Here is a 71925-nt window from a genome sequence, read left to right on the forward strand (position 1 = left end):
TGAGAAATTGAGCTGTCGATCACTGACCAACAACTGGATACTGATGGAGTAACCCTAATTGTTAGACTAGTCACTTCACTGCCTGACACAATGATTCACAGCCAATGTAGGAAAAGAAGCTCATTCATTGTGAAACTCAATATTGCATCACACACACACAGGTGGACATAGCAGTCAGTTACACTCACTTTTCCTCGAACCTTTGAACACGCATAACTGTACCTCCTCTGTTTAACGTCTCAACATGAGCTATTGGTCTCTATTATATGAATATGTAACCAAGTTTGACGCCACACATCCATCTATCCAAGCTATGGATGGATGGATCAATAACTATCCAAGTTAGGGTTTCAGAGAGTGGCGCCAATCCCGGCTGACAACAGATGAACAAACAGACACACACAAATACCATATTTACACAGGCATTTTAGAGTTCACAATTAATCTTTCCAAACAATAAATTGAAAAAAATAGCTAGTCAATGTATAAAGGTAGAAACAAACAATAATAGAGGAATAAACTTGACTTGATAGTGGAAGAAAACAGAGCACCTGCAGAAAAAAAACACGATACAGAAATCCTCCATCATTGACGGCCTTCTGGTTGTGGTTGTAACAAGACCAGAGAAGAAAGTAACACATTGACTGAAGAAGTGAGAATAGGCTAACAATACACAAGTACTTCACCCGACTCCCTTTTGAACACTTTGTATTGGCTTGTATGTCGATGTTTTGTTTTCATGCCTTTCGGGGGCATCAGGCCTGCAGAGTGCAGCTTGATTTGTTGGGTCTCTGTCAAATTCTTTTCTCTCTTACTCTCACCATCCTCAACCTGTGCAAACTGAAAGCCATTACTTCTGGATTGGCAGGAAGTGGTTTTATTTTGCTTTTTTAAATAAAATTGAGTTTTTTCTATTTCACAGTTGCCTATGGTGGCTCGTCATGTGGGGTTTCTCTCTGTGTTTTATTTTACTGTAAAGTGCTGTGAGATGACTATGCTCTAATTGACATTATATTTTAAAAATAAATAAATAAATAAATAAAAAGAAACCAATTGAGCTAAATTGATTATGCATTGAATTGAAGTAATTTGGTACAGGTTCACTCTGTACTCAGTAAAAACCACACCTTACTTGAAAATCTATTCATTTTAGTCTCCATGAAATCTCAAAAACATAAGCACAATTGACAAACCAGTAAGAGGTCATTTTAATGTTCCTTCATGTCCTATGTGATTGTACTCAGATAGAGAACTGTCTGGGATTTTAAAAGAGATATAGGATAGATGGATATGATGAATTATCTTGTAATATAAAGGAATGGTAAATGTGGTATGCGTCATTCTTTTTTATTAGACCTTTAAAGCATCAAATGCGTGCTGCAACATTAAGACTGTGTGCTTTTTAAATGTGAAATCTATTTTGAAAAGACATTTTGGTTTCATTAAAGCACAGCCATCCATTCACACTAGTCTGTCTGCCTGAGGGAATTTCATGACGCTAATTTCAAAATCTTCATTGTAGCAATACACGTAATAACCATTTATCTTTATTTCTATAACAGAATTGCACAATCTTCTGCTCCATTGTTGTTTCTAATTTGTGCATGAACAGCTGATCTATAGCTTTCTGAGATCTGTTTTCCTCGATGTCACTAAATGATATTTTCCTTGGCAACCACCACAACCAGGGCTTTTATAAAACTAAAACAGCTGTTTTATCACTATGCATAATGATCAGCTCTGTTTATTTAGTTGTTTTTATAGATTATAAATGCATGAACTCCCTCAATGAACCATCAATTAATACAAAGTTTCCCTCACTGGTTATTTACATGCATTGAAAATAAAGACAGAGTTTAAAGTCATTCTCGATATGAAGATGTAAATCAGCTCAAACATGTTTATTCAGTTGACAGTATGCTTTCCTTTATTCGACCTCTCATTTCAAACGTATTCCCAGCACCAGATGCAAAATCGGCATAATCTGAACGCCATCCCTTCAGACAAAAATCAGTGGCAGCGATAAAGCGTCAGTCAAATGTTGCAAAATGTCAGGCACATTGATATGAGGCGAAGCGTAGGTGGAGGTCTGTTTGTGCCAGAGGGAATATAATAGACAGAACTTCAGGGACGGATTTTTCAACTGCTGGAGACACATCACACTTCCTTTTAACACTGAGCCTTGAGAAAAATATTTCAAGAGAAAAAGAAAAAAAACAAAGAAAAGAAGTGGTATAATGCCTTGATGTAGACCTTGGAACTATCACACTTTTATTGTCAGTGTTTCAATCTTGTCTTTGATTTTAATGTCATTTAAACGGAGTATATTTCCATTGGTAGGGGAAGCAGATGGTTTTTAGATGAAAAAAAGCAATAAGAGTGAAATCACTGTGGAAGGGGCTTATATTTCTTTCAGGCAGTGAGAATGTTAAAAAGTAATCCCGGAATAATTATTTCAATATCAAATATGTACAAAGAGTGAGTTATATGGATGTATACACATGATGTCACAATGAGGCACATTTCCCTTTTAATTAAAAAAAACAACAACAAAATAAAACAACAAGTGTACAGGAAAACTAATGTTTATTTTTTAACACAGATTTTATCTGACAGGGAGGTTTATCTTATATATTGTGAAGAACTCCAACATCCAACCAATCAAAACTTGATATGAGGCAAGACGTGTGAGAGGAGTTGGTTGTGTGCGAACGTTTTTTAGGAGAGCTCATCCTCAAACGATGAGCCACTGATCTAAATGTGCATCCTTCCATTGTACACATGCAGTCCCTCCATTTCAGCGTCACCAGTTGCTCGGGCCAATTCCATCTGACTTTGGACAAAGGTAGGGTACATCTGGGTCAAGTGTTAACACAGAAACACTCACATGCATATCCACAGGGAGTTTTAGAGCTCCTAGATTAGGAGGAAACTTGAGTACCAGGACAACGCATGTGCACAAACAAGGAAAACATGCAAGCTGTATACAGAAAAGCCAGGCAGACACTCAAACCCACGGCTAGCTTGCTGTGAGCTGAGAGTGCCACCCACAGGGCCACAATACAGGGATGATCTATCAAATTAAAATAGAATAACAATTGTAAGTGAAGATGGCACAAGCTCTTGAAATATGCACACAGATTGCTTCAATGACTGGCAACAGTTGATGCATTCTGCTGATGACGCAGCAGCTCCAGGTGATAACAATCACCGTCGGGAGGAAACCACCTGGACACACAGGAGGGAACTGCAGACAAATGAACAGACAGACCCTCGTTGATTCAAATCATAAGCAAGCGCATTCATCAAATCTATGAGTGCAATTATCAACCCTTGTTGTAGAATATTTGAATTTACAATGTATGTACAATGTGTTGTTGTTTTCTTGTTTTGTTTATTTTTTTTCTGCGGCGAGCCCTTCCTGATGATACTCTTTTTTAAAGTACTGCAAATATTCAAACAACACTGCTATTGAAAGTGATGAATGTCAAACAAATGCCCAAGGTGGCCTTCATTCAACTGACTACGCTATTGATCAGCTCATTCCCAGAACACTCAAAAACAAGTAAATAAATAGATATATTGATTTACAGATGGCTGCACAGTGGCACAGTGGTTAGTGTCCTCATCTCACGGCATGAAATTCTGGGTTCAACTACTGGCTGGGTCGTTTTTCAGTCCAAAACATTCATGTGAGGTCAAATAGTGAGCCTAAATTGCTCCTAGGGAGTGTATGTGTGTGTCTGTAGTTTCTATGTGATGGACTGGACAATGTATTCTGTATCCTGTCCTCGCCCATAGTTTTGCTGCTCCAGTGCCCCACGATCCTGCACATGATTAAGTGAAGAAGAGAGATGGCTTTGATATTTATTACTGATTCTAAAGCAAAGAATAGTAGTTGCTTCATTGAAAACAAAACTTAAAACCAGGCTCCATTACTAGAAAAACACAATCACCCCTTTTATGTACATCATTAACACAGACATGTTAGACAACATGTGTCCAGAGCTTGTGATCATATGGATAGTGATTCTGTGGTCAGTTCAGTCCAGCAGCTTTAGGAACCTGCAGCTGTTGGACAGTCTCAGTGGTGTGTTTGTTGATATTCTGCAGGCTTTGTAGAAACCTAGAGGTCACTTGAGGTAGAGTTGATGCAGTGATTTGCTGGTTTCTGATTTCTGCAACATTTTCTTGATGCTTGTATTTCAAACTGCTCTTGTGTTTGCATTCTTTTTGATGTCATCTCCATCTCCCAGGCCTATCTTTTTACAAACTAATGACACTCTCATGCTGGAGCATATTTCAGGTCTGCCAGCCATCACTTCAGGGACCTGGCCGTCTGTCTCTTTTTTGTTCTGGCCACAGTTTCTTTCTGAACCACATTTTTTTTGAAAGGCTCCATTTCTTTTAAGAAGTAGTTTGTGCCTGTAGTTTGGTGGCAAATTTCAAGGACTTCTGTTTCGTGCTGTCATTGTGATTCTCGCCACTTTTGAGATTTAACATTTCACCTTTAAAAAAACAAAAAAAAAAGAATAATAATTCTACCGCGGTTTCCACCCACCAGTCTCTGAGCTCCCTGACCACCTAGGCACTCTCAAGGACCTCTGGCTATCAGCTTTGTCCTTCATGTTTTCCACTTTTGGATGGGTGAGTCAGAGTCTAGTAATTCCTTTTGTGCATGCCATCTGCAGTGTCTGATGAAAACTCGGATGGCTTTCAGAGGGATTGTAGTGACACAACATTAAAAAGAAAGCTGTTCTTTCTTATGGTAATTTTTTTATGGACACATTTCACTCCTTTACCTACAGTATGCCTCACAGAAAAATCAACCCCTGCTACTTTCGTCTCCCTTTTGTGTCAATTATAACGTCTCCACTGACATTTTGCTGTCACACATTTTGCTTTGTCCTTTGCTCCAGCAGGCGTCACTTCTTTTACATCAGTCAAAACTGTGGATGAACTGCACTCGACAGCACAACTCAACAACAAGACATATTTCACTAAGGTAATAAGAATGATTCATCTTATGGTAGATTTGCAATGTGATTAATTTGAAATGTTACACAATTCATTTACTTTAACGGAGAAAAAAGAAATCAACTTCCTCTGCCAAATAAAGTCTTGTGTGCAGATTCTGCTCTCAAAATATTGTCTTTTAATAACAGTTATTGAAAGTCAAACTAAGCTATCAACCACTTTGCTTTATCAAGAGCACCTGTCCCCTCCCACTTTGATTTGGTTCAATGAGACTAATCACTGCAGTGTAATTAAAAGACTGGATAAATGGGATTAGAGACACCAAAATACAGTCAAAAGTTGTGCGACAGCTTTCTTCGACATGATTTCTGCACAGATATTGCAAAAAAGAAAGTATAATGGTCTATACCCCCAACCGTCCACCAGTGTTTATCCATTCCTCCCCTGTATGATCTTGAGTGAGCCAGACTAGTAAACGCCAAATATTATCTCAAGTATATTAGTAAATAAAATCCACATTTCGCAGATCGTTCTCTTATCATCAGGGTCTAATACACAAAAAAACACATTCACCTCCAATTCTCTTTGGTGGGAAGACCGTAAACGTCACTGCAAATCAGTGACGATCAAAGGTTTTCATTTCAAGGCAGTTCTCCATCACTTAAAGCACTGACATTTTGTCTGATATAGCTGTCTTTTCTTTCTAAAGAAGGTTTTGTTGAAATGTTTGACTTTTAGATTCTAGAAATGAAGGATGGGGTCAAACATATGGTTGAAAAGTGCAAGATGAAGTTTTAATGTTTCCCCGGAGCTGCCACAGATTTCGATGAAATGGAGAAAGATATGTGGCGATAGTAACTTCAGACACTAAAGTAGAGCTCATGCTAATGTTTACCAAGGCTGAATAATAAAAACTCACATCAGGCTTCAACTTTGGTCTCAAGAAAACTTTAACATGAGAAGCTTTTCATATTCAGAGCAGGTTGCAGAGTGGTGATCTTTCTGATGGAGGGTCAGTACTGTTCCAGCTGGCTTTTGCTTTGTCACTGCGACTCTACAACCTCAAAAAACCTCCCTGTCAAGTCACATTATATTTTACTTTCACACTGAATAGCTGGGATTGAATCAAGTTCTTTAACACATTAGCCTGGATACAGATGGATGGAGTCTGTGTGTGTGTGTTTTGAGTTTTGGTTTTGTTTTCATTTAAATAAAAGTATGCTTTTGGAAAGTTTTGACTCCGTGCCTCTGTGGGTGAACCCAACGGTGGCAGGGCAACTGCTAGTTTGCATGTTCTTCAATAACGTTTCTATACTTCTTGAAACCAATCTCAAATTCGTGATATTTTCCCACCTTGGGGCAATTTATTATCAGGCTTTTAGGAAAAAACTGCATGGAAAGAACATGTGAAATCCACACAGAATATTAGAGCAAGGAAGACACAACAAACATGCTGTAATAGGTGGTTGAATATTTATTATAATTGTACACACAAGGTAATAAGAGTATTTTCTTATGTTAACTTAACCTTTCTTTAGACCTGATCTTTGAATGTACCGAGACTATTTGAAAACTATGTATGGCTTTATGTGACCGCTGACCACGTTCTATGCCTCTACCACCATGGGAGCGTCTGATTTCCAGCTTTCCAAAAATCCATTATACAGTTCAGCTTACAATTACACTAAACCAGTTAACTGAGACATGAAACTTGTTTTGGATGCAGCATGTAATCCATCAACGTGAACAATTGGTCACTTTTGGCCTTTTATAACATTACTCAGTGAGTATGAGGTTTGTAAACTGTGTCTGAAGTGTTTTGTCCACAAGCTGTATGAAATGAAACCAGTCAAGCTTTTTTTTTTTTTTTAATTTCAAAGGTGCCCGATATGTCCAAAGTATTTTGAATGATGGAATGAAGGAGTGAATGCTTTACTTTTGGTCATAGTTCAACACATTTAAAATAGGAACACAAACAAAATACTGGATTCACTTTGAATGGCCAAGAAAAAGAATAGGCTGAAGCCAGTGGCTTATTCATGCCTATTCTATAAATTCTATTGAATAACCTAGAATACGTGCAATTTACAAAGAAAAAGAAAAGAAGAAAGAAAAACAGTCAAAGAAACATAACCATAGTAGAAAATTATGATATTCATGTTCTCTTATAATTAGTTTGAACTCTAACCCTTTATTATTTTAGATTTTCAGCTTTTTTGAAAGTTGACAGCTACTAAAAAATTCTGGCTTGTCTTTGTGATATGCTCATTTACATAAACACCTGTACCCTTCAATTTCTTCACTTACTTTAACACCACAGTGTTGGAGTGGTGATGTTTTGTCTCTTGGTTTTCCTTTGAGATATGGCACCGAAAGCAGCTATGTGTTCACAGTTGATGATCTTTGTTGCTAAAGAACTTTATGACTTGCTGCTCCAGTGAGTGTAATTTTCCCTGCTTGTCCAAAAGCCCATAAACAAACAAAAATGATAAACGTTGTTCCCAAGATTCCAGGTAAACCAATACAGTGATCCAGTTTGCCTGCTTTCAGAGATTCATCAAAGGTTTCCAAATATATTGAAACATCAGAAGGGAATGATGTCAGTTGAGTCTTAACCTTCATCTAGTGCAACCAACTCAACTTATAGATGTAGAAATGTTTTTTTTCAAACCATAAAATCAATACAACTAGCTTGTATAGTAAATACTCAGAGAAAGAAAACATTTCTTCTCCGACTCATTTTTAAAGTATTAAAGCATCCAAATTGTCAGTGCCTTGCTGTGTACAATATGTATGTGACGCTGCAAATTGAAACAGCTCATATTACAGTTTTTATTTCACAAAATTTTGCAGGGGTCTTCAGATGTTTTCCCAAATAGATTTCCTATCACAGATTGGGATGAGAACCACATTATTTAGGATGTGATGTTTTGCAATAATATATTTATTTCTTGGGAAGTCATTCAGATCAGAACTTTGAACAGAAAGTTTTCTTGGAAATAGAAGGTTCTGCTGCTTTGAACAGATTATTTCAGGATTACAGTTGAAAGACATACAGTACAAGCTATTGACGTCATGTGAATCACGGGACATGAAGCCAAAGCCATTTTTTTTTTTTAAAGTCATCCAGCTCAGAAAAAAAATATTTGAAACTTTATGTAGTGTGCCAACTGTCTGTGAGAGTTTAATAGACCTTCTGTCTTCTTCTTTATGTCTTAGCTTTCCCCTTCCTTCTGTCTTTAACTTCTTCATATGATCATTTCATTTCATTTCTTTTACTTTCTGTCATCCTCTTCCTCCTTCTGTCGCCATCATTTTTCTCTCCCTTCTGACTTTGTCTTCCTCCATCTGTATTTGTGTTTTTTCAGTGCTGCCATGAATACTGCGATGCTTGGATTCATTGAATGATATAAAGGATAATGACTTCAAAGACATCTTGAAGCTGTGAGAAAGTGATCGTACCTCATATTACTTCCTCAGCGTGGCTGTTGAGTTGGAACTGTGCAGATTTGTCTCTTTCCTTTTTTTTCCCTTTTGAGTTGAACTGTTTCCTCGTGTTCAGTGTACTCGTATCCTGGCAAACGCCTCAATACAAACAACTGGAACAAATATGCGTACTTGTATCAGACAGTCTGTTTGGACAGCATGGTTTAAATTAGGCTTTACACCCTCACACTTGCAATGAGTTTTCTATCTCTCCACCAAAATTGACAACTAATCTGCCAAGCTGTCAAATAAGTTGGGAAAATTGTGATAGCAGAGACAGACAGAGAAATGCCTATTGAACTCATCGCCGTGATATCTTCTCCACAAAGTGGACCTTTGGAGAATCACTGGCATTTATCACTCCATTGCCCTGCAGCCTGAAAAGCAGAGAAAGAATAAACAACCAGGTCCGTACGCTGCTCGACTGCCAAATGGCATCGCTTAATAACTTCTCAAATTGTACTTTTTCAAAGAAGGTCGGACTGAGTGTGGACGTGGCAGCCCCACATCCCTGTCAAGCAAATTAGCTGAAAGTGGTCGTCATGGTCCATTTACTTTGCGAAACAATTTTGATGAGCATCAAAGTATCACATGGCACTCCACACTTTCATTCCCACCTTCAAGCAGTCTGTGCCTGTTGTATGATTATGTTTGGAATCTCTTTGATGTTGTTTGAGGAATAATATTTTACAGCATTAGATAAGTAGCTGGCTTCATGAAAGAAAAATTAGAGTTTGGAAAATTTGAATTGGATACCAGCGGAAACACAGGTAAAGTCAGAGGCTTGTAAAGGTTGTTATCATTCATCCTTTTCACAAGCCAGTGAGTAAGTACTTCACCACGCAGCTTCATCTAGACCTGCAGGAGTCTCACACCTACTCTCTCAGCAGCTCAGTGCTTGGACTGCTTTATGGTTTCTTCTTCATCCCTGAGCTTAGATAAGGAGGAGTTCTTCCCAACTGGTGTAGATTGATTGTCCAGAAGCAGAAATCTGATCTTTGAGTCGTTTTCCAATGAAACACAGCCCAGAGACAAAGACTGAAGTAATGTACACACCACTCAAAGTGTTTCAGGACGCTGATGAAATGGTGTCACATGCTCAGCTCATATTTACATCCAGTATCTACTCTTCTTTTTGTACCCTTGTGATGAACCAGTTGACATAAGACTCAAATATATAAAGAACAGTGCTGGTGCTGGACAGTGGATTCATTTTGCAGTTTTTAAGGTGATCCATAGTAATGAAATTGTGGCCTGAAGTAGATATAGAGATGTATAATATAATTTCAAAGCTCATGCAGGTAGCCTAGCGAAAAGGTTCATGTTAAAAAGTTTTGTTGTGTTTGTTGGCACATTCGGACCACCACTGCCCTCGAAAGTCAGCTGAGTATACACTGTGTTGATGACTGGTGAGTAGCTCTCTCCCAGGGATACTGATTAGAACACCCTTCGAAGAGAATAACCAATATCAGCCCCTGCCAGGTGTACAGATTTACAGGGATTTACTACTGCCTGCAGCAACGGACTGCCATTTCATTTCATTTGACTGATTTTATTTTTCTGTCTCCAAATTCTACTTAAACATGACTCAGACTGTGTGTTTATGCTTGTTTTGTTTGGTCATTAAAGTATAGTGCAGTATCTACTTTGGTGGAGTCACAGCAGTAGAACCAGCATCCCATTAACATTTATAGCATAGAAACCACAGTGGTATACGAGATATTGAGTCTCGTTTGTTGACAAGGAAATATTTTGTACTCCGTTGGCCTCTAGATAGATCTATAATTAAAGCAGGGACTCTGCCCCATGTAAGTCTAATAAGGACTTTTTGTTCTTCTTATTTAGATGGGGGAAAAAAACCAAAGAGATGCAAAGACTGTGGGAAATGAAGGTCAATGTGGGATTGTATATTAGTAAATAACAACAGGCTTCGCGTCCCAGGAGAACTTCTGACTTTTCTGCACATAGACAGGGGCAAACATTTAATGGACCAACAAAAACATTATCAACTTCTTAATTGACTGAAAACTGTTTGTGTTCATCACCCACAATCTCCTCGGATAGTTGAAGGCTATTAGCATTATTATTGTTTATGCTTGAAACAGATGGTTAATTTTCTATTGAAGACGAAGCTAACTTTAATATTATGCAGTACTACTGAGATTCATCACACAAATGTTACTGTGAGGAATCACATCGCTTTGCAGCTTCCAGTTCAACATGTGAGTTTGTTATAGCAACATAAAAGCAAAGAGGATTTCGAGGATCTAACCGGCATTGTCTTTGCTCATAATAATGAAACACAGCCACATCGTCGCAGCTTTCTCACGAGTGAACGAGTAAATGATAAGAGGAAATGTATTCTCCTATTTACTGCACTCAAATGGTCTCCTTCAAAGAATCGAAAGGACACCAGCTACACAGCACTGCATGCTGGAAGACACTGCCTCTATAGTTTCAGTCAATTCCCATGATACTGTCTGCAGTAGTATATATCAGCCCCCCCCTACAACTGAAATACAACCCCATTTACGCATACTGCATACGCAGGATGTGGCCGTGGGTGTGAGCAGAGAGCTGTTTTTTTCAGGATATCTCTTACCACCTCCACTAAAGCTCACTACACAAATAATAAAGGTCATATTTATATGCACAATAAGGTGTCATAGTGGATTTGTGGTAGTTGTGCCACCAGCAAAATCATGGCCATTAAAGTAATCCATCTAAAATGTGATCTCTTAATGAATGACACTTGAAAACATGTGCATATTTCACGTGTTTCTTTGATAAACGTGGCTCGGTTGATAATTCACGGACTTACGCATGCATCTGAATTTGGCAGTTTGTGTTACTAGTGGGACTCTTAGGTTCAGACAAAGGCCTTTTAAAAAAATGCTTCAAAGAATTTACATCAATTGAATGTGATGAGCTAAACAAAATGCAACACGAACAAAGTGTATGTCTTGGTGTTTTCATCCTGGCAAATATGTATAAAGAAGTCCAAAAATGTTCAAAGGAAAGGGACAATAGTATAAAACGACATTTTATGTGGTATGTAGCAATAATACCAAAGAACATGTGATGAACTACAAAAAGGTACTGCAGCTCCAGTTGAACAAAGCTGTACCTTTTCTCAATGGATGTTTTTGTTCCTTGTTGCATTCAGATTTGACAGCGAACCAATACTTGTTTGAAGAACACTCATGTTTCTATACATTTTTATTCACTCAATTGTGGGGCCCCTATGCTTTACAAACACAAATGTAACAATAAAATAAAACATTAAGACCCACCACAGCCTACACAGATCTAAATGCGAATCTGATGTAGTTGACCTTTAATTTAATTTTCAACTTCATCGTATCAAAGCCACTTTGCTGAGACTGACATTGCTTGAGATCTGTGACGACCGATGTTGTATGGTTGTCCCCCTGTCAACAATGCTCCTTCTTAACAAAGTTCTTATTCTACCCTGGCCATAGAAGAAAGCTACAGTAATATCAAGCAATTTGTTTGTTGACTCACACATTTAAGGCATTAAGTCTGGCATTTTGTTTGAGCCGGGAGTGATAGGGAGAGGCTGGAGCTACAACTTGGGTTGGGGTTATCATTTCTGAAATGCTTATTGGCTATACCCCTTGATTAAGAAACCTTAATCCATCTCCTTAATTTATTGTGCACTAGTTACTGACTACTATTATGAAATTAATAACATATTCCTGTTTCTGTTTGACCAAGCATGAAAGCAGCTGTGATGCTGCCGTTTCTCTGTCCTGCTCTTTGTGGCAGCTGTTTACTTTCACAATGAGAGAGGCTTTGTCTCCACAGTACCAGAGATGTATTTACACTGCTGAATGAAGGTTATAGGAGTCTTCTGCTGTCAGCATGTTGGTATTTTATCTCAGCGGATTGGCTTCTCAACATCATTTCTTCATGAATAAGTGTTTCACGTTGTTCTGTGTGGCTTCTAAAAATTGTACTCCCTCTACGGGAACGCACACATCTGAAAACTGTGGACTTTAAAAAAGACTGAACAACTCACACTGAAAAAAACAACATGCGTGCACCAACATTTGACTTCTAGATGACTGATGTAACTTCAGCTGAACCTCATGAATGACTCAGACATCAGACCCACACAGTGCTGACGGCTCTGCTAATGTATGAAAGCAGCATACAATCATTTTGCCATTTTCACATTATTAAAAGATGCTTATTGAGAGAGACAGGATGAATGGATGGATGGGTGGATGGATGGATGGATGTATGGATGTTTGGCTGGATGGATGGATGAAGTAGAAAAGACTCAAAAAATACTTTATTCATCCCCAGAAAGGAAATTCAAGGTGTCCAGTAGCACACAGAGTAATCAACACAGTACTCATAAACATTCAGTTACATACAATAATAGATAAAAAGTGGTTAAGCTGTAACATGGACAATGGACTCCCGAGTTAAAAATGTAATAAAAAAATATCATAAAAGTAGCCAAGACGGCAGAGGTAGCTGGAGGTTGTACACTAAGATGTCACCAGCGTTTATACTGTCTACAAAGGCTCTCCTGAATGTCTCCAACCTGCAGTGCAGTGAAGTGAGCCTCTAACTGCGGCTGCCTCTTTGTCCCACCGCAGGTTACGGTGCAGACGATGGTCAGCATTGTCCATGAATCGATAGATGGTTGAAAGAGGATTCTGGAGGGATGGATTGATAAAGTAAATCCATTATTTCTTTTCAGAAAGTTCAGTAACTTCAAACAAGAACAAATTTTCGGTAACTTGTCGAGGCTCGCACTGATTAAATGTTGAAGAACATGACAAAGAAGATTCTTTAACATAATATAAAGTATTGCAATTTATGATTTTCAACATTGTATTTTTCATTGATGTATTCCATCTTTTGGCTTGACAATGTAATCAAAGCATGATGTCTTAACAGAAAACCTCAATGAAGCGCTCATACTGTAGGTTTACATTATTTCTTTTTCCAGCTTTATCACTTGGCTGAGTACTATCTTTTCTTTTGACTACACCACTCAGATTTTTGTCATAATGTAATTCTGTCAGCAAACTACTATGTTGCCACCAAGTGTTGAAGTCGCTCTTTATATAACTGTTGTCAGCTGCCATTTTACAACGGAATTCATGTAATCCACTTTATTCACTTTTCAATTCTGTACATTTTATACATCTCGGGTCTTTAGGCAATGATCTCCTTCAGTGAACACATTGTCAAATAAATAATTTTGATGACTCTTTCAACCATTTTATAAGTTGTAATTTCCCTGATTGATCATCATTTCATATTCTATCATCAGAACTGTTTGATCAGTGTTCTAAATTTTTCTTTTTTTAATGAAGTGATGGTTTTTTTATCGCGCGCCAAAGTCTCCTGCGAGTCGAGTGAGAAAATGTGATTAATTGAGGTACTATTGTGAAGAATAGTGACAGATGTGTTCATGCGCTTAGTCAGTTCTGATAGATATCCCCTCTGTCGTGGGCTTGTTGGTTGCCATTAAAACAAAATGTCTTGTTTTGAAGTTCCTTTCACACATTGCTTAGGGGCAATAAGAGAAGAATCGTTAGCGATGCTTTTCACTCCTATAATGAATGTGTTTGGCTGGACAGACCACTCTTTCTTGTGGACAGCACAAAATAAATATTAGTCTCCTTCTGGTGGGACCATTTGTCTCAAAAACATTTCACTGATGTCATTCTGATTGTTTGTTTTTTAGAATGGGCGGAATCGACAGAGCCTTTCGGTGATTCATGAGAAGATAACTATTGGAGATGTAGTGATTAGCACTCTCGCTTTACAAAAATTGTCTACCCAGGATGAATGAATGATGGATGAAATGTTAAACATTTTGGTATTTCTGTTAGCCTCAGACCCATGCTTATGCAGTTATTCTATGGCTGTTTGTTATACGTTCATACACAGATATTCCATTGTAAAGATAGATTAACATTATGAAAAGTAGACAAACTGTATATTGTATTGAAGACAATATGTGAAATATTGTGGAAAAATTGAATGTACACTTTTGGAGTTATGACACATTACTGTTCTGTATTTCTACTCACTATCTCACCTGATTTGGTCATTTTCGTATTTTTATTTTTCCTTTTGTGTACATGAAACTGTAATGCTTCCCAGCACCAATGATGTCAAATGTGTATCTTTAGAGAATAAAGTTGATTGTATAAAAAGAAACACAGCGAATAAAAAAAAGAATTGTGGTATCATTTTAATTTGTTTTAAAAATGGGTCAGCAGAAAAATAGAAAGCCCTCTCTCTGTACCCATAAACGCATTCAATTATAAACTGACCACTATGATGCTAGCATACTTAGGAGGCAGAGCAGTTAATTCAGGATTTAGCTTCCTGGTTTTAATAGAATACATCAAATGTCATCTCCCTTTTCATTGTATCCAAATTGGTGCATACATTAGAAAATGACTACCTGCGTCATGCAGCCTATGATCTGCTCAATATTTGATTTAGTGCCTGTAAAATGAAAGTTCATATACACGAGCTGTCACATGGCTCAAAAGAGTCTCTGGCAGTCTGACCTTACCTTTAATAATAACCGTATTGACAAAATGTAACAGCAACAAGTCTGAGATAAGAACAATACATGGGAATGTATTAACCTTTAAATCCCTGCTCCAACATTAGTTATTCATTTAAAAGACCACTGGTTGTCCAGGCCTGAACCATAAAAAGGATTCTTCCCTTTCCTTGTAATTTTATGTGGATTTCATCTGTTTAACACCACAGACGTAACCCCAGGTGAGGTTCTTTTTGTGTGCTTTGCTTTTTCAACATAGTTAATAATTGTTGGCTCGTAAATGAAAGACTAATAAATGGAATAATGTGCGGGATTTTCTTTTAAGTCGAAACTCAGTGATCTCTGCCAAGGTGAATAATAAAGGCTATTTAATCAATCAGGTTCTTGGATTATTCACACTATTCATTTGTCGCTGTCAAAAACAGGTGCTAAATATTTAGTCCTTTTTTCTCCCCATGTAGATCGAATCAGAGCCAGTAAATATTCATCCAAAAGGTCAATAAATGACTTCACAAAAACATATATGTATTGAAAAATCAGCTTGGTTTGAAATTATTCTGCTACAATTTAGTTTATTTTCTAAATAATTTTATATTACAATGCAATACATGCAACAATACAGAAAAAAAGGCATCTCAAATCACAAGTAAAGATGTTTTGAATCTAAATAAGACACTTTGAGCCAGATCTACTGATGGTTTGTGTTCTACCAAACATGAGTAAACGTGATGCTGTGCACATACACTGTGGAAGCTGATGTACAAATGGAGCATAATGGGCATCGCATCTGATACCAAATTACAAACAGTCAGTAACAAAAATAAAATGACGTGAGACAATTCAGGTTTAAGTTTTTGTTTGAAGGCAACAGGAAAGGTGAGGTACGCGTCAGTGCTCTCAGTGAATTGATGCTTTAATTAGGTTGATTGGCTGACTGCTGAAAAAAGAAGGTAATTGCTGGGATGTAATCACAACTTCTTCTGTCATCACTAATCACCTCGTTGCATAACAGCTGTCTGTCAAAAGCACTTATCAAATAAATTCATTGCAGACATTAAAATGAATATTAATCCTGAGACAGTTTCTGAGATGAGCTATTATTTATATAATAAAATAATCACAATTATGGGGCTCAGTCGATAGAATGTGTTGACTTTTAATTTCAATATTGAAGTGTCCTTGAGCAAGACAGTGAACACAATTACCTCCTCTACAGAATGTCCAGCAGTGTTTGACTTCACTGTAATGTTTTCACAAAAGCAACAATAATAGAACGGTACACAGACTTTGGCCAGGGACAATTTGTCTTGGGCTTTTACAGGTGAGGTCACTTCGCTGTTGCAGTCACTGTATTTATTAAAACATGTATTCTGTTAGGGTTTTTTAGTCAAAGCAGAGATACTATTTAAAGGGGTCAGTAATTAATCCTTCAAATAAATAACAAAAATAGAACGTAATCTAACCTTCTAGAGACCTTCTATATCTATTATGCAATTGAAAAACATTTCCTTCAGCAGCATAAGTCTGTCGTCTTATTCATTTGTGCAAGAATTCTGTCTTTCAGGAAGCTGAAATTACTAATATTTCATTATATACTATGAAAATATGAATGACAGAAGGTCATTACTGACATCTACAATCAAAAGAAATCAATCAGGTGGAAGGTGCTTCAGTAAAAGAAAAGACACTCGTCACATCAGTGAGTTGCCACATGTGAATGCAAACCTGAGATTACAAGCAAAAGATTGCAATTAAGATAACAGAAATGGGGGAGGGAAGGGTGAACACCAGTTCTAATCAATAGGAAACCGGCATGGGGGTTTGCAAAGTACTTCTCATGTTGATGCAACTTCAAAATAGAATTGGGGTCTTTAGTGGCAATACCGATCAATATAAACCATCCACTGACATTCGCGAGACAATCAACATTTCCGCACAAAGATCAGGAGAAAACCAATTCCGAGTCTGTGAGGGAGGGAGGATCATAGAAAAAGGTGGGATTTGTCCCTTTAACTTAAAATTTGTCACCAATCAATGTGCAATCAATGCAAAATCATGAGCCCAATTTAGACACATTTCTGGGTTGTTCCAGGATGATTCTCCTCATGAGGGCTACTAGACTATACCTTTGTATAAAAAAACACACACACATTGAGATCAATATGGGAGGAGAGTCTTGATTTGCAATGTGATCTCAGGGTCAATACCTCCTTTCAAAGGAAAGACGGGCACAAGGCAAATACTTCAACATGAAACCGTCAGATTCAAAAGCCTTACTGCATGCACATATAGAATATTCTACAAATCTCTGCAAATGGTCAACTTTTTAAATAAAAATTCCCTGTGGTTGCTTTAGTGCTCATAGAAATAATGATTTGTTTAGTAAAAAGTACTAAATGTATAAATTTGGCCATAAAATGTGTGACTATTGAAAAGACCCCTGCTTTTGAATTGTGGATACAAATACTTGCGTCCCCTTCAAAACATGAATGGGCCACCAGCTGTCTCTGAAGCAGAGCTTGATTAGTGAACAAGGAGAAATTAGCTGTAAATGGCTGAAACCAATTGCATCTAACAATTAGAAAAAGCAGGGAACACCCTGCACAATTCATCAGATTTTTAAAAATGTCACAATATTCAATTTGCTGACGACGCAGTTATTGTGTCCCTTTCAAATGGTGAAAGCAGTGATCATGGCCCTATTTTAGAAGACATCATTCATGCACTGAGTCCTTCCTTAGTAAAAATGTGACAAAAACAAATGAAATGTGGATAGATTTCAGGAAGAAGCCTTCAGCCCACACTCCTTAGCATCACCATCGACAACAATCTGTCCTTTGATCCCCATGCCGATGCACTTTGTATAGAAGTCGGCCGGCGCATGATGTTTTTAAGGAAACTGAGGAAATTTAAACGTTGTTCAAACATTTACGAAAACATTGTATTGTTATTTCATGGAATCTCTTCTTACTTTTTCCTCTCCTTTGTCTGTTTGTATGGGGAGAGTCTAATGAATCACTGCTGCAAAATTGCACGTTATACTCAACAACCTCAATGATCTATACAAGACGAGAATTTGGAAAATAGCTCAAGCAATCCTGACCAAACCCATCCTCTGTTTTCAGCGCTTCACTTGCTAACATCAGGTCATGGGTTCAGTTTATGTGCAGATCCCACCAACACAAGAACTGATTGCGTCAATCACAGGCAAACACATTTAAGCCATTTGAACTCAAATGGCTTAAATGTTAAAATAATGTGAAATACAAATAGCAAAGCATTTAATGCCCTCTTAGCATGAAGCCTAAATGCTGAACTGTTCACCAATTCACTGTTCCATTTCATGGACCATATTCACTGTAAAGATGTGTGCACATGTACAATCTCACTGCTGACTCCCACGGTTATCATAAGCACGTGTGCAAAAACCCATTTCACCTGTTTAACATGTAATTGCCAATCATCGTCATACAAAGGAAAATCAGCAATGACTCTAAAGACCCATTGTTGCCTTTGGTTCGAATTAGCTGCATCCTCCTGAATCCCAGAGGCATCCACTATACAATGATATAACACACCATTATTGCAGCATATATTTCTACTTATTCAATGCTCAAATCAGTCCTCTCACATAACACTGTATGATTGGAAGAGATCTGCAGGCACTGAAAATCTCATATTCCTTGAGAGGATCAGAGAGAACAACTTGTTCACTGAGCTCCTTGTGGTTTACATCAAATTTGCATTTAAGTTGTTCTGCTTCACTGATTCACACAAGAAGCATTATTTAAATTGAGATGGTCATTACATTGTTGCCCAGAGGTTGTGAAAGATGTCAACATCTTCCTTCTGGATTATTTTTATTTTTATCTTGGCGGCAGCTGGTAAACAGTTACATCCTCAAAATCGTCTGTACCTCTCAACCTGGCCAGTAAAAGCTTTACCTCTAAACTTTCTCTGCATTTTCATCTTTGACATCTTCAGCACAGCTTGCTGTCTTTTACAGTGCCTTTGTGTTCAAACTCTATAGCAGGTTCCACTACTGTCCCTCCTTCACTCTTTTCTTCACCTACTTTGTACACCGTTCATTACTCCGGATGGTTGACCCCAGGTACTTGAACTCATCCACTTTCACTACCTCTAATCCTTTAATCCTCACGTTTCCACCTCCGTCCTTCTCATTCACATACATGTTGTGTTTGGTGTCTCGTACTGACCTTTATTCCTCTTTACTGTAGTGCAGACCTCAACCTCTCTAGGTACTTTGCAACCAGCTCTCTACTTTCAACATAGATTACAATATTGTCCACAAACAATTAAATTCATGGAGCTTTTAATTATCTGTCCCTGTATATGGCCATTGTAAGTATGAAGGGGCTCTGAGCAGAATCCCTTATATATCTTGACCCTTATCCTGAATCCATTTGTCACTCTGAATGCCCATCTCACCACTCGCTGACTTGTACACATCATGCATTTTTCTCACATCATTTTCTCCGACCCGTCTTACATATACAGTACTCACAATTCTTCTCTTTCCACCCAATTATATATTTTCTCTAGATCCAGAAAGACACAGTGCACCGCCTTCTGACCTTCTTTGTACTTGTCAACCAGCTCTCTCAAAGTAAAAATAGCATCAATGGTACTCTTTCTGGGCATGAAACCAAACTGCTGCTCACTGAGCTGAACCTCTTGCTTTAGCCTCCATTCAACAATTCTTTCTCATACCACCATCACTTGACTGATCCACTTTATACCTCTTTAGGTACTGCAGCTGTCTGTGCCATCCTTCTTCTTGTAGATTCATACAGTACACTCCTTCTCCACTCATCAGGCATCTCTCACTCCTCAGGATTATGTTAAATAACATGGTCAAAAGGTCCACTGCCTTCTCTCCAACACTTCTCCATCTGGACCAGCTGCCTTTCCACTCTCCACTCTCTTTAAAGCTGACTTCACTTTCTCCTGACTAATTCCCTCCACTTCCTGATCCTCCATCTGTCTCTCTCTCTTTTTGCTCATTCATCAGCTCTTCAAAGTTTCCCATCTCACAATGAGTCTCTCAGCTTGGTCAAGATACATAACCAGCTTGTTTAACGATACTCACTCTGAAACACAACACGTACATCATGTAAACCTCTAGTGAGTATTTCATGAACATCTGGTGATAGTGAAAAGGTAGAAGTAGGTGTACGCATTGATTTATGCCTGTCACCATCAGGCTTCTTAAGACTGTAAAACAGATGGAAAGAAGACCATTGTGTATTGAACATTTTAAGGGCAGTGTAGATTTTTGGATTATTGTAAACATACATTTTTTTTCTATGTAATATTTCCATGGGAAACATCCAGTGATGCCACACGTCATGTTTGTTCGGAGAACACGGAAACGATCTGAGACACAGATGCAACCAGGGCAGAAAAAGTGATCCACAACAAATGAGACTAAAATAAAACTCTAAAATATCCAAACAAACTTTAATCAGACCTTGAAAACTTGAAGCAGAGGTACATTATTAAATATTTCATTCAAAAACCTGTTACAACAATTGCAAACTATGCAAAATGGCTCAGCAAATAGTTCAGATTCAAAACACTTAAAAGGAAAACATGCTTTTCATTGCCTATGGATCCCAACCACCAATCATAATATTTTATATTTAGAAAAACATACGAACAAATCCAACGACCCAAAGTTACTACTTGTTGTAAGATAAATAGATTTGTAAGTTCAGTTGGTTCAAGCTCTGTGAGGTTCTCATCCTCCTACAACCTCGGGTGTACATATAAATCAAAGAAGTTAAATGAACAAAAGTGGAGAGAGGATTTGTTTATCAGCAACCTCACAAAGAAAGATTTTTTTGTGTTTTGCTATGATGGACTCACAACATAATTTTGACTGTGCAGGTATCAGTAACATGGAAGGTAAAGCGAGTGAACCTGTTAAAAATGACATTGTAAAGTTAGACAATCCGTATAATATTGGCACACTAATATTGAGAATTATCTTTAGCAAACAGGCTGAAAAATGAGGGATTATACTTACATACTCATGCAATGTGTAATGAAAATGGAATGATAATGAGGGTTTTTTGTTTTCTCAGAGGTTGGGACAATATCTTTTGAGTCACAAAGTAAATGTGGAAACTGAAAAAAAAAAAAAAAAAGAGTAATGCACGAGAGGACGGCAGCGTGAGATGGAAAGCAAGGTGTAATTTGGGACTGCATTGTGACATTGTTTGACTGCAAAACACTTTCCTGAGGGTCAATTTAACTTGACTAAGTATCACAGCTACAGCCCCCTGTGTGGTGCAGAGTCTCCCCTTTCTCCTCCCGGTCAGAGAGTGTGAATCTTGATTCCGGTGAGTCATCTACTGACACTTTCAATAGACTCACTTCAATCAAGCTCTCTGCATGCACCATCAACCAAGGCTGCCAACAACGCTGTTGGAGACTTGGAATGCAGCTTTATTTGGGGAAAAAAAAAAAAACAGGATTAAAATGTTAAAAAGTACATTTTCTTTCTGGTAATCTGCCAAGGATTTTGCACCAATGTATCATGGTACTTTTGGTTTTATATTTTCCAATCAGCTTCATTCTTCGAATTGCATTTGTGTATATGTGTGAACAAACATGTATCTGCTGCACAGCATAACCGAGGAATAGAAAGCGTGTGTGAGACAACACATCAGAGGAACTAGCTGGAAGCATTTCAAAGGTGTGCACTGTTCCCTCAGGGAAAGGAGGAGACAGCTAATTACTGCCGAGAATTCCCATTCTCCATCCCTTATTAGTCATTTCCTCATTACAGCCAACTAGCCTGAGAATAAAACTGAAGTCCTTCTTGTTTTTACCGTGCCCTAGCCAAACAAGTACTAGTGACACCCAGCTGAGTTTAAAGGCATTAAAAGCAACATGTTATAAAGACTTTACTAACAACAGCACCTCTTCCAGAGGTACAAGCCACCTGCTGATTTTATTGCCACTGAATGTTCAGCGGCGCTGAGTTTTCTTTAATTGTGGCAATAAATCAGTTGGTCGGACACAAGAAAAGAGTTGCAGACGAAAGACTGAGAAGGAGGAGTGAAAGACATAGTGGACTCCTCTCACCTGACGCTCACAGCCATGCTGGATGTTTGGTGGCCTTACTAAAAAAAAAAACAAAAAAAACCCAGCCGTGTTCAAAAATCAAAGCGTCCTCTTTCCATCAGAGCGTGCTGATGACCTCCTCCCAAAGCATCCACATCCGACATCTTTGTCCCTGAATCTGACACAAAAAAAAACTCAGACGGTCTATAGTCTCCCCACAAGTAGGTGTCACCATGGAAACAACCGTTATTCAGTGCTCTCAACAATGGCCATTAAATGAAAGGAGCTGCCTGATGGAATTAAAGAGTAGGCTCGGTCCCGCTCCCCTTGCAAAGTACTCACAGTAACATGTAAATGTGCATCTGATAGTGCAACCTGCCTTTTATAAAGTCCAGCAGTATCCTTTTTTCCATTTCTTTTTATAATTTCAGTAAATCTGAATGTGGTCAGAAAATGTCTTGTAACCTGATCGCCCAAATGAATATATATACATACTGTATATATACAGTATGTATATATACAGTATATATATATATATATATATATATACAGTATGTATATATATAAAACTGATGAATGAAACTGATGAATGCATATTTAGTTTTAGAATTTGAGTTTATTTGACAAAATGATTGACACTCCAACAAACTAGAGTAATAAATCACAGAACCGCTTTCAGTTAGATGATGAGATTTATTTACCAAACTGCAAGACAGAGAGCATAAACTACAGGAACAGAGGTTTGTGCAAATGCAGGCTTGCATATCAGCATATTATAAAATCCAAAGGAATGACCGCACAGCATAGCATAACAATAAAATTAAGCATGCAATAAATCCCCTTTATTCTGTTTGAAGAAACCAAATAATTCCTAATGATGTATGGGTTGCTTCTCACCCACACAGCTTGTAGTTACACCAATTGCATATTAGGATTATGGACTGTAAACCTCATTCTTATTAGTAACAGGTGATTGAAACAGAGTGAAAGCTTTTCTGTATCCAGGGAGTTTCAAACCCATGACGGTGGCATAAAGCGTATGACTTGTTAATTTTATCTAACAGTGGTTCACAAAAGGATAAAGGAGCAATCAGCACCTTGGCAGATAGTTCCACTGAGCTTTTCTGAGGATTTGTTAATCTGCAGTGCATGAAGGAAACGGGAACTGTGCTCCTTTCAGCACGGTCCTTCAGCTCGCTGTAATTTGCACAAAGATAGGTTTCCATTCGATATGTTTTTTGTTTGTTTGGTTTTTTTCTTAAAAAGCTGCTAAAAGTTTCAGTATCTCCACAGAACTTGTATTAAATAAGCACTTGTACACATATACTCAATGATTTGGTGGAATATTCTGGCCTTTTTTTTCTTCTTTTTTTAAGCTAATCAAATTTGACAATTCAAAAATAAAATACCTCTCTTTGTATCTGAAAAGAATTTATGAAGTCATACTTAATGGGGCAAATCTGGCGAGGCATTCAAAAACAGGCATTACTCTTTATTTAAACAGTTTTGTTTTTGCTGACATTAAATATACAAGTGCATCTAAAAGAAAAACGAAGAAGAGAAATATCATTCTTATTTTGTCAATTGTTACATAAAACCTCTAAAGCTTTAAGCATGTTTCATATATTAATGTGAAAATATGACTTCTGCATGAAAGATATGGCAAATATCCGATCTGATGAAATATTTTAAGGGGGGGTGAGGTATTCAGAATACATTCTTATGAATTCTGAACAAATATCAAGAATATTATATTTCAATTCATGTTTAATAAACGTGAACTGAAATGTACTTTTCCTTTGTACTCTATACTCTCTTTTTAAATGCACTTGCACTTCACAGGAAACCTCTAAGAACCATGAAACAAACAAAACAAAAAAACAAATAGTCACTGCCTAATCATTTTTAAAACACATCATTTGACCATCTGGTCTAACACCAACATCTCCAATGTCTAAAAAGTGGATGATAATTGGAATTTAGCTCTTGGAACTGGTGTAGCTCATAACCTGAGGCCAAATAGCATTAACTGTGGACAAAGACTGTTGTCAGGTAAGGCCTCAATCGTAAAAATGCTGAAGCATTTTAGCCATTAATATACGAGCAGGCCTGCCCTAAAGAAACACAGAAATTGGCTGATATCTCTGTCTCTTGCCCCATTTAGTCAGAATAATTAAAGTTTAATGGGAAAGCACAAAGCTGGTTCTGCAGATATTCGTACACCCCATTTACATGACAACATTTACACTTCAAAACATTGATGTGTAAACGGGGCCTTAGATATCAGTGAGAGATAATAAATCCCTGATATGCACACTTGTTCTTCTTCAAACCTGTTTAGGGGCAAATAAACTGGAATGCATGTAAACAAAAGACACATTTTGAAGGTATACTATACTAACACCAACAATTCATCAAACGGAATATACAAGTTTTCTCAATTCACAAAAAAAAAACATTTTGACTGCTGTTTAGTCCAATGGAGCATTTCCTAATATATTTTTTTTCCGTTTATTCCCACATGACTAAGGACCCTTCACATGGAGTTGATCTTCAATTGTGGGACTGAAATCCCTTGTTGATAATCTACATTAGAGCAGCAGGTTATGGCTCCAGGTGATGGCCCATTCAATCAATACGGCTCATCATGTGATCCACAGAGACAAGATCCTCAATAGCTGATCTTCAAAGGAGTTTAGAAAGCAGCCATTAGCAGAGGTAGCTGTGCTCAGGTGTATTCAAGACGAGTCAATCATCTGTATGCAAGAAGAGCTGCTTAAGGCTCAAGAGGACAAATCAAAGTCAGATTAATATTGTTGCTGGTGGCCATCTGCATGTGAGAGGATCTGTATAGACTAAACATGTGTGCTGTGCAGTCAAAGGCAGCGAGAGCTTCGTATCCGGCCGACTGAATTAGTCATCATATAAAGCCATTCAAAGCACAAATGCCACATACAGAATAAAATCAAAGAGAACCATTAAAGATATGCACAGCACACATGGTTTTATGAAAAGAGAGATGAAATAATTAAGCCTATGTCCATAGAAAGATAATAGAGTGGTTGAAGACAGGGATGGGCTTCAGATGCTTATGCTTTCCAGATCTACTTCTCTTCATCAAACATAACATTTTGGGATTCAAATATATTGATATACTGATTCAAAGTCTCAATCATTGAGGTGATTGTTGAGGAATCTACAGAATATCATTTGCATAAGCCGTTAGAACCAAAGGAAAATTAATTAAGAAAAACGTCAGTGTTATGCAGACCCAATTGTATTTTTTAATCAATTAATCAAAGGGAAAACAGATGATTCACTGATACGAGTGGAAATATTTGCATATTCATGCAAGCAAAACATTTTCTTTTCAAATATTTGTATTCTTTGTGTATAAATGCTGAACACCATTCTGAAGCGATGCACTCTGATAAGAATTGTCTACTCTGTCATTCAGTCCCGTTTGCCTGCCACCTCTGAATGGAACCTGAACACATTTGTTTGTTTTTTTTAACTTACTTTTGACACTGATCCTTAAAATGCAAAAACCCTTCCCAAACAGCAACTTGTTTTTTTTGTTTGTTTGTTTGTTTGTTTGTTTTTTTGCGTAAAGTGTTAATTACAGTGAGAGGCTGTGCCTTCATTACTGTAGCAATAAAATGTTCCTTTGTAAAACAATGAGGTCAAAGCATGATACAGGGCTTTTTTTACAAGCTTGTATTAGAGGCAACACTCAGACGACTATCTCACAAAGCTTTAACAAGTAAAAGTGAGAGTTTTTGAACCTTTTAAAGCTGAGCTGAAAAGAAAAATCAAGGATCCCTACTTTCTTTCTTGAAAATAGTGACCTTTAAGGCAATAGTTGAACAAAACGATTCACAAAATAGGTTATACTTTAGTAGTCATTTCATATTTTTGATTTGTTAAACTTCTCATTGCTTGAATGTCTTTTGAAATGCTGAACAGAATGCATATCAAAACCTGCAAAACAAAATAGAAATTTGCAGAGACATGAAGAGCACTACCTGCACAACGACTGGTTTGAAGATGACGACAAGAATGGACAATCCAGAGAGAAACGCTTCACCTTGTATGACACATGACTGTCACAGCTTACACCAGAGCCACTTGACAAAAGACCAGGAATAGGTGCGATCAACTGATCATTTCCTGGAGAAAAATGTGAGTTCAGCTTGAGTCTAAACCTACACTCAGAAAACGCAGCGCTCCATGACCTTCTGTACCGACACAGCAAACCAAACATACCCTCCTCACCGGCGTGCGAGCCGATGACCTGAACTTATTTTCTGATCCTTGCTGTAAATGGAAATAAAATAAAGAAATAAAAATAAAGAAATTAAAAAAAAAAAACGTGCACAAAGCCGAAGCAGCAGCAAACAGAGCAGAAAGCTAAAGTTATTACGTCCCTTTGCAGTTTCACTGATGAACCAGTCTGAGATGGTGACACGTCAGGGTAAAACAAATCTATTTTTAATGCTGTGGTTTTCCTCACCTGGCGTTTCTGATTACTTGGGGATTGCTTAATTAATGGTATTTGGATGATGACTTTACACAGCACACGCACATTTGGCAGCTTGTCCCCACTGACTGACAATCACATGCTGTCTTCTTTATTTGTTTTTGCAAGCGAGAAGTGGTGCCATTCACAGTTTCTGTTGTTGAAATCAGCATGTTTTTGTCAGTGTTAGTTGACAATGGCTCTGCACTTTGGAACGAAGCCTGTAGTTTCAGCAATAGATTGCAATAACAAGAGCATATTCCAAGACAAATTTGACATTTGTACCTTGTTCCAACGTCAACTCACAGTATGTTGATTTGAAATTATTACCCATGTATATGTGGAAATAATTTTTGTAATGCTTGTCAACACTATAGCAAGACAGACTTATTATGAAAAGAAATCATTAAAAGCCAAATCGAGTAATGCAGCTAATGTCGCTAATGCAGATTCTGATTATTTATTTATCTTGAAAAACCTTTGTCATCATGTTCAGGTTGAATAAATTGATTTTAATTGCACTGTACTAAACAATTGCTCTCTGAAATTGTCTGCACACTGAGAAAAGAGTCATTAAAGACAAAGTTGTGGCACTAAATTTTATGGGCAATCGGGAGTGCTATTGCTGCTTCCAATCAATGGATCAGCACAGAAGAATAGGCTTGCATGCATCAAAATTAGTGTGGGGAAAAAAACCAACTAAAAACTTTATCATCCCCTTTAGACTTAATGATGCTGAAACAACTGGACAGTCAATGTGCACAGCCAAGGAAAAATGCTCATTCCACACTGAGCAGAACAATATACAACCCACAGTCTCTGTAGTGCCGTCCTTGTGCAACACTTTGCTTCGAGTGAAAAATGAAATAAATGAGTAACAACACATTTAGAAGGATTTCCTCATCCATTCTCGTCCCAAAATGTGTGAGGTATGCGTCCTCATTCCTTCCCAGTTTGCCAGACTGCCGTTGCTGGTCAAAGCCTGGTCACAGCAACAAGGCAGCCATTATTCTGTTGGGGTGGCGACTGGGCTGAGGATGGGGGTCAATAATTCCCTCATAGGACACATGGGTGGGATGGCCTTATGGCTGAAGTACTCCACCACTTGCTTGGGCACCTCTGCCAGAACACATTTGGCCAGGGCTGCAGGTGAAGCCTGAAAAAGAGACACAGAACAGCTGGAGTTGTCAAACCAACTATTAAATGATGTGTTATTTAGAGAAACAATAAGGAAACGATTTCCTTTTTTTCCCTGTTTGTTTTTACAGTGAACAGCCTGTGGATAATGTAAGGGCCGCTTTACTTTGTTTCAGGCTAATTAAAAGAGCTTAGTTGGGGCCGAACATTTTATTAGAGGGCAATTGCGTATGGAAGTAAAGAGGTAATCATCTTTCTTGATCCCAACAGCAACATAGTAATTTATATTTATATTTTAATTACTAAATTGTAGAACACATTTTTAAATTGATTTAAATAGGCATAAACAATACATTATGGTTACATAATGGCATAATTTAAACAGTGGCAGGTTTTGCGATGGGTGAAATGGGCAGTTGCCCAGGGGGCAAACTCAACCAGTTGTTTTTTGGGAGGCGCTTGGCAGAAAGCCAGCTACGTCTGTCCCTGCATTATTGAAAATCTCAAGATTTTTTATAAATTCTGTGCAAAGTCTGCTTGGACAAATTGCTTTGTTTGCGGAAGAAATGTATGTGTTTTTTGTGTTTATTTGTTTGTTTGTTTTAATTTATAATCAAATGACTCTATAGATGAGTGGAAAAAAATTAAAATCAGGGGAGTGTCCGTGTATTTACAAGCTACTGGGCCACCGCTAATGGAAAAGCTCTTACATACTAGAGACTTTCCAAAACTAAGCGAGGGATCAGTGCCAATCTTACATGATACTTCTGAATGTTTGGTGAAAATCAAAGCACAATAGGGACATTATTTTCAAGTTGGAAATGTAATTATGCAGTCTGGGTCCAGAAGAATGGGCATTTCTGTGTGTCTCTATCCACATACATGTATAAAATTAATATATCAATGGAATAGTAAAAAAAAATGTCTCTGTGGTAAATGAAACATTTAATCCACAACAGACTGCATACTTGTACAATTGAAAGCTTGCTGGTTGCACGTTGAAACGGGGACGATCCATTTCTGTGTGAGCAAATGTCTGAATCTCCTCCAGTGCAGGACGCCCATCTGTAGCACTGGCAAAACTAGCAAAACCTGGCTGTCGAATTTTTTCACTTAACAGCAGCACGTTAGATAATAGATAGATATTGTTCTAAATAATGTTCCATGTGCATGTGCGTCCCTGGCATAGCAGTCAGCTCGAGCAGCGTCGAAAGCAAAGCTGAACGTCAACAAGTGCAGACTGACAGATATTTTTAAAAACACTGACCGTTTTGAAGTCTCTGAAGGGCACAAATTGCACAATGTCCCTGAGGACTGGTTCACCCTTTGGTGAGCGTAGGACTCCATCATCACCATCCAAAATCTGCATGTCTGTGAAGTCCGCGTTGCCAACACCAACAATGATAATGGAAAGAGGCTGATAGGAGGCCCGTACAATGGCTTCACGTGTGTCTGCCATGTCCGTCACCACACCGTCCGTGAGGATGAGCAAGATGTGATATCGCTGCAAGGAGATAAGAGCTTTCTGTGTGAATTGATCCATGTTAACATTAACCCATTTCAGTGCCTACATGGGGTCATGAGAGAGGACACCTCTCAGTGTGTGCTGTCGTCTGAGGAAGGCGTTTCATGCTGTTTCGGTTCATTTTACATCTTTCAGTGAGGGGTGAAGATTATGGTGAGGATCGGGGAGATCAAATATTGCACAGGAAACATGACTTAAACATGAAAATGAACAAAATACAAAACCATAAATCAAACAAATATTGCAACTCATTACAGTATAAACATATATGTTTCAATGCTGTCATAATTTGTGTTGCCGTAGCTTTTTTCACTACCCAGATGAAATAACATATTAATAATAACTTTTGTAAAAGACAAAGTATTGTGTTCATTTTCCTTTTACTCCCGATCATTTTTTTTCTTCTTATTTTAACATGAGATGCAAATGCAAGCCAAGAACAGTATATAATACTGAACTTTTCTCATGTCCACATAAAGCACAAATTATGGAATCATGTTTGAATTTTCTAGCTTTATGAAATTGTCCATGTATTAATTCAATCTATTCAATCCACACACATAGAGAAATGTCCTTTTGAAGTACTCTAGTGTTTACAAACTATGTATTCATACCCGCTTCCATGTAAAGGGGTTTGACTCTTTATGGCGGCAGCACTGAAGGTCACAGCATGGAGAAAAGATGGAGATGTGCTGCGTTCTCTCTAGTCACTCGTCTTCTACACCTGATCACAGGACACTCTTGACGTGTGCTGGGGTTGTTTTTTGTATTGTTTTGTTTTATTTTGTCATAAATATAGATTTGTGTGTTGACCCTGTTCGACATTTTGCTATAAGAGGAAACAATAATCTTACTATGAAAATGAGTTTCAGCTGCCTGAGTTTGATCTTTTATATCCGATTCTTGCCATTTTGCGCAGAAAGTTCTAAGTAATGTTCATTTCTCCACAACAGAACAACTGAAGTGAGCTCTCGCCTTTTTGTCCTTTTACCAACATGAACACTTTGCTGAGGTCTCATACATGAAGAAACTGCGACGGTATATAATGAGCACAATGATCCTTAATGCAACAGTGATGCCATTTAGATTCAGTGTCCTGCTGAAAGACATTTTCACAGATGGTAATTTATCAATTGATAAATGTTCGAGCATTCTTGCACAACAATTACCTTTTTTTAATTTCTATCATGGAAGACTAACTGAGAGGCCGTGGCCCCGAGAAGTGAAGTAACTGTTGTGTGTTGTTCTTCGATCATTTATCAACAGCAAGTTTATTTGGTATATCACTTCTTTCTTGTAATAATGACATCTTATACTATTGAAGGGCATGTTTCCTTTCCTTCCTTTCTTTTTATGGGTTGTTTATCTACCCAGATTAATTTAATAATTACACAAAAACTTGGCACAAGTAAAAACATTATTGTAGTAATAGTATCTATAATACAATATGATTACTGATTTCCAGAAGGAACCTCATAAGTGAGACACAGGCCTATTAAATAGAATTAGAGGAAATGCACTACGGACTGCACTAATGGCCCTGCTGCAATCACTATGTCCAAGGAATTAATGAGTAATTTGAGACAATGCACAGATAAAAGTCTAGTATTTCAACCTTTTTTTTTTTTTAAGTTACACAGGAAGAACTGAGATTTCAATCTGCACTATAAAAACTTCATAAACATTACACAACGAGTCTCTTCTTCTGTGGCTCTGTGGTTCCACTGGTGGTGGTTTTGTTGATGAAATACTCATTCACAGGATGTGTGTATGGGATGTGTGGGGAGCTTGAATATGTGTGTGCCTGTGACTGTGAAAGGGGGGAAAAATAATTGTCCTGGGGCTAAATCACAGTTATTTTGTACTCTCCACCATGGGGAGTCATTACCGTAAACAGTGAGCTGAACCAGAAGCTACACACTCGCAGAATTCGACAGGAGGTAAAACAACAAAGTGTCTGTATTACATCCATATATTCCTAAAAGACCATAAAGGGGCCACTCACAGAAGCATCTTTAATGTTCCCATCCCCCGCTGCCAACTTGGCTATCCTGTTAATGATCGGAGAAACGTTGGTGGGGCCATACAACTGAATCTTGGGTAGGCAGTTCTGGTATGCCTCCACCACTCCCTGGATGCCTGATCAAAAAGAACAGCAAGTAAAAGTGAAGGAAACATCAATACCGTTACCTAGACTCCTCAGTAAACAAGCAACTATGTACTAAAAAGGTACACTCAGATGAGTCTTTCACTGCAGGGAAGAGACAATTATTTGTGACTTTGATGTGTTTTTAGCTTTTTGAAGAGATTTATTTGGAGCCCGTTGTCGTGAAGCCATGTTATTGTAGCAGCTATGTACCATGATTGCAAATGTTAAAATTCAATAAAATCAGCATAAAGACACAGTTCTGGTCTATGACATTTCTTACCTTCACATTCGTCATCGTCTGGGTTGAAATTAATGGCAAAGTCATGGGACACCTGTGATAAAAAACAGCCAAAGTGTAAGATTGCAGTTTCCCTGTTGTGAAGACATGCGGAGCCATGTTTTTACTTATATTATATTATGTTCTTATATTTGATTGTTAAACAATGGCTCCCATGCTTTTATTTCATTGACGGTTTTTTGCTTCTGCTTTTACCAGCTGCAATTCAGTTTAGAAAAATGTTATTGAACCCAACAAGAGCCAAGCAACTTCAACTGTGAACAGTTCTTGAAAGTGACGCAGCAACTCTGTGAGTAAGAGCCGCTGACCATGTGCATGGGGCGCTGGAAGCCCCCACCAGGCAGATTCATTAGTGAGACCATAATATTTTATAGTGAAAAACAAATAGCAGAAATGGTTATTTAGCGCACAAACATAATGTTTCCTTTGGGCACACATATAGTGAACACACCAAGTTTCAGTGCTATTCAACAACAGGCTGCATTAATTCATATCTACAGTGACTTTGTTCTATAGAAGTGGGGAAGATATGCAAGATTACAATGTGATAAATGTTATTTTTCCTATGTCTTGAAGTTTTATGCATATAATTTAAGCACACACAAAATGGCAATCCCTTCTGTTTAGATTAGCAATATTTTTGTTTATGCTTGTTTATGCTGATGTGTGGCTGCTGCTTATATTAATATCATGAATCATCTGCTCATCACATCATAAATTAACAAACATAGCATGTGCTATGTACTGTACTTAATATCTAGTTACTGCAAAGGGATTGCAAGGCTCTTTTCTTTTATCTGCACTATTCTTCCCACCCAAACATAAGATTGATGCAGTTATTCTCAAAGCTGTTTAATTGGCAAAAATAACCCCCCTCCTTTGGTTCTTCCTCTCACTACAAACAGGTTTTTTATTTTCTTCAGCACCAACTGTCAGCCAGATCATTGACAACTGACTCCTCTCCAGCTGGCTACTTTCTTTCGTTAAAATTATTTCTTGTTTTTAATGTGATTAACAGCCTGAATTTAAGCACTACGCACATAGACATGAGAAACCGTAGAGAAGTAAATAAGACAATATAAATAAAATCATTCTTTACAGCAGGTTTTGTAATGTAAAACATACAAGAGGAACTGATGCCCCAGATGACGGAGGGGTAGAGCTCAGGCATTGTTCGTGCTGCACTGCTGTAATGACTTCAGAGATACTTAAGTGGGTCATCTCCAGGTATTGGTGTCGTTATTAGTCTCACCTTTCCTTTTTTCTGCGCCTCCTGACAGCAATTCAATATTTTAACCTGAGCTGCTGCTAATCATGCAGAGCAGTTTGAAATAATTTCCGCTACTGTTTTCTTTAAATAAAATAATTTTCACTCACCTGCAAAATATGTGTTACTTCTGTTGCCAAATAACTTGCAAATATCATCAGTACATTATTTTACCAAACACTGTTCACCAGTCAACAGGCTATTCAGAAGTTGGTTATTCGTTCGAAGAAGAAGAGCTTGATTGAGAGTAAAATTTGATACTGGTGAACATTTTTAAATCCCCAGAAGTCTGTCATTGGTATTTACTCGGACAAAGAAGTCGCTTGAAATAAGAATACCAAGCATCACATGTGATGTTTCACTTGGCTACCAATTCATACTGAGGAAAAGAATAACCTCATTTATTATATAAATATATTTTCTGATAACCCTTCACAGGTCTATCCATAATTAAGGATACCACAACATTTCTAGCTCACAGGTCTGCAAACCTTATACACCTGACGCAAAGGAGCCTGTGGCTTATTGAATTCACACACAGCTAATAATTAGTCCCACTTCTTAATTAATGTTCATCTGCACTCATCATCGTCATCGTCACCATCGTCGTCATCATCATCATCATCATCATCATCATCACATATGCATAAATTTGACTTGAAGGCTGTAAGTGCACATTCAAACATTAATAGTTAGTTTACTGGGCTGAACATCATTAAAACAATAACTATTGGCATTTTACAAAGACACACGACATATTATACTGTTTTGCTGAACAGTGGATACGCTGGTGGATTGTGTAAGTAAAGTGTTTCAGCCATATGATTCTGTGTACGCTCATGCACGCACACTCTTCACATGTCAGATGTGTGCACGCCTTTATGCACACGCGCACACACTCTTCACATGTCAGCTATCTCCCTGGGGCTCTATCGAGGATCACTGGTTCTCAGGGTCCAATTTGCTTGAACAAATGCTCTCACACTCATGAATTCTTATGTAAATTGAGCATCAATACTCTGCGGCTTTTATGTCATCGCAACGTGATATTTTCTCAAGACAAGTTGATATTTTGAGACAAGGGCCTTATGAATAAAAATACACATAGTAATTAGTTTTAAATGTGAAATTTTGACAGAATGACAAATTGTGTCATAAAATAGGTCATGGATATCGACTTCAATAGTGTAATGTTCCAGAGTAGAGGAAATACCAGGCTTCAAGAGGAGCACATGCGTCTGCAGCATGCAATATATCATTCATGGAAAGGAAACGTCGGTTTCTATTTGTGAATTGCAATACTGAAGATTTAGTATGAGAAATAAGCAGGACATGCAGAGATATGAACTGGTCTACTCACCTCATAGTTGGGAGGAATTCTAGCACCAAACCCCAAAGCAGAAAATCGTTTGTCACTGAAACGATAAGCAAATTAAAAACTGATGAATTAGTGTTGCTGCGGTCCAATCAGGGTAGCTTCTGACAGCAATCAGAAGAATATTACTGAATTTTTCATCTGTTCATATTTCCAAGGGCATTCCCTTTGCTTGTTTGCATTTCATAATATGCTAAAAGCTTAAATTACAGTTTGAAAATGATCCCATAGTCTTTGCAGACTAGAGCTTAAACCTGCACAAGCAGCTTCACAGTCTTGAATCTCTGACTCTGTTTTCTGTCGCAGACAATGATTGGATGTGTCCTTCGAGTCAAAGGCCAGGGAGCACAGTTTTGTAAATAGAGCAAAATAATATTGTGTGTGAAACCACAGTCCATTTGCTGAGATAGCCGTCAGTATTGACTCTACAATTTTTTTTGTGTGGATTTTAAGTATGTAACCCATCCACTCCTGATCTGCTTCCAAATCATTTTAATGGATTGAAAGAAGTGTCAGCACGTCCACTAAAGTTAATGCAACATACTGGAGTGTTCATCCAGATGAGAAGTAGGTAAGGGGCCACTTGGGATGGTGCCACTTCCCAGTTTACAGTCTTCACGTGATAATAAGCGAAACGGTTGCTTCCAACTGCGCCGTTTTATAACTGTTGTGAGTCCAGCAAAGAAACAAACAAGCTTGCTGTCACGTCTTTCTGAAGGAGTGTTTTGATTTATGCCTACCAGTGACAGCAAAAATAACAATTATTTGATCATTAATGTTATTTGTCCACAAACTGAGTACATTTCATTGACTTAAAGAAGGCAGCATATTGGAAAAAGATGTACATTTTTTTTAATTTGACAGTTCATATATGAAAACACGTTGCAGGACACTGGTGAAATACACTTTTAATATGAGGACATATACTGTATGCCTAAACAGATAACACTTTGTTTCTCCTTTATTGCATTAGAAACATTTTTGGATTAGCACCAGGGCTGTCAAATCTTATTTTCATACACAACTCTGACTGCTTGCCTCCAGACAGCGTCCCTAACTGCTTCTGTTATCAGCACCCTTTACTGTACTTCCTGCCTTCATGAATGACTAAACAACCCTAAACTCTGGGCGCTCAACCACAAGAGCCTCATTTTGAGCCTCAGACCTCAAAGATTATGCATTGACTTCAATGGACTGTTAACAAGTGTTGATTAGGAAGTTGTTTGTCCACTCACAGTGCCTAAAAACAAGGTTTGGTTAACTATGATGGGTGTATAATATGTTCACTGATATAGAATACTTTCACTTCAATATGGTCTCACTGTGAGACACTGTCAGTAGGTCACAATGTTTGACATGAAGAGGCGTCATCATCAATCAATCAGTCAATCTCAATGGTAATTCAATCCATTTCAACTTTATTTATATAGCACCAAATACAACACAGTCATCTCAAGGAGGCAGATTAGGAATAATCTGCCTTGAGATGACGGTGTTGTATTTGGTGGTTATTGTCCATATAAACTGAGTTGCCTGAAGCAAGAGGAAAGTGGCAGCCTTACTCTCAGTCAGCTGACTTGTGTTTGTATCTTTTGCAATCCTAAATAAAACCTCCCCTGCTGCGTCAAAACCCTGATTCCTCATCTTTGGCTCGGTCTCACAAAATTCCATAATATTCACAATCGCTGACAGTGAGATGATTTTAACATGCACAGAGTAAGCTATAACTCTGCAAGTGTATATTGGTCTTAAATAATCAATAATTAGGAGCATTGTTTGTGGCATATATCACACTAAAGACATGCTTATATGACATTCTGATAACAACTACAGTTCCAGAGATACAAACAGATATGTACGTGTTTCTCTGCAATTTGAAAAGCTTGAATTTGGTAACAAAACCATCAAAAACCTCTATGAATATATTAAATGGGGAATTTTGAGTGCATATTTTCTTACCACCATTAGTCTCTATTATAAACAAACAACAAAAAATACAAAGTGATGAATAAGCCCAACTTGATTCGTTTTAGTGAACCCTCTTCACATGTTAATGTATTGGACTGTATCCAGACATAAAGACACTCAGGTAACAATGATTCACCTGAAATGAATAGATTTCCTGTCCGATGACGGTATGAAAAAAGTACCTCAATTCACAATCAACAATGACATGTTTTATACTTGCAGTTTTATTCCTTTTCGACCAACATTGGCCCAATCCATTTAATACAGGTTTTCACTCCCACTAGTATGACCTTTAAAACACACCTTTAGTGAGTTTTATCAACACTAGACAACCAACAAGAAATAATCAGGACTTTTGCTAATATGTTGGTTTCACCAACTTTGCAGAGGTCGAGGAAAAAGTTGTAATACAAGCAGGAGAAGGTGGAGGGAGTTACTCAAAACTGGTCAACTTCAGTCAAATCGGTTTTCTTATTATTGTTAACGAGGCAAAAAAAAAAATGTGAAACTCATTATCGTGACCCCAAAATGTCTGAAATCCTTTCATAAGATATGTCCTTGGAGCTTTTTATATGGCACCCTTTATAAATGTCTTAAGAGATTATCAAGCTCAATCAATCTGAGATATGGCATAGCACCCAGCCCTGGCAGCAGAACAGAGGAGGCTACTGACAAGTCATTTTTGTCATGTGAATTCTTCAGTGAAGAAGACGGTGGCCCTTGTTTTCTCACTTTGTCAGCACATGTGAAGAGCCACAGGGAGATGTGCCCCACATAATAGTCCTCTCAGCAACCCACACAGACAAAAACCTGGTCACTCCAGCTCCATAATGCACTCCTCTGCAAGAACTCTAAAATCCCACATCACCTATATCCACTAAAGGCTAAAAGGTTTGCTTGCCCACGTTTTACTCCTCAATAACAATCCCTAGAGTAAGAGTAAATGCCTGCCTACACTTGTGGTCATTGTTCTCCCAGAGGCATGTTTTCATGTATGAAGCCGATGAGCATTTACTGTAACATGAAGATAATTTTGCTACAAGGATGAGCAGCTATTTTTCTGGCATTTTTTTTTTTTTTCCTATTTTCTCCAGTACGATTTCTTGAATGCTATAATTAGCCAGACAGTGCTCCCCTGATATTAAATAGGAGGATCTACATAAATCAGCTGTCAGGGTGTTAATCCTCATCTGACTTAGATGCGACAGATGACAGAGTCTTCCTCTGGAGCAGATCATATTACTAATGTGCTTTTCATTAATCATCACACACCTGCTAGTTTTCACACTTGTTGTCAATTTTCCAAAAGTCCTAATAACAATAAAGTAAAAAGAAGGTTTTTGGATATCAAAAACTTGCCATTACATCAGCTGTGTATTTAAATTCACAATACCAGATGAAAATATCTCATTTAGCAGCCTGCATGCAGCACCGCCTCCTGTCTTTACATCTGATTCTACACCAGGCTGTTGTTTCTCCAGCCATAATGCTTCCCACTTCTTTGTGAAGTGCCTGCGATCCCAGTGTCAGCCCCTGTCTCTGCATGTGTTCGTCTAGGTAATAAGCCTGTTGCAGAGCTGGGAAGGAGTCTCTGCAACAGATGCTGTGGAGAAACGGTATTATGAAGTTATCCACAATAGAAAGCACATGCAGTGAGAGCAAAGAAGCTGTGACACTAATGCCAACAGTAACACAATATGAGGAGCAGCTATATTTATGACCATACTATAGCCAAAAGATCCCCTGACATTTAATATGTTTGCAATAAAATGAAACAAACAAACAAACACACGTTCAAATTCACACATATGGGCAATTAAGAGCAACTGGTTCCACTCAAACACCTTTTTTAAACTGTGGAAAAAAACCAGTGAACCAGGGAAAGCATGCAGACATTCAGATAAATTATATACATCAAACGTGACGAACGTCACATGAGCAAGAATATATAGTGACAGCGGAGAGACGAAACTCCTATTCAACAGGAAGACATCACACAGTGCAAAAAAAATACAAAGAAAGCAATATTATTTACTGGTAGTGGCACAGTTCCCAAACAGAGTAGTGGATGTATCAAAGAATAACTTGAAACTGCAGTTATTGTAATCCCTGACGACCGACAGGCTTCTGCTAACATCCGTCTGAAGAGCAACACTGAGGCCGACAAGGCTCCAGATCTCTCTGCAGGATTATCATCATTGAAAGTCATTTGTTGCATTTTTAGATGCAACAAATTTAGATTCAAAACAAAACACAAGCCGCAAAGTGAAGATCTGGTTTTTAGACATATTACTGTACTTCACGATAGGAAGTGATAGTTAATTGAAAGTAGATTCCTTGTTTCTATAACATACTTTTTCCCTCTTCTCTAAAGCAAAAGGAAACATTTGGTGTAGTTATTTGCAGGTTATTATCATTTCACCGTAATTTGGATCAGCCCTGATTAATGTGTGGCTTCTGAATGAGAATGTGTAGTGAAACGTCGGCGGTGTTTGCTGTGGCACGCTTTTGGCCTTGTGGCGCATCGTATTGAGTGTTGTACATGAATATCTGAGACCTGGGGTCAAAATTCTGATTGAAACCTGCCAAGTCTATAGTGCAAGTTTCAATAGCAACACTCGGATAAAGGAAGCAAATAGACTTCAATTTGTACTGAGTTGATGCCAACTAACAACACCCTGACAGTCAAGCACAAACTCACTGCATAATGCAGAATACTTCATACACGCAAAGCAAACAAGGCAAAACAAAACAAAATAGTAACATAACTAATAAATAATGGCCCACCATATCCAAAAAGAAGTAGGAAGAAGCAGAGATTATTTAGTCCTACCCCTGAGTCCCATCAAACAGTCATTTGTACCTTTGTATTCTATATGTGACTTTGTTAACCATATATTTTATACTTTGCTTATAAATCTCCACCAAAAGGCTGTCAGTAGCTGACATGCACACAAAATTCAAATGCCTGTGGATGAGAAAGGTCAAAATGCCTTTTAACTGACAGAAAGATGGACAGATTGATGAGTATTTGGGGAGGTGAAAATGGCCATTAAAGGAGTGTTTTCAGAATATTGTGTCAGTGTCCTTGACTGCTGCCTCCAAGTGCCATTTTCAGTCCTAAATTAGTCTCATGCATTAATAATACAGAGGCCAAATTTGCTTGCTCTGATTTGTCAAGGTACAAACACTTTCCTCTGTCGTTCCTATATGTACAGTTGAACACACATTAACGCGAACTGAATAATGTAAACATAATGTGGATGGAGAGAATTCCTAAGAAAAAGAAAGAAAATAACTGGTGGTCATGTATTTCTTCCTCCACTCTGTAGCAGTGCCTCCAAATTTCCATTATATTTCCATGTTGCTGAGGTGAAGAGTTGCCCATTGCAGGGAGAATCAGTGTGAGTCCACTGAATAGTATTGAAAAGGACACTGCGCGGCCTGGACTCACAACAGGACACACTGGCAATGCTTGTGAGCACCAAAGTACTTTATGTAAAACACAAAAGATTGACAAACCTGTCGTAGTCTTGACAGATCTCCCCGACCGCTATCAGAGCCTTCAGGTATTCATTGGGCTGGTACGGGTTGATGTAGTGCAATGAGCAGCTGTTCCTGGGGTCTCCATTGGAGGCTGTGAAGTCAATGGCAACCTGATAGAAAGTGTGCAACATGAACCAGGGATCCACATATTTGTTTTTCTCATTACACTGCAAACTTTTGTGAGAGAAAGCACTTGAAAGATCCACAACAGCACCATGAGGTCATACAATGGGTGGTAAGAGATTTCTTCACACCCACATAGGCTACAGCAGCTACAGTTTCCATACACAACAGATCTAAGCAGCTAGTTATTTCAACGAGGAGGATGTGCATCAAACCAGCGGTCCTCATGATTAATATTCATTGCTTTGGTAATCCAGCCAGAGAGTGAGGATGAGCACTACAGAGGGCGGACCAAAGGGCAGGAGTTGAAGGTTTGAATTTATTCCATGAAGCTGCCTACGACAGGACAACTAACGCACAAAATCTGATCCAGTTATGAAATGGGGAGAATTTCTTTTGAAACCCAACTGTCGCGCATGATCATGTTTACCAGGCACCGACCAGCAAAGTAAATAACATGCCAAAGCCCAACATCAGCAATTTAACTGACGTGTTGACTGACATGCAAACATGCTTGCGTTTCAGAATGAACAGATAAGCAAGAGCTCAATAAAAGCAAAGCATCAACAAATACAGACTGTTATACTTACCGTAAAGTGAATTTGACATCCTCCCATGATATAATCTAAAAACGAATACACTCTGTGGAGCTGCAAGGATGAGGAAAAAAAAAGGAAATTTTCTTTTCAGGGAAACCTCAGAAGTGAAGTTTTGGTGGGAAAGCAAAGGCTCTGCCATGCTTTCAGAAGCATTTAGTCATTAAAAGAGAATTAACCAAAGTCTGGTGGCTGTAAAGTGTATAAACATGCTGTTATGTATCTTGTCAAAGCAGTGGAGGCTACAAGTGTCCTTGGTATAAATATTAATGAAAGTCTTTCATTTTCATGGATAGTATGAGGAATATACTGTGATCATTTCTTTGTACAGAACACATAGGTAGAGATGTTTATTATAAGAAAATAATTGATGTTGATCTACGTAGCACAACTTTCTGGCACCAATTCTACAATTATATATTTCAACAACACTTTAGTCAGAATGACAATGCCATCACTGTGGGAGAAAAAAAAAAAAGTTTGTTTTTCCTACCTTAAGGTCAGTGAGACTGACGACTCCTGAATTTTTATAGTTTCTCTTCTTGAGTTTGTACTTGGGATTCACACAATCCCACGACACCTTAAACAAAACAAGTTGAAGACACAAGACGCATATCAGAAACGAATGAAAGAGTTGCACGGTCGTCTCCCCTCAGCTCTGCTCCGCCTCTCCTCTCACTGACCTTATTTCCACTGGAAATGTCCTGCATTTCCCTGAAAGTGGCATAGAACTCGCCGATGAAGTCGTGCTTTCCCCTGGAGTCGTAATCCCACACGAGGCACTGTGTCACACAGAGATGAGAATGTTCACTCACCTACTCTGTCGCTACACACACAATGTGTGTATGATGTTAAGTCGGGAGTCAGTACATAAATGAAAGAAAAATTGTTGATTATTTTCACCTGGGGGTTTTTTTTGTTGATTTTTTTTTTATGAAGATTTATAGTTTTAAGACATTCCATACCTTGATCTTTCGGTCCTCATCACAGCTGCACAGCGATATAAGTGACACTTTGAAGGGTTCCCACACTGGATTCAGGTTGTTTTTAATAACCTGTTACGGTATGAGCACATTACTTGCTTCATTTCAAGCAAAAGAGGGAATGTTGAGTGAATGTGGTGAGAGTTACCTCTGTTCTGTGCACAAGCTGCTCAGTCTCATCGTCATTTATTCGGTATATTTCCAGAAATGGGTCTGACTTGCTAAAAAGATCCTGCAGAAACAAAATAATATCAAATATTAATCTGACATCTCAGAAACAATCAGTTTGCTAAAGATTATGAAGTTCGAATACTGTAAGATGTTTTATTCATTATCATAATCTTAACATCCTTTTGTAAAACAGCTGTAATTCAATATATTAAAATGTTTAATATTTTGCTGTCTTCTTTTTTTGTTTGCCGAGGCAGAAGATTTCACAGAAAATAAAGGCACACTATAAATCAATGAGACAGTAATGTGCTTAATACTGAGGTTTTTATTTTCTTTGATCTATAACATAATGTTTAAAGCTATAGAGATTTGTGTTTGTCAATATTTACCATGAAGACTCACTGTTTGGGTAAATTTAACATTGATCTCAGCCTCGTCCAGATGACTCATGTGAAAGAAAGCTCAAATCTATCCAAATGGCTGTTGATGCTGCTCTATCACTGCTGATTGCAGGAGGGGTAATTTTCTCCATGATTAAAGGTCAGGGAGACACAGGCACGGAATTCACAGCACAGCACGGCTGCATTTTTTGGCAGAGAAATCATCAGTTCAGAATTTCATCAAATTTTCTAGTACTCTAACTCATACCAGTCCCAAGTTATTACGGTTTATGTTTCTCAATCATTGACCTTTTTCTTGAAAAAAATAACCTCATCGATGTGCTATTTCCACCGATGCAGCTTGCTCCGCTGCATCTTCATTGGTTTCTTCAGCCAACATTAGAATTTTTACCAACAGAGACTTTAAACACTTTATTGCCCTCTGAGTTCTCAAAATGCAAATGCAAGAACACCAGCAGTGAACAGAAATTACCATCATGGATACAAATTAACAGTATTCATATGTCAATTTCTACCCTCGGTGCTCAAAGCATCTCTCTTTACAGAAACAACACAAAACATTTTGCATCCGTTAAAAAAATTTGTGAATTCAAGTCATCCCTGAGTTTGAAATGCAGCTGCCTGAGAGCCGAGGTTAGACTGATTGTTTGGGTCAATTGATTCTTCAGGCAGGCGAACAAATAATTACTGTCCGTACATCTGTGTGTGTGTGTGTGTGTGTGTGTGTGTGTGTGTGTGTGTGTGTGTGTGTGTGTGTGTGTGTGTGTGTGTGTGTGTGTGTGTGTGTGTGTGACTGTGGTGACTGGGTGGTGAGGGGGGTGTTTTGTGTACACCGAATGAGACAGTTAAGAATGCATTTCCCGCCACATTAGCCAGATACATCTCCTGAGGGACAGGAGCAGAAAAAGAGAGCTGTAGCATCCTCTCTTTGTTGCCACGGTAACCAGTAGCCACTGGCATCGTTGCCCCGGACTGATGAGACACACGTGTCAAAATTCACTCTCAGCCTGACAATGATGGTAATGTTAATCATTGCCAGATTCCACAGCTGATCACATGTTTTAATGAAGCCCGCCGCACACCGACAACTTTCCTGTGACCCGTCAGTACTTACAGGGGACTGCAGTGACGATTCGGGTCACCAGCAATAAGGAACAGTTGTCTGTTTCACTCATCATCTATCATCCTAATGGGATGAAGTGCCTCACGCAAGTGGTCAGTCACAGCTATTTTGTATTGTTCCTCATAGACAGCAGAAAAACATCTGCCACGTCAAGAAGTTTGAAAATCTCTAACCAGTTTCTTGAAGAAAAAAAAATTACTGAAAGCTCTTGATAAACCATGGAGCCTCAGGAAATCTGCTTTATTTTTATTTATTTTGGATATGTATCCACCTGATACATTCAGCAGAGAATTTCTTAAATTTTCTGATGTAGCTGGCTGACAAAGATTTATTTTTTTTTATAATACATCTACTTTGCAAAACTCATGTGCTAAACATGAAGATTCAATACATGGTAACCAAGCAACATGATTGCATTTGCTCAGATTTGGCTCAGGAACAGTCCTTCTTCTTAAAAACCAAACAAATAAAATATCTGGATTTCCCTGCTTTACATTTGATACAAAATGTATAAGAAAATCCTAAACTTTAAATGCCAACACATTATCAACAAATCCTTTGTATATAAATACATACAGCTTTCATCGATTATTTAGTTTTTCTGTGTTTTATTACTTACAGAGTTCAGTGAATTATATGTGAAAAATAATAAGTAAATTGTCGACAGCTGTAGTTATTTTCCAAAGTCCCACAAATGCATTTTAAATATCTCCCAATCCAGATGTATTTTATTGATTGTGACGAAGAGGCGTGGAAAGACAAAATAGGACCTGTTGGTCATTTATGTTTCAAAGTTCATGTGCGACTCGAGATGAGCTTTCTCCTCGCACTGCTTGCACACTATTCAACTGTGCACAAAACCTGTGAATTTAACACAATGAGACCAGTTTATGTTGTGCATTTTTATCGAATCCTGGCCCTACAGAGGCCACTGTCCTTCATGTTTTAGTTGTGTCTGTGCTCCAACATAGATCAATCTAATGAATATGACATCGACAAGCTTTGCGGAAAGCCTGAACACAAACTGACCGTTACAATGAGGCGTGTTTGAGGAAGGCAACGTCGAAAACATGGTGGACTGTGACCTTCCAGCAGACTCAGGCAACTCGTGGCCCACAGGCCACATGTGGCCAAAATCATTTCTAAAGTTGACTCTTCTTTGAGTTCCTCATTCTTTGTTGTCAATCTGATTAGACACACTCATGTCTAATTGAAAAGTCAAGTTGCTGTTTCACATTTAAATGATAGCTGCTTCTTCAGTAAATCACTCCTGTCACTGCAATCATCTGAAAGAGCAGAAGCAGCTGAGAAAATGTTAATTCTAACTCTATTAGTGACGGAAAACTGTGCTCGCACCATGTTTGTTGTTGACTTGTTTGCACAGATGGTGCAAAAATGAACCAGACTTCAATGGAAAAAAAAAAAAAAAACTGTCCCAAGCATACAATTAGTTTTCCGAGTTTATTCAGAGCAGGTTGTGTTTGCAATGATGGAAAAAGCAGCAGAGAATATAGAGTGAAAACTGTCCTTGCATGATAAAAAAAAAAAGTCAGTGTCTGCATCCTTGTTTTGAAACACTCGTCTCTCATAAGACGGTGTCCATGCAAAGAGATGTTTATATCACATAAACCTTGAGTGTTTGTTAAGAGTAGAAACTTGAGTATAATTGAATCTCAGTGCTCATTGCGGCAAAAGAAACATAAAGTCTAACAAAGTCATTGAAACAAAGTCTAAATAATATTCTGAAGAAAGTTGACATTATAATATGATCATACTTCACCTGCATGTGTGTGTGTGTTTGTGTGTGTGTGTGTGTGTGTGTGTACACACACACACACACACACACACACACACACACACACACACACACACACACACACACACACACACACAACTATCATTTGCTGTTTCAATTTCAAAGATCAATGCATGTCCTAAAAAATAAGAAACAAACAATAAGAAATATATTACTCAATATAGCCTGGAGTTTACAAGCCGACCCATGAGCGAGGAAGCTTATGGCTCAATCCTGTGAACACGTTGTAACTTCAAATCATCAGACTGGTAACTGGATGTAAGCTCCCGCTGTCTTTTTGATTGAAACATGCCTTGAGCAAAATGTAACAATGTGAGATCCGGAGCAGCTAAGGTCAGAGATACCCAACCTTAAAGTGAAAGCAGCAGAATTCAACAAGTCATACCTGACAGTTCAACTGATTTGAAATGCACTCGATTGAGATGTAATCCATGCGTATATTTGTAGCTTTGTAAATCATAATAAATCATAGTGAAAAAGAAAACAAACATCTGTGTTACTGAGGGTGAAGCATTGTTTCTGCTTTCTACGTTACTATGTCATTATACTGGATGCATCGTATTATCACAACCAGACATGTTGAGCACCGTTAAACTCCTGACAAAGCATCTGTGTTGATGTCAAAGCGTGTGCAGCACTCACTTTATCATCAAGCTTCTTTGCACGGAAAGAGAGCTCCACATATCCATTGTTTCCAGAGATTTCCTCAGCATGCACCTAAAAGGAAATTAGATTTGTTGGTTAAACTTTGCTTTTCAGGCTCTCCATTTCTTGTTCAACAAAACTAAACCCAACCATTAGAAACACTTTGCAAAGGTTTGAGGCAGGTGGAATATAATTCTGCTTATCTATTAAGTAGTACCTTTCGGAAGGTCTACAGCTTAAGAAAACAACCACACAGCCTGTGTATTTATCAGCCTTTTCTGCGTAAAATGGAATGAGTAAAGTGTGGTCCCATCAAATAGTGATTTCTTTTCTGCTCATTCACTTTGCAATTTGCATAAAGTGATAAAGCATAAACAATTGACACATCACTTTTGAAATTCACAGCACCGGTATGCCTTTCTGCAACACCACCTGGGAATGTCACATTTGTGTGAGCGTTCAGATACGTTGTTTGCTCTCAGTAATCATGACAATGACATGTTTTTTTCTTACTTTCATAATTCACTAGGGTCAGAGGTGCTCCCCTGTAGTTTTAGTCTTGATTAAACAGTCAACATTAATGATGTGACTTCTGATTCTCTCAGCCATGTAGGTCAGGTGAGTTACTGTGAAGCAGCCAACTGAGAGACACAAGCATCAGCTTGTCCAAAAAGTTGTCCGAAAAAAAAAAAATCTAAACTGTCACACGCACAGCAAGTATATGTATGTGAAACGGAATCTAAAAGTTCAACCTCCTCGTGGATTCAACTTCTCGGGTGTAAATGCAACAGCAAAGTTATGCAACAGCTGGTTCTCTGAATGGCTGTTGGCTGTTTGGAGTTGTTGGTCTTAAAGTGCTATGTTGTTGAAAAAGAATAAGTTCAGCCACCTTCTGCTGCTCCCTCTGTGCAGTCTGGCCCACTCACAGAGCACAGACGTGTGTTCTCAGCTCCCCTGCATGAAACTGACTGAAACCTCACATCAAAGTATAAGAACCGAGGCAATACAGAAAGCCTGGCCACGGCTTGACCGAACCTGACAGTGACAACGGGCAAAGTAGGAAACCTTTTGCTGAACCATTAAAAAAAAATGTTTGCCTTTCTAGTGTGCGTGCGTGCGTGCGTGCGTGCGTGCGTGCGTGCGTGCGTGCGTGCGTGCGTGCGTTTGAAATTCTACTCATTTGGACACTGAGGTTGGAGATTTTGGCTTTGGGTTATTTTCAGGATATTTAAAGGTTGTTTGATCAAGGTTAAGTAAGTTTCTGTCTCAGTTTATAAAGAGGGCTGAGATCAGGTATCACCTTGTCATAGTTAGCGATACAGTTTTCACTATGAGGAACACCTCCACCGATGTACGACATAAATACGGCTTTAGCTGAAAGAGACAGGTGCATGCAGGTGGTGTTAAAGCAACATAACATTAGTTATTTTTGTTTAGCTGTTGAGGCTCAAGATGGTCAGTAACAGCGGCGCCTGTGATAAAACTCACAGAGGCATTTAAGGACGGCCTATGTCCAAATGCAACAACTTCCTTCAAAATGTGTTCTCCTCCTTAGGGGAATACATGTATTTTAATTGTAACATGACTTACACTCATTGATGATATACATAAATACATCCCATAAATGTTATATATCTTAGAGCAGATATAGAATTTTCAGTTACAAAATCCACAATTGTCGCACAGAGGATAAATATTTCCATTATACTTCCTGTTTACATTTTCCAAATAAGAGATGGAAATGTGACCTTGCAGCAGAATCCTCATGAAAAACTAGTACTGCTGCTGAGAGCAGAGCCTTTATTTCTACTCAATTCTGCTTGATTTAATACATCTTTTGATGAAAAGCAGTAAGTTACGTGGTTTAGATGAGCTATTGTTCCTGCACTGCATCAATCAACTTCTTGTATTTCTTTGTTTTGTTCGATAATGCTGACTCAAACTGTAATCTTTTAACACAATGAAGATGGATGAAGGTACACCCACGAGCATGAACTACATAAACTTGGAAAAATAAAGCTGTCACCTTCAAAGTGAAAGAAAATATCAACCAATCAACCAATCTGTGTGTGTCATGAGCATCTTAGGAACAGCCGAAGGACCATATTTGGACCTCAGACCAAAAAACAAAAATGTGCAAGTCTCTTCTAAACAGTTAAACATATTGTCACATCTTCAGACAAGCAGTTTTTTTTTCCAGCTGAAAATCACTGCGTGACCTCGACACCTCCAGAAATCCTCATCTGTGAACCACTAGCAGAATAAGTGAAGGCCAGTGGGCTAGAAACTGGGGAGCTTGTTATCGGTGCACAATTAGCAAGTCAATGGTATGGGCTTGCATCAGTGCATATGACCTTAGCATCTGGATGGGCATTAACTCGACTCTACAATCCTCTTGTGTGAATTTCATTGTTATTCTGACATCGAGCAAAAATGTCTTGTTTAAATAAAACTCAGTTAAAAATGTGTTTGCAGATTTTTTTCTTCTTTCCAGATCTTGCCTTCAAATCCCACTGAAAACATTTTTTTTCTTTCCAGTCATTAAGAGAAATACAAAAAGAAAAGTTCCCAGCTTGTATATGGAAATGTGGATGACTTTGAGTAGAGATGCATACTCTCTCAATAACACCAAATACTTTTTTTTTTTCCCCCCATGAACACAGTAACATCTGTATTGCACAGCACACTCCAGTACTACTCTTACCGTGGTTTTCAGAGAACAACAAGCTTTGTGTGTACAGACATCCATTAGGAGAGGACACTCTCCTGTGTAGTCGCAAGCAAGGTAGAGGGGTTATTCTACAAACTAGAGTGAAGCTCCGCATCATTTGGCTTGTCATGTTTAATATGTTCTCACCACTGGCTTGTTAGCAGCAAGATGTTGGTTAATGAACCAACATCTCTTTTTCTTTCCACATTTGACACTTGAGTTTTTCCACATGCGTCATTTCATCCCTACATGTGGATTTCCTTGCTTTCTTGTGTACGTATTTGCATATTGTGAAGGGACGGCTCCTCGCATCATTAAAAATGGACGCGAGCTTAAGAAAAATGCTTAGAAAGGATATGTGCATTGATCCCTGCACAAACTGAACATGGAAGCATGAATTCTAATGGTCTGCTGAAGGTAAGCTGATTTCCTCCCTTATCATATGCTAAAGGAAAACTGAGGTAATGTTGTGATACATTCAGCAAAACATTAACAGAATGTGAGCCCATTATGGTGCCTGAGGGTGAAAAGCTCTTGGACTGGCAAAAGAAAAAAAAAAAAACAACGAATGCGATGCTGCTTCCCATTGATTTCCCATCCAATATTCCTCTATGCTCATCCATTTTCTTGATGTTCTACAGCCCAAACAGTTTCATTCACTTCAGCAGGGTGGTAAGCGAAATCCTGAGAAACCTACTGTGATGGTGGATTTGCCTGCATATTTTCCATACTTCAACAACAAAGGCTTCACCATCTTCTTCTGTGCCACAATCTGCAAAAAAGCAAGATAAACACAATAGGTTGGCCTTGAGACACCATCGGCAGTAAATCCATATGGGGACCTGAGGGATCGTCACCAGCTGCAATAAGTACCAGCTGCTTACGCTGCCACTTTAAATGGCACATGCTGTATATGTTCATATAAATTTACTGCTATCATCATTTTTTTTTTTTTTTTTTTGGAAGTTTCACAAAGACTGTCGGGGCACAAAACTGTCACAATTAAAATTCAGGACAACAAGTCACTGTTGTTACAAATCAATAAAACGAGACAAGCAACAGCCGCCTACCTGACCGAGAGTGCACTCCACCCCTCCCAAAAAGTCGTCGTCACGGGTGCCGATGCTGTGGGTGCCATGGATGTCGTAGACTTCGAATCGCAGCTTCTGAACCTCCTCAAAGTAGTAATCCAGTGAGAACACTTTTGCAAAGACTGGGTGCAAGTTGCTCTTGATCACTTCTGTCCTGTCCAGCTGAGAAAGAAAATGCTGAATAAGACTTTGAACCTTCACACAATGTAAAAGCGATAATACAACCATCAATTTCATTCAGACAGTAACACTTTGCAAAGTTTAAGAGTTATTCTAGTACATATAACCGACAGCCTTTTGTGTTTGACTTTTAGTAGTTTTAGCTTTTCAAAGAAAAAGGTAATCTGGATAAATGATAATATCCATAATTATAATTATTCCATAATTATCATGATTGAAATTGTAATGATGAAATGAACAAGTCAATGATATTTTCACGATGCGCCTGTTTCAAGTAGAGTTTATTATCCTCCAGTTTCTGAAATTAAAACAAAGTAAATTGTTCGGCTATCAGGCTCCTCTCTTATGAAACCAGCTTCCAGTTTGGCTGAAGCCAAACTGGAATCTACAAATCTTTAAGATCTTTAAGATCTTTAAGATCAGGCTCAAAACTTTCCTTTATAATAATGCTTATAGTTCAGACTGGCTCAGCTCACCCTGATATATTTTGTTTAGACTGTTGTGAGACAGACTTTTAGTCCATCACTGCAAGTCATTCAATTTATATGTTTCTTCGGGCAAATCCAGAATTTTGTAACAGGGCACAGGGATACTAAGATGTAAGCACACAAAAATGATCAAATTTAAGCCACTTTAATGTTTAGGCCACAAAGTGGGAATAAACTTGAAATTGTCCAGTCGGTGTATCAAATTCTGCATCTTGTATGTGTTTCTTACTGTGGGTACATAGGTTTCCCCCCACTGTCCAAAAACAAGCTTTTGAAGTTAGTGAGTGACGCTATAATTGCAGCGTGTGAATATGACTGTGTTGTTGTCCGTCTCTCAGCGATTGACTGGTAGCCTGTGCAGGGTATCCCTTGTCTTTGCCTATTGTCATCAGTGATCAGCTCCAGCAACTCTGAATTAAAACGGAAGTTCACTTGTTGTTTTTCTTTTCTGTCCTGTTCTTTAATTTGCCCACATTATTATCCTCTTGACAGCCAGTCCAAGCAGAAAGCTGCCACATTTATCAAACAGGCACTGTTTGCTCTCTCAAGGCACCAGTGCTTTCTCATGTGGGATTGTTGGGTTTTTCACTTTATTGCATTTTTTTTGTAAATGATAAGAGATAACTGGACTTTGGCAAAATGACAACGATTGTACAAATATTTCTTTTCTGTGATATCATATGACAATCTAGAAAAGCTAGAAAAAGACCTTGTAGGATGTTTCTTGCCATACTTATTTTGGGAAACACCAGAGTATATAGACAGGCAAATGTTATTATATTCCATCAAGAAGATCATATAAGAGACGAATGGAAAGCTCTGACATTTAATCTTAGCACAGAGAAAGCGTTCACGCTCGTCTTTGAACGTCTGACAGGGAGAAGCTGAGCTCTCCCAGGCCCCATCTGCTCGCCATGTAGGATTTAGTTCTCCGACAGCCCCATGAACTGCCCAATTTGTCACAAGGGCAAATCATCGTTTAAAAAGATATTGAAGTCTACACAGCTTCATATCATTTGAAATGACAAAACCAGTGAAAAAATGCAGCTGAAACCACGGCTCTAAATTTTCAAATTGCTTATGTTGATGTTTGAAGCCTCAATCTATATATACTGAAACCATCTGCTTCTTTGTGGACTTGACCTTGTTTAAAACTGAGAAGGCGCTGAGAAGTCATTTGCAATTTATATTTACATATATATATATTTACATATATATATATATTATTCTTCAAATAACTAGTCAGATTTTTTTAATCACTAATCACAAAACACTGTTTTCCAATTTTTTGGTGTTTTATTCATTATACTCATTTGTGAAGAATAAATCACACTTTATTGATCAGTATATGCTTTCAGTGTATCAAATTTAATTTTCTTGTATTCAGAAGAAAAAAAATCTTGGAAGATTTGAACACTTTGGTTTAAGCCACAACTTTGAGTGGCAAAAATGAAAATGCAAACAGCTGGTTTTAATCTGTAGTTGACATGCAGGTGTAAATTCTAAGTGGAAAACAACGGGCTAAGATTTGGCCTCCTCAATTCCATTTAGCCCAGATCCTCTTTATTGTCTTTTCCTGCCTCCTCCTCCTCATGTCTCTTTGTGCCATCTGGATGGACAGATTTGATTTGAGTCTGATGAGTCCATTTGTTGATGAAAGCTAATCAGAGCTACGTAGGATAGGTTGTGCCGACGTCTGTGACGTCTGTTCATTGTTGGTAAGGTGCCAGAACTATGAAGAGCTTCCTGGCATCGAGGATCCGTGTCTATGATCAGGTTCTGTCAGGTAGAACAACTATTATCGGTGTAGCTTTATCGAGACAAACCCATGTAGCTGAGGTTGAAGAACAAACAGAAAATTCGGATTGGACTACAACTAATTATCACCAAAGGGCAGGGAGTCCAGGTCACATCAAACGAGCGCACAGCGTGTCAGTCGAAGCTGTCATGTCATCTCCGGTCTGCCTTTGAGTTTATACCGTGAAGAGGTGGTGAAATAAGGCCAAAAAAGAAGAAGAAGAAAGAGGAGTGCCATTCAGCTCTATTAGCACTCGGAGGTTCACTCAGGCCATCTTTCGTGTGCTCAGGGGAAAAAAAGACAGGGTGACATGGTAGTGATGTGAGTGGGCTCTGCTTCTTACTCAGTTGTTGACGTAAGTAAACAACTTGCACAAGCAATGGTGCCTCCCAGTACTGGGGGAACTGACAGCAGAGTATTGGACAAACCCTGTACACTGTCAGGACTGTCAAGACTAGGGTGGATGGATGAATGGAGGAACAAATGAATGGAGTGAAGGAAGGACAGATAGATAGATAGATAGATAGATAGATAGATAGATAGATAGATAGATAGATAGCTGTACTAATATTGCATCATATGTCGTAATGTGACTATATTCATATCATAAAAAATTGCCTTCAACAGTTCAGCTCAAAAAAGCTCCTACATTCACTGAACCCAGGTCAGTCGTCTCAAGTTACAACTTTCTATCACATCGAAACCAGGAAAACTCCATAACACTGCCAGCCAAGTGTTTCTCTCTGTCTAAAAATAGAAACTCATAGTTCTCCATTCATATAACCCAAACATTACAGCAAGCGCCTTCAACAAATGGCTCCCATGTGGCTGAAATCTGGCAGTCAAAGTTAATTATTATCTTCCATTTTTCTAAAAATGGAGTGTTTTGTTAGATGAAGACTTGCTGGGAAAAGCCTATATAATTAGATTTCCTCTGCTGTACTTTCGCACATCCTCCACTTCATGGAGACCTGCGTTTTGGCTCTCCCTCCTGAACCTAATGACTTAATTAGCAGGCAAATGAGGGACCTGCTGCACACATCCAAATCAGCTTGGGACCAATCCAAGAAAGTAAACATTTTCAGCTGGAGCGCTACTCATCGTGTTGCGCAATACCAATCTACTGTTTGTCCATGTGGAGAAGTGAAAGGTGCTTATGGTGAGCCGTACAGGGCAGACAAACTAATCTGTCTCTGATTAACTGAATTGTGGAAAAAGATACTGTTGACTGCCAACAGTTTACATTTTGATTCTGAACAAGACTTATGTTGCAGTAAAACAGCTGCAAGACCATCGAACCATTGAAAAATCTCTGCATTTGTGGTAAGTGAATATAAAGCAACTATCTTTGATGTGTTTCTACCCATTAAATGGAAATATTCTGAGATCATCTAAAGGCACTTCATGGAAATGATTTGACCTCCAATCATGTGTGAGTCAAGACACAATTTATATTGATGATGTATATAGGCAGGTTATTCAAAACCTGGGTAATCATTTAACACTACATTTATCAGACTTGCTCTTAGAGCAGACAGAAAGCTAAAAAAAAAAAAAAAAAAAAAGGGGCTCAATTGTACATTTATTAGATAGATTAAAGAAAAAAAGTAAATGATGCTCACCTCTGTCCACTGTCCATTAGTCTGTACCATGAGCATGACACAGGGGTCTGACTTATTCAGAGTGTCTCGATCCAACAGAGCTTTACAAGACACACGCAGCTCCACTTTGGAGACACAAGTTGCCGGACCACTGAGGCTGGTCGCAGGGGAGGTGGCCTCCAGAACATCATTCATACTGGCGCAGGGCAAGAGGAACTGCCGACCAACCGAGCAGTACGACGTGATTCAGTGGGTATACGCTCCAAAGGAGGGAAATATGTGGCCGAGGGACCTCAGTGAAGATGTGGCGCGCTCGCAGGAGACAGGCCCTTTTGACTTGAAACGTCACAAAAACGTCACAAAAACAAAGATTCTTGTTGAGTTTCCTGGAAGGGCCAAACAAGTAATCTTGTAAGAAATATCATCTCACCTTAGTAATGGTGAGAGACAGGACATGAAGGTGCGGGCTTCTGCAGTCCGGAGGGTTGATCGGATTCCTGCAAATGAGTCATTTATTAAATTGAGGGCTCCTTTTCCCATGATTGCAAAACAAATAAAATAAAGTCCTTATGAATTACTGTGCTGCACATAAGAATATACAAACAATATGACTTACGGTCATATATCTGTACATAGTTCTACCATCAATTTAATAATAAAATACAAATGAGTTACAAGTTTCAGTGACAAAAGTGCTTTTTGTTTCTTTTTCTTTTTTTGACAATTAACCACGAGCTAAACAAGCAGAGTGAGTTAAATTATATTTTTCCAATTCTCTTTATTACTCAGATGATACAAAGAGATCTGAAAGGATTTTGATTTTAATTGCAAAATACTGTACGTCATATTATGACGGACTCAATATAGTCCTGTTTCTGTTGTACTAAAAAAAATTATGTCCTGTGTGACATGTAAGGCAGTAATCGTATTTAGTGGGATTTAATGTTTGTTTTAACTACAGCAATGGATAAACAAGCAAAGAGGGCAAAATTACGTCTTAGTGAGTGTCATTCTTATCCAGACAATATCAAATAACCATAGAAGGATATTGATTTCAAATACTGTGCAGCACATCAAAAAGCATAATATCACACTGTGACTATTTAATGTAGTCATTCGTCTATATGATGCCACACCATCACATCAACCATGTTTGCAGGGAGAAAGCAAACATATATTCCGATACAGTGTCATTTTTCTTGAATCCATGAATGGATAAGCAAGCAAAAGTACCCAAACGGAATTTTTCTGAGTGTCTTCATTGCTCAGAGACCAGATAAAGGACTTGTTCAAGCTCTTGTGAGGCAAGCATCCGCCCTGCTGAAGTGTCCTTGAGCAAGGCGGTTACGTATGTCTGTCAGAGCTGCCTTACAAGGGAAGAATGTGTGCCATTGGGGCGTCGGTTTCCATCTCTTCACCGACATCGTTTACTGTAAAAGTGATCCAGTGTTTGGAGACAGACGCAAGAGTGTGTCTGCTGCACATTTGGCTCTCAGCACCAGGGACAGCGCCCGTTTTGTCCGCGCGCGCCAACTGTGCGCTTCTTTCCATTCCCAAATAAATATTCCCCCCTCAAAACTTCAGCCAACCATGCGCCACGTACAGTCAGGGGCTTTCGCTCTACAATACGACCCAGTTCATCACGTGAAGCAAAACTTCTCGCCATTAAATAAAAGAGCAGCAATAGAAAAAGCAACACGTTCAGGAGCGGGGGAGAAAAAAAAAACCGCAGATCAAACCTAATAACTTCACCCCATAAACGCTCCCATGTTGTTTGTTAATACTTCACTACTATAAATTAAGTGTACTGGAATTATATCATCTTGAAACCCCATCTAAGAATCTTGCCGGCGCAATTCAAGGTAAAAGCTTTTGTTTGCATGTATGGAGGCGAAGCGTCCGCGCAAAAAGCGCACTTTGAATAAACTGACTGATATAATTCATTCCCGGACACATTCACACGCACTTCCATTGACCGCCACGGACAATAGAACTGCGCCGAGGGTGAAGTTACAGACGACAAAGTCACTTCCTACCTTTTCTTGGCGCTCCACTCCTGGAAACACTTGTTTAATCCGCTCCCATTAACACACTGCTCGGTTTGTTTTTGCTCGGATGGAAGTCATTGGCTGGACTGGAGAGGAGGGAGTGGGCTCGGGTTGTAGTGATGGGGAGTGGAGCGAGTCCAGCTGCTGATGTAAGGATGGGCGTTTCGCCAAGACCAAGGCGATTATTTAGAGTTCAATTTGAAAGAAGAAAAAAATAAATAAAACAGGCTCTGGAGGAGAGATAGAGAGAGAGATCGAGAGGGAAGAGGCATCTGCTTTCAAACAGGCGTCCAAAAAAGCAACAAAACATGAAATACATGTGACGATTACGCGCTGAGCTTTTGTGTGATTTGCTGACAAAAGAGACTCTAAATTTAGACCCATCAATGAATCAGTGAAATGCTCAACAGTCTCATAAAACGGCACGTTCGGTTCACGCTCTATCGTGATCCTTTTGAGCGCTGCTGAAACATTTTCTGTGATTTCAATGGAAACACTGTAAATATTGATTTAAATGTGTTAAAAGCCTCATATACTTCCCAGCACCAGAAATCCACGTTATCGTGTCTCAAGCTTATTCTATGTTTTGTCTCAATCTGCAAATTATTATTTTTTTTGTGTGCATGGAATTGAGTGAAAGAGCAGGAGATAATCAGTATTAAAGTGACTGCACCTGCGTGTACTAATAATAACAGTAATAATCAAAAGCCCAATAAAAAGCGCAGTGAAAGCGCCTATTAGCACATTTGAAGCCAACAGGACTACAGATATTATTAAAAGCAACTCAAAGAGGGATTAATATCACTAAACTTACATTTGTATATAAAATATCCAGTAAGGAATCCTATGGTGAGCCATGTGAATTTATACCATTTGGTGGTTTGGTTGGTAGAGAATTTGTCTCCCAATTGGAAAACTGTGGTTTGATTCCCATCTTTACATGTCAAAGTATCTTTGAGCAAGACACTGAAGCCCAAATCACTCCCAATGAATGGATTGAGTGCCTCGAATGGCAACCACCTCCATTTGTGTGAGAATGGGTGAATGTGATTAACTGTGTAAAGCACTTTTGGACTACTGGAGCAGTTAAAAAGTGCTTTATAAGTGAAAATCCATTTCCTATTTCACTCTCCTCCAGGTAGAAGGACTCCTTTGTTATTTCTGGAGTTTCAAGATGGAGGAATGCTTTTCTTCACACGTGAACATAAGAAGTGAACAAAGGTGATTCTCTAATGCCCCTCTCTGTAAGATTCATGTTGTCCATTTGTGCCCAGAATGATTTTGCTCATCTTCACGAAGAACTAAATGAAGGGTGATGTGAGCAAAACAGCAGGGGCTCAGAAAAGCTGATCTTCCAGCAGCAGCACACAACAATTAAATCTCCATGTTAAGCCCCAGACAGCTGAGGACCAGTGAGTGGCTCGCTCATTCAAGAAAAATTAAATAAAATCACATATCATGCACCCACATGTTGTATAACATGTAACCAATTTTGAAACGGTCATGAACTGATTTACAATGGAGATTTCCAATCACTTGACAGCTATGTACATTACATAATGTATTGTTCCAACACAGCATCTGTGCTCACACCATTTTGCAGCCCACCCACAAATGTATTATTTTCATGAATGTATTTCCAGACATTGCATAACAATCATGGATTGCACTGACAAAGCAGCAGCTCCCCTGCTTCTAAAACACAATTACTTAGGAAATGTTGGTCCCTCAACATCCAATCTGAAAACTGCACGTAAAAGCATTGTTTTGATTTTCCAAATGTACCTTGTATGGTGGGCCGCTAATAACAGTACACTTTGCGAAGGTAGAAATGCGTTGGCTTTAACTGAACTGCTGCAACATTTATATCTGAGGGTTGTTACATTTCATTCCGAATTGTCCTTCAAATGAAGAAAACCTTCTTTTATTATTTTTTTTTCATTTGAATTTGCAGCATTTCAACACAGTATTTGATTTCAAGAGGATATAATTGATTCGTTGACAGGCATTCCAAGCATTCACGCAGGCACGACACTCAAATTACCCCAGCAGTAGGAAACAAACATTTAGCTAGTTGCTTTTTTTAATCGTCAGTACTATCTGAGCTACTTAACATGCAGCTTACATATTATAACACACACAAAAAACACAAACTCCCATCAAGCTGGTGTTTCTTCTGAAGAATCATTTAGAGTCGTTATCTGCTTTAAGTGTTTTTAACACCGAATCCGGCTGCTTTCTGACACCTCGAGTGGGTTCTCTTTTCACCCTCACTGCCTCTTCTTGCATGAGGGTCCAGAGTTGGTAGAAAGCGTCTGCTGTGGGGCACACACCTGAGCCCTGTTACGCCACAGCTCCAAACAGCGGCCATCTGCTGCTGCTGTGTGGGTTCAACACCTCACAGGACGTTCTCTGCGTTTACACATGGATTATCTATCTAGACTCCCCCTTGCTGCATTTCCCCCAGCTACATTCAGGGCTTTCTTTGGCTTTCCTGACGACACTGCATCTACAATATGCACAAGTCAGAGGCTCTCAACATGGCCTGATGCACTCAAATATTTCAATCTGTCTTGCTCTGGTGTGTCTGTACAATATCATCGACTGTTTTCCACCAGCAGCTCCCTCTTTATACATAGGTAGAGTTTTGGACAACATTTCAGAGACAATATGCATTCTGAAGCCTTTTCCCATGTTGACGGCTGCAGTAGGATTTTCATTGATGATACTCAATCACTGACATTATGTTTCAGATAACTCTGACATCAGATACTTCCAGGAGTATCATCCATCATCATTATATTAATGATCTGCAAATATTATGGTCTAAGAGGTCTGACTTTTCTCTTTTCACTCAGACTAAAATACAAAAATACACACTATCTACAGAAACAAAGCTGATCGTAGAGAATGCACAATCCCATTGATTGTTTTTGAATAGTGGTAGGGAATGGCAGAGTCCATTTGAGACAAGCCCTAAAACAAGGCTGCAGCAACTAATCAATCAAGATGTTGATGTTTAGTTCATTGGAATGAATGAACATTACATTTCCTTCGTGATTATGTGAGGTAGTGAGCCAGTGATTATCCATCCAACAAGAAAGTCCCATTAAATGGCCAAATTAAGCCAGAGCCAGATATTTATACGGCAGGATTATAAATGCTGACATAAAGGCATTCTTTACAATTAAAAATAATATATTTAACCAACAAAAGCAAGATGATGGAATAAATACATGATTGCAAAGCAATATTCATTTCCTGTTTCTCAAACTCAGGAGTTTCTTCTTGCAGTCATTTAACGCTCTGCAATACCCTACCTTGAGAATAAATTGGAGCAACCATGCAGACTTCAGACATATCAATCAAACTAGATCCAAAACAACTTGACTGTCCACTCACCTTCATTAACTGAATTATTTATGAATATTCAGACTGCTGGAACATGGAGGAACACTCTAGCAGACGCACGCAGGCAGGCACACACACACACACACACACACACACACACACACACACACACACACACACACAAAGGACACAAACCTTGTCCTGTTCTTTCCGCCTGTAAACACCGACAATGGATCTTACAGATTCTCTGGATCTGTAAACATTTTAAAGCCAAACAGTGAGTAACGCACAGAAATAGTCTCAAGGTGATGGAGTGATGCTGTTGTTTTTTTCATTTTATCCATTCCGCCTTATCAGAACAGCTTAGTACATGCAACTTTCACGTTCTCTGCAGTGATGAGTGTTCCATTACAGTTCATTGAGTTTATGTGGGCCACTACAAAACCTTCAGTAAGGATGTTAATATGCAGCTTTGCTCCCCTGCATGGGCCCATGAGGAACGCTGGCCCGTTGGGATGGTATGTTTTCACTTACTGTCAGCTCCTCCTGACCTTTCTCTGCGTCAGGGGTTGTTGTTGACCTCCACTCCTTCCACCTGTGCATTAGCATGCTGGACCTGATGTCCTCAAAGTATCTACCAGCTTGAAACTGAACTTAGCATTCACTCCTCGTAAGATGAAGTAACTCCAGTTAGTTTTCCTGTGGTGAAAGAACAAAATGCAGTTTTCACAATTAGACTGTCAAAACAGCCCCTACAATCCTAGACCTCTGTGGCTGCTATGTTGTGCCTATAGTGCCACCTACTGATCTGAACACCAGCAAAACTCAATTGCTTTTACCCAGAAGCACTCTGGTGTTGCCATATTAACAAGAGGGTCTCACATTTTTCAGTGTGTATGAATTTATTTACCGGTATTATATTTTATAAAGTACCTTTGATAAAGAAAGCCAATGGCAGTGGTCGATTGAGAAGTTTGTTAGTTTACTGTGTTGTTTACATGTTTATGAGGTTAATTGGTGACTCTAAATTGCATGTGTGTGTGATCCTCAGGAGAACTGTAAAATAAATAAATGATTACATACTTAAAACGTGTCATTATGAAGATTAAAGTATATATGGTAATTCTAACAGAGCCATCTGATTGGACAAGACTTTCAATACAGTAACACTTCACAGCTTCTTTCAATTTCATTAATCACACTTATAACACTGGCTGGGTTAAGTAACTCACTTTTCAGAGAAATTCTAATCAATAACTGTTCATTATAACCCACTGTGTTCTATTTCAGTGATTATCTCACTGAATTAAAATGTATTTAAAACAAAGGAAATGCGACTTCCTTGTGACACTATGGTCTATTGCAGAATGTGGTTATAATGGTAGTCAGCAATGCAAATATAGTATCTTCGCCCATTGGGCAGAACTTTAAGCCACAAGGTCTTAGGGGATCAGCGTACTGGTGGGTAGTATTGTGTGAATGTACTACAATCCTGTAGACATCTGTGGAGGGACAGCTACAGCGAAGAGATCACTGTGCCCTTCAGTCTTTAGAATTTTTTAGATCTAACTTCATAGCCAAGACGGGTCTGTTGGTAACACCAATATTGATCATTCTTTGATTTATAATTTCATATCGCATAAGACTAGCTCCTTTGTACTATGGTGGTACATTAAGCTTATCACACCAAACATAACTGAAATATTTAATTTGAACTGAAGTTTTTAGTTTTATTTATTACCATGAGACATTAACAACTGAGCCTCTTTGCATAAATGACATTACATTCTGTTACTGAACCACGGCATCCTTAGTTCATAAAAGAATTCAGTACCTGCTGACAAACTGTTTCAGTAACCTTTGTTAATGACCCTCGAACTCCAAACAATATCCAAACTGGATACTATAGTGATGTAGAATATGTATTTACAATTACAAACCAGCACCAAATACTAAAATCGTAATCACGACATTCCCCCAATTCTCTTTTTAAACACTTTATTTTGCAAAGTTCCATAGTGACTATTTTCACTTCTTTTTCTCCACGTCCTGCTCGGCAGCCTCTTTGGCTCTCTTTGCACGAATGCCGAAAAGACGGGCGTTGGCACGGGCCATACGCAGGCTGGCGAAAGCCTTGAAGTTCTTCTCGTCCTCTGAGATAACGCGGGCCTTCTCCTTCTTGTGCACCTGAGGAGAAAACAATGAGCACATGAGACTGTTTGATAGACCATCTCCTATAGGTGGTAAACATTCCAGTGCTGTTTGAGTTCCAGAGATTGATTTGTTTGTTTGTTGGAAAGCAGTCATCAGAAAAGGGGTTCAAATGTGTCATCAGAGACGTACAGAGATTCCGGAGATTTGTCATCATCTGACTGCTGCCATGAAAATTATTTCTGCCTTCTCGTCAATGTGGACAAAATGATGCTCAGACATGAAAACTAATCAGTTATTTCCATTCAGCTTGTGTTTTGATGAAAACAAAATGATCATGTAATGTCGAACATTGCAGGAGCTGTAACTTACAGTTCTGATGGGCATGACTGGACCTGTGAGCTGAGTGGCCATCTTCAGTTCCTCCTCCTGAAAAGATCGGAAAAAACATCAGTGTGGCTCACAAAACAAGTCTATTTAGGCAGCATTTGAAGGAAAATTACACAATGAACAATCGAATAAGCTGCTGATAACGATATTTGGTTAATATCTTCAACAGTAAACATCTTGAAACTCAGAGTCAGACTGAGTACGTGATAGTTTTTAAATATATGAGCCACAAGAAGTAATACCAGAGCGAATGCACTGCGGATATGGTGCATCGTCAATGTCCCATAGAAAAAAAAATAAAGACCTTACAAATAGTAAATGGACAAGTTACTTTTGAAAAATTAACTAGATTCTACAGGGTCACCTGAAAGTTCCACAGGTTAGTTCATTAAAAACTCACATCCAGTCCAATCAATTTTATGATGAAACCAATGAAGCAAAACGAGAAAAGCCTTCAAAATACAAATTTTCTTCCAAGTATTTATCATAAAAGCATCTACGATTTAGTTTTGGGGTCATTACTCATTAAGTGGGTAAAAGCAGAAAAAATGCACAAGACATTGAGAGCTGAAAAATAAAGTTATTGACATTCAACTCTTAAATCTTGTCTTGTGAAGGCAACGAACGACAAATACACCAATGATGTAAAGTTTACAAAAAAAGAATCTTTCTGCTGCATGTGAAACTCACAGTGCTGTCTCCCTTCTTGGGGGCAGAAGCCTTCCTGGGGAACAGGATGAGCTTGGAGCGGTACTCTTTGAGGCGCTGCACGTTGGCCTGGAGAGACTCTGTGGATCGGTTGCGGCGACGAGAGTCAACTGCAATGCCAATAGTGCGAGCCGTCTTTTTGTGGATACCAGCAGCCTGAAGAGAGAATCACAGCACAATGAGGCTCCCCTGAAATACTCCAGTCAAATCAAACCTCACGACTTTCTTTGACTAACAAAACAGAAGCAGTCATCAGAAAAGGGGTTCAATGTTTTCATCAAGTGAATACAGAGATTCCGGAGATTTGTCATCACCTGACTGCTTTAACTGTTTTTATACTTCAACATATCTTGATTACACTGAACAAAGATTTAGTGGAAACCCACAGCTTGGCATCACTTGCATCCTGGCAAACAGACCTCTACAAAGACTAGCGAGAAAATAATGATACCGAAAATGTTAAATAGGAAAGGATAACAAGAATTACCCCAAAACTTGAGAATTCATTACTTTTGAAGCAATAATAGACCTTTGTTATCTTCATCTACATCAAAGAGCATCTTTAGCAGCAAGGATAAAAATCATTTTGAAAGTCTTGAAATTATGCTAATTAAATAAACACTCTTGCCATCCGTATTTGTTCCTTTGAACTGCAACAACAAAAATACCTAAAAAGAGTTGACTTATTGAAATTGAGCATCAGTAATTTGGTGGCAAGGACCAACGTGTTCAAGTGGCCTTTCGCACTGATAAATGTGCCAACCACACTCTACCAAATAACCTCAATTAAAATACTAAATTGTGCTTTAACATACTCCTTTGTGAATAAAAGTCAATCAAGTCCACAGGCTTCACAGTGATGCACATCAACAATCATTTAGCTTTCCTCCCACTGCAGGAAAAGTACATGGCAGGAATAGGATGGTACACATAGGCAAAGACATCAAGTGTTTGAGCAGCACTTCATGTTCTTTTGAGTTTTTTGGCTGCGTGGAAAGCATGAGTCATTACAGAAAGGTTGAACTTGTTCTGCTTTCCATCCACAGAAAATGTCAATAGCTTTTCTGATTTTGAGATCCTAACAAACCAAGTTTTAAGGCGTGAGCAACATAACAATTTCATTCCCTTCTTTGGAGAATCAAAAGGGTTTGGGGACATGAAAATTGGCACACATTGTTCTTGCACAAAAATTCTGGCACTCAACTAGAATTGATTACCTTCAGCTCCTCCAAGGTGAAGCCACGCCCGGCACGGACCTTGGTGTGGTACCTGATAGTGGGACACCTGACTTGTGGCCTCAGTGGTCCAGCGACAGGACGAGGAGCGATGAGACGGGCCTTAGCCTGACGAGCCTTCCGCCTTAAGAGAAATGTATCAGGGTCAGACAGAAGTAATCACAATCTTTTGCTGTCCGACGGCATTAAGACCTATAGGCCAAAAACAGTCAAGTTAACAATTTTGAAAATTTGTATTTATATAAATAAAGCACAAGCAGAAAAAACCAAAAATTGCTATCACAAATTTCTAGGTTGCAATCTGATTGATTCGTCACTAGAACCTTCATGCAACACTGCAGTAAAACTTGGTAAATCTATTTCTTTCCTGTGATGTTTGGGGGGGGAAACAACCCTGCAAGTGACCAATTTAGAGCAAATTCCTACTTACTGCTGTTCATACATAAAACTGACATAAGCACAAAAGTAATATTAACAATATTTTACAGGCCTGTCCTGTAACATGCATGTTATCTGCACAAGCATGCTGAACATGGATGGAACTAGTTTTGATTACAAGAGGAAACACTTGAGTGTAAACAGTTGCTTATCCCAGGTCTCTGTGGTTTGATATAACAGCAGAGAAAACAGTCTAACTTCGCAAATCTTAAAAGCAAAACCACTTGATAAAAATATCATTAAATGCAGTAGTTGTATGTTATACAGCATGTATTCGAATGGCCCTTAACTGCATCACATGTGGATAAACAAATGAGAACTGTGGCCTGATATTGAGGCGCCTGGTCAGGAACACGAGCTTAACGTTTGACAGCTTCATTTCTGTTCCATTTTAGGAGATTTGTAAATAATAGTTCTGGACAGCCAATTCTCTTTAAACAGCTCACATTCGAGTTGCATGTCTCTCACGCCATGCTAACTCCAGTTAGCATCACTCGGGAGAGTGAACACTGTCCTCACCTGCGGATCTTCCTGGCAGGCTGGTTGAACCAGGTGCGGACTCTTTTCTGCCAGTCCTTGTGGAAGTGAGGGTTCAAGATCATTCCATTCCGGTTGGGGGCCATGGCTGCCTACGTCCCTGAAACACAGCGTGGTGCACGGATATCAGCGTCTCGTCATGCCGGCACACTCAGCTAATGGCTAACGAGGCCAGGGGCTACTTCGATGTGGGACTCGTCAGGCCGACAGCCCTAAGCGAACATTACCAGCAAAATGCACTCAAAAACAAATGAAGTATATTCGTCTTTATTTACTAGGACACCGGTACAAGACGGAAGCCGCAACTATTAAAACTGTACCACTAATGCTAACAGTCACCCAGTGAACAGGTAACGCCACGAAGACATGGCAATTTTTACAAATCAACATGGTCTTTAACGAAAATAGTCACTTTATTTGAAATGTGACAAATTGCGCTACATGATACTAGCGAGAAGAACGCCATGCATTTATAAAACAACGAGGATTGAAGCAGATTCTTTGAAATTTATGGAGAATAATTTCTCATACCTACAAGGGAGGAAAATGGCCGAACGGAAAAAGGAAGTTGAAAAGCGGTGCATTGTGGGATATGTGAACAGCAGCCAATGAGCGGAGACTCCAGCTCGCGAAGTGCAAAGACGAAGAGTATGTCGGGAGTGTTCGCCCCTCACAGTAAAACTGACAGTAACGCTTCAAAATATAAACAAACACATGGGAGGCATGATACTGAATAATCCCTTTTAGTCTTTGATTTACCCAGTTTTATATATTTACAGTTTCTAAATCATAAAAGCTAATAAACAAAACGAATATGACAAATTGTGTATTTGAAACTAAACGGTGAACAAAAGTTTTGTGCAACATTGTAATGATAATTAGTTTTGAAATTTCTCTGTATGGGTTTTTAGACATGTTAAACTGGATATATGTGTTCCGTGTATTTCTAGGTGTGATCAATTTAAAGCAAATTCCTAAATTTGCTCGAAATTGTAGGAGCTGTGTATGTATAGTATACGTTGGGTAAATAAAGGTGAGGTTTGTTGTCCTTGCCACTAGGTGTAGACCTACCACCTCTATGTTGTAGGTTTTTTGCATATACTGCAGACAGCTGGCAGAGGCATTTACTTGGTGGATGAATTGTGAATTATAGATATGTGGCAGCGTAAGTCATTTTGATAAGAAACTTTAATGACACGCTGTGATCAAACCGTTGAAGAATATCACAGATGCATTACTGCAAATGTGTGCCAAGCATAGCCTGAAATATAGCTTTTGTGCTGACTAAAATCACTCATTTATGTTGAAAGTAAAATGTTAGTCAATAGAAGGAATGGTCATGTGATCAGGTTCTTGATTTTGTGTGTGTGTGTGTGTGTGTGTGATTCTAAAATATAAAACATGTTTTGAGTTATTTCACACTTACCGGTTTACTACATAATTCCACAAGTATTGGTATATCACGCTTTCAACGACTATCTACACTGTAAATGGAGACGTGTCCAAACTTTTTACTGGTAATGTACATATCCAAGAATGTGATACTTCCACTTTTAATTTCCTGTATGAACTTGCTTGGTGAGGCAGGTTGTCTTATGCATGATTGGCCAAGGCAAGTATTTACTGAATGAGGATTAAATTTAGTTGCTTGGTATTGGCAAAACAAAAAGAAAATGTTGCAGCTATCATTAAGGTAACAGACAGGATTTATTAAGAGTACTATGCATATCTCATGGTAAAAATGTTAATTTCGGCCAGCTTGTGTCAGATAGTTCCACTTTGGTCAGGTTTGATGGGCTATGCCCCCGTTAGGTCCGTCCAATGTAAATTGTTGGTGTTGCCCAAATGCAATGTTCAGTGAGTATACAGCAATCATCGCATCAAGACTTTCGGGACATTGTGCAAGTTCCCTTTTTTATGTCAAAGCAGTCCACACCCATTGAGTGTGGCATCTGGCACGGCACCAAGATTTTGAGAATTGTATTGATTATTGGAAGTTGCAATGCGGGGCATCCATTGGACCACAATGATCAGGCGTGGGCACTCCGTTATCCGATACCACCACAGTTGTAGTTTTGAGATGGTCTGATACAGTCATTCAAGCAATCAATTTGATTCTTGTCAAATATGCTTAAATCCTTATGCTTAGTGATTTTTCTGCAACATGGGAGTACCAATTGTAAACTTGCTGCCTAATATCCCCTCCACACACACACTAGCCATGATAAAGACAAGATGAAGGAAGTGCTAATGGGTACAGGTCTGCATACTAAAGAAAAAAAACCATATTGCTCAATCCATTAAGTATCATGCAGTAAAAAACTTGGTTGCATCTTGGGAACATTGTGTTTTAATATTTGCAACAAATCAAGTTTTGTGCAGTGGAAAAGGCTGAAGAGGCAAGCATGTGTTTGGAGGTTTGAATCCCACTGCTGCTGAGAGGGTACCACTGTGGGTTAGAGTAAAGCGCCATCGCTGCTGCACTATGGCAGCCCACTGTCACATGTTTAAGGTCAACTATTTAAAAAAAAAAAAAAAAAAAGTTAAACGCAAACAATTAATTTCCCCACGGAGATAAGGGAAGTATGCCATCTCAAAGTGGTGTCAGGGTGGTCGAATATGCAGTTTTGAACGGGACACGTCTCTACGAACTCATTTCACACAATCATCTTTCAATATACACATAACTTCATGGATATTCTGAGTGACAAACTTAACAGTTTGATCCAGGAAAAAACTTTGATCTTTAATTCCAAACAGTGTTGTGTAGCACTCACTCACTGGTTTTAAAGTAGTTGTATTAATGATTGATAAGTTTTCTACAATCTCAGTTGAGCTTCATCTGAGGCCAAAGGTCAAGGTGTGTGGAACTACAAAGAAGCGGTACGTTGTGTCAGCACACGTGCAGCAACACGATGTGAACATGGCCATTTCAAACATATAGCAAACGTTGCATGGATGAGTCTTTTTTTTTTTTACTGAAAAGTTGTATTATTGCGACAACTGGAGGAAATTGTGCTATTTTAACATCAACAATAATACTACGGTAAATTCATTGAAGTTGCCAAAATGTTTTTTTCCTCTAGAAAACATTTTACTCCAAATCAAATCAATAGTCGCAGGCATATGAACTCATACAAGGGTCCAATTTTATTAAATGAATGTGACAACACTTTCCAGTCCTTTACCACGTCTGCGCAAAAGAAAAAGAAATGGAGCAAAGCACCAGACACAAGACCCAAGAATACAGACAGATCTTGAGAGCAAGAGCCCTTTAGATTTGGTAGTATCTAAACCTTCTAAACAGATTGTTACTCAGTATTTCAGATTATCCTGATGGCACAATTCCAGTATAAAATAAATACCACAGATGAAGATGTGCGTCACACAAGATGTTAGTAACCCTGCCAACTAATTACATCTCAAAGCAGCACAGTGGCTTCACTGAATTATTCTTCCAGTGACTTTATAAATTTGTCATACGCAGCTTGATCCATGAGGCCATCAAGTTCTTCGGGCTTTTCAATGGTCATCTTGATTAGCCACCCTGAAAGACAAGAGTTCAAGATCTGAAAGAAACGTGTGAACTGCCTTCATAAACGAGATGCAAATTTGTTCTGGTTATTCTCGTCCACTCAAACTTCACGGCATCAAAACTACCTGGAAAGGCTTCGGGTAAAGAGCACTGGCGATCACACCGCGTTTACCTTCTGCGTAGCAGTCTTTGTTCACCAGTCCTGGATTCTCTGCCAGCTCCGTGTTGATCTCAGTCACTTCTCCCGTTAGTGGCGAGTACAGCTCGCTGGCAGCTTTTACACTTTCCAAGGCACCAAACTCCTCTGGGGAAAAAAAACACAGGCTTTCTCCTTCAGCACACACAGAAGCGAGGATCCGGCGAGTGTGGGTCGTCTCTCGGTGCCTCACCCATTTGTTCAAGTCTTTGGCCAACTTCAGGAAGTCCGCAGTACACCACATCACCCAACGCTTCCTACGATGAGAAAGGAGGCTGATGAATTCAGACAATGTCACAATCAAAGTGTGAGAAAAGACTCGTGTATGACTTGACCATTAAAATCCTGTAGATTCATTAAACTGAAGTAGATTCTATTTAGGGCAGAGGTGTCAAACTGGTTGTGGAGGGCCGCAGCCCTGCATGTTTTCCACATCTCCCTTCTTTAACACACCTGAATGTCTTGATAGTTCATCACCACATTCAGCACAAAGCCAGATAACGAGCCGCTTGTTGCAATCAGCTGTGTTGAAGCAGGGAGACGTGGAAAACATGCAGGATCTGAGGAGGACACCCCTGATTTAGGGCTATATTAGACTTTTGCAGTAAATAAAATCCGATCCCATGTTGAAATGTAGCAGTGTTTTGTTTTGCACAGGGAACCTGCAGCTAAAATAAAAGAGAACAGCTTGTGAGCAATAGGTTTTATTATCAAAATTCATACTGCTGCCTAAATAGTGACCAAAAACTACACAGACTAACTCACGAGTGCAGGAATAGGTCAGTAATTTCAAAAGAGGATAATATAACTCATTATGTTCAAGTTCTGCATACTAGGATTTTAAAAAAAGGGATAACTAATTTTAAAGCGACATTAAACTGCCCCGACACAGCTTTTTTTACAGCACCGGTCCCGGGAAACACATTTGATTCAAATGTATTTGCTGACGACAAATATATTTGAATCAAATGCTCGCTGCAAAATGTAGAATGGATTTCCTGAACGGAGGCGGGTCTCAATGAGACGCAGCGTAATGAGTTAGGAAATCATTTCCACAGTTTGCAGCCAGCTTAGCATGCTACGAAAGTAGCGCTGTCCGTGCTAACCGATGGAGGCTGCAGGCATCTGCAACAGGTGTCAAACCACTGCCTCAACCCTGAAATCAAGATTTTTGTAGGATGGTCCAGTGTAAAGAAATAAAATTCACTTTTACTCCGACATTAAAATTTCAAAAGAGAAAATTCGTACCAATACGTTTGCTGTCCCACGTTGACCTTTTGTTGTCATTTTTTTTTATTTTATGTAGAGTTCAGTCCTCCAGTACAAGGTAGTTGCACAAGTTCTCAGGTTTGCTAAATCTTCATATCAAGTACAGCATAAGCACAAAACGATAAAGTCCACACTTTGCTCAGAAATTATCAGAAGCAAATCGCGTGGTATCGTGGCGATATGGGGTTAATGGATAATATACGGAAGCATTAGATATGAACTAGGCGAGACGAGATGACAGCATGAGTTGTGGTTCAGGCGGTCGAGCGGTTTGTCTTCCAATCACAAGTTTGATGGCTTCACCTCACACCTTTGAATTAATCACGATTAATTGAAAACCTGTCTAACTTGAATTGTCATTTTTAATGAGTGCACAGGAACATAATTTATCACACTTCAATGTTTTTACGATGTATATTTCACATGCCAATATGGTGGTAACAATACATTTGCTCAACTTCCAACTTTTAAACAGTTCAGTAATTTAAAAAAAATTAACCAAAAAAAAGCATGACGCACATTGATTAAACAATGGCACAACTCTGCTGATATCATTAATCAATAGGCTCAAACAATAGTTGTATAACAATAAATATTCCTGATATAGTGAGGCAGCTGAGGGCAAAGTGCAGCACTGGTATCACATATGGTTGACCCAAGTGTGCCATAAATGAGTGATTAGCAGAGTCTCAAACTCAGCAACCTACCTGAGCAAAACTGCTGATACCAACAGTCCCGACTCCACCGTCCACTTGCACCCACTCATGTTTATCTGTGAACTTTAGGGCTGCACAAAGAACAAAAAAAAGGAAGGAATTAGTCTGGGAAGAGTCAAAACAACTGCTATTTTTTGAGCTCCTCAAAACACCCCTGACAATAAATATAACTGATGCAACAAAAGGGGAGGCCTTATCAACACACTCAAAAGAACAAGAACTGGTACCAAACAATTTGTTTTTACTCATGCTGTACAATGTTTTGCTTATTTGAAATCTCTTTTAAGGAGGTGGAGGGATTTAAAAAAAAAAAAAAATCACAAACCACATCCTTATTCAGTTTGACAGCAAGCAAAAACAACCAAGATCACAGTTGAGTTCGAACATGCTATGACACACATCTCTTTCCCCAGGGAGGAACTGTAATGCCTCAACAACTTCCAGGGTTGGCATCAGACCATGCAGAAAAATACAGGTTTGAACCAGATTGTGAGACAGTGCAGATGCAGATGAATGACCACTGCACAGTCAGTCCTGGAAAGCCGAGTGGAGGAACCATCCCATGATCATTCAGGCGTGGATTTTAAGCATTACATGTACACTGGCACGAATAATACAATGCATCAAAGTTGGCTCACATGCGCTAGTACGCGCACGCACACACACACTTGTTACTCACTCGCCCACCACAATTAATAGCGCGTGGCCATGATCACGGGTGACTTTGGCTATAATAAGGTCCTCGGTGCACGAGACGCATGTCGTTTCAGGTCAACATCCCAAAAGTAGACTTCGTGCTTGGATCCTCAAACATTAAAAAAAACCTACAAATATCTGCAGCACTCTCGCTTTAAACATGTGGCTGATAAAACTTTATATCGACCAGCGAGTAGAAAAACAAACTTTTTTTGAGCTCCCCTCGCTGCTCCACTGTGGGAAAGTGACACAAACTGCGTGTTTTTTTTTTGTTTTTCCCTTTCCGCCCATTCGTCAGACGGGAATGCGGGACCGAGCCCACATGTAGCCTGCAGCGTTTCGTTACCTGTGGACAGGGCCGAGGCGGTGCTCAGTGTCCGCGGAGAGCCGCTCCTCCACAGAAGCCGGGTGGCGGAGGACTGCGCTGCGGACGACAGCTGAGGCAGCCTCGGGGAAAAGTTTGCAGAGAGACACCGCAGCGCCGCTCGCGTCGCCATCTTCACTCCGTGTGTACCGACCGGTTTAATCGGGTGTTCATACACTTGACCGCGGGAGCGCGCACCATCCCACTGGTTGCGTGCTCCCGTCAGCATGTGCGCGTGTTTGTGGGAGGAGTGTGTGTGTGTGTGTGTGTGTGTGTGTGTGTGTGTGTGTGTGTGTGTGTGTTTGCTACAATATTATAGTAAAAAGCTGAAAATACAGACAATGTTACGATTCGAGAGTGTTTTTACACGTGACTATAAACTTCTGCAGTGAGAGGATTTAATATTCTATTTTATATGGACCTGAGTGTAATAAAGATTGATTAATGGATGGATGGATTGATTGATTGATTGATTGATTGATTCCTTCATATATTCTGTAACTTCAGGGTTTCTGTGCCCTGAGGACAGGCTCAAGAGAAGGGCGAGAAGAAGTTTTTATTTCCTATTTTTTAAGGGTTTTTTTGTTGTTTTTTTTGCAAATTTGCGTTCGTGTGGTATTTGGTGCACGTGAGTATTTTTCCCCCCACACATTTCAGT

At 38.9% G+C, this 71925-nt stretch overlaps 3 protein-coding genes across 4 annotated transcripts; all 3 read right to left on the minus strand.

The window, feature by feature from the left end:
- Positions 1 to 27648: 27648 nt before the first annotated feature.
- Positions 27649 to 53828, minus strand: cpne7 (copine VII; the record flags this gene model as incomplete). The annotated part of the gene is made up of 15 exons (XM_080500286.1): positions 27649 to 27798; positions 29047 to 29283; positions 31310 to 31443; positions 31734 to 31785; positions 34379 to 34433; positions 39884 to 40017; positions 40621 to 40680; positions 41120 to 41206; positions 41310 to 41408; positions 41592 to 41681; positions 41758 to 41841; positions 45763 to 45837; positions 49173 to 49247; positions 49546 to 49728; positions 53655 to 53828. The coding sequence occupies 15 exons, from the start codon at positions 53826 to 53828 to the stop codon at positions 27649 to 27651; spliced, it is 1689 nt and encodes a 562-aa protein (XP_080356412.1).
- Positions 53829 to 61013: 7185 nt separating this feature from the next.
- Positions 61014 to 65058, minus strand: rpl13 (ribosomal protein L13). 2 transcript variants are annotated; one of them, XM_080499924.1, is made up of 6 exons: positions 65027 to 65058; positions 64474 to 64591; positions 63499 to 63640; positions 62264 to 62437; positions 61556 to 61612; positions 61014 to 61219 (listed from the first exon to the last, which is right to left on the minus strand). In XM_080499924.1, exons 2-6 carry the CDS (start codon positions 64575 to 64577, stop codon positions 61061 to 61063), a joined length of 636 nt encoding a protein of 211 aa, XP_080356050.1. In that variant the 5' UTR covers positions 64578 to 64591; positions 65027 to 65058; the 3' UTR covers positions 61014 to 61060. The 2 variants fall into 2 exon arrangements, with proteins under 2 accessions (XP_080356050.1, XP_080356049.1); XM_080499923.1 differs by having other exon boundaries at positions 65023 to 65054.
- Positions 65059 to 67618: 2560 nt separating this feature from the next.
- Positions 67619 to 71458, minus strand: gcshb (glycine cleavage system protein H (aminomethyl carrier), b). The gene is made up of 5 exons (XM_080501073.1): positions 71250 to 71458; positions 70199 to 70278; positions 68416 to 68479; positions 68199 to 68330; positions 67619 to 68038 (listed from the first exon to the last, which is right to left on the minus strand). Exons 1-5 carry the CDS (start codon positions 71398 to 71400, stop codon positions 67941 to 67943), a joined length of 525 nt encoding a protein of 174 aa, XP_080357199.1. The 5' UTR covers positions 71401 to 71458; the 3' UTR covers positions 67619 to 67940.
- Positions 71459 to 71925: the final 467 nt, after the last annotated feature.

Source organism: Blennius ocellaris (genome assembly GCF_963422515.1).
Source record: "Blennius ocellaris genome assembly, chromosome: 1".
Classification (NCBI taxonomy): Eukaryota; Metazoa; Chordata; class Actinopteri; order Blenniiformes; family Blenniidae; genus Blennius; species Blennius ocellaris.

What these genes read in the sequence shown, in the direction of transcription:
- rpl13 (XM_080499924.1), bottom strand. Translation starts at nt 64,577, where the DNA reads ATGGCCCCCAACCGGAATGGAATGATCTTGAACCCTCACTTCCACAAG. An exon ending in TCACCTTGGAGGAGCTGAAG is followed by an intron (nt 62,438 to 63,498) that starts GTAATCAATTCT and finishes TTCTCTCTTCAG; the next exon opens with GCTGCTGGTATCCACAAAAA. An exon ending in CAGTCATGCCCATCAGAACT is followed by an intron (nt 61,220 to 61,555) that starts GTAAGTTACAGC and finishes TTTTCTCCTCAG; the next exon opens with GTGCACAAGAAGGAGAAGGC.
- gcshb (XM_080501073.1), bottom strand. Translation starts at nt 71,400, where the DNA reads ATGGCGACGCGAGCGGCGCTGCGGTGTCTCTCTGCAAACTTTTCCCCG. An exon ending in GTATCAGCAGTTTTGCTCAG is followed by an intron (nt 68,480 to 70,198) that starts GTAGGTTGCTGA and finishes TTCTCATCGTAG; the next exon opens with GAAGCGTTGGGTGATGTGGT. An exon ending in CAAAGACTGCTACGCAGAAG is followed by an intron (nt 68,039 to 68,198) that starts GTAAACGCGGTG and finishes CTTGTCTTTCAG; the next exon opens with GGTGGCTAATCAAGATGACC.